The 70,755-nt window shown below is 41.3% G+C and overlaps 3 protein-coding genes across 3 annotated transcripts; 2 read left to right on the top strand and 1 right to left on the bottom strand.

The window, feature by feature from the left end:
- Positions 1-6,381: 6,381 nt before the first annotated feature.
- Positions 6,382-8,255, top strand: C1QTNF2 (C1q and TNF related 2; the record flags this gene model as incomplete). Its single annotated transcript, XM_079542413.1, has 2 exons — positions 6,382-6,622; positions 7,642-8,255. The coding sequence occupies 2 exons, from the start codon at positions 6,382-6,384 to the stop codon at positions 8,253-8,255; spliced, it is 855 nt and encodes a 284-aa protein (XP_079398539.1).
- Positions 8,256-14,842: 6,587 nt separating this feature from the next.
- Positions 14,843-33,608, top strand: CCNJL (cyclin J like; the record flags this gene model as incomplete). The annotated part of the gene is given in 7 exon segments (XM_079542496.1): positions 14,843-14,897; positions 14,900-14,920; positions 14,923-14,930; positions 22,648-22,858; positions 30,820-31,119; positions 31,962-32,121; positions 33,161-33,608. Coding segments are annotated over 7 exon segments (1,203 nt in total).
- Positions 33,609-38,792: 5,184 nt separating this feature from the next.
- FABP6 (fatty acid binding protein 6) lies at positions 38,793-43,492 on the bottom strand (the record flags this gene model as incomplete). The annotated part of the gene is made up of 4 exons (XM_079542301.1): positions 43,411-43,492; positions 42,383-42,558; positions 39,771-39,860; positions 38,793-38,846 (listed from the first exon to the last, which is right to left on the bottom strand). Exons 1-4 carry the CDS (start codon positions 43,475-43,477, stop codon positions 38,793-38,795), a joined length of 387 nt encoding a protein of 128 aa, XP_079398427.1. The 5' UTR covers positions 43,478-43,492.
- Positions 43,493-70,755: the final 27,263 nt, after the last annotated feature.

Below are 70,755 nucleotides of genomic sequence, written 5' to 3' on the forward strand. Positions count from 1 at the left end.
CCCACCTCAGAGGTTTTGCTAACTCCAGGTCTGGCTCCCCTGGGTCTTCAGAATGTACACTCAGAGTTTGCAAGGTTTCTGGATCAACTCTTGTTTTTCTACTTTGTTTCTTGTCTATATCTGTATCTGGCCTTCAGTTTGAGGAGATCATTTTGCATTTTTTCCCCACTCTCTACTAAATAACCAATCTGCTCTCCCTCTTCTCTGCTGCTTTCAGATGCTCACTCAGCTCTGTATAACCTGCTTATGCACAGATCAGTGCCATTGCATTTCCATCGCTCAGTGCTCTGACTACAGGCTTGGGCTCCTATAGAACTCCATACTAATTTCCCATTCCCTTTTTTAAGCTTTCCTGAGAAATGCAAGGCATTTTCAGAAGAGTTCTTGTCTAAATGTGTTACTGGATAAATCAGCAGAAACCAGATGTGGCAAGTCAAAGAGACTGCTGGTTTTGAGCTAGAAGGCGCATAAGACAAAAGAAAGTACAAAAAAAAGAAGCCAAATAAACAAAACCACAGCACCACTTGTCTTCTGCACACATTGGCTGTGTCTCACTGATGTTTGGGCTGGTTCCCACTTTCCTCCTCCCAAAATAGACCTATTTATTTTTATCTTAATGGGTTAGGACAGCAGCTTCTAAGCAGAGCTGATGGTCTCGAGCGTATCCTTAAAGTTTAAAGAGCGATTTGTCTCATTTTATGGGGGCTTTTGGAGAGGGACAATCACTCTCTGAAGAGTGCTCAGAGGCTTCCAAGCTCCTTTCAGGCAGGGCAATAAAAGTGACTCAAATCACCACTCCACGCTAAGCCAGCAGACCTGCTGCAGAGAAAATGCTTTTTTCCTCCCATTAGTATCTTCCAAACATAAAAATGAAAAAAAAAAAATCAAAGGCCCTGCATTCATCTTTGAAGAGAGACAAACCTGCTCAGCCATCACCCCGCTTCGCCCTGAGGCCACCTGTCAGCCACCTCCAGCTGCAGCTGCTTCTGTCCTGTCTGACTCCTTGTGTCTGGTTATGAAGGCACTGCCATGAGGTCAGTGTCTGTAACAGCGCAGTTTCCAAGAACCAGCAAGGGAAAACCCTCTGTTGCTGAGATACACCTCTTGTAACAGTCTCCTGCAGTGCATTAAAAGAAAAAGAATGGAGAGCTGCACGCCAGAGCTGCTCTGCTTCACTGCAGAGGGATGGCTCATTGGTTTACAGCACATGCTGTCAGCATGCTCTCCAGCTCTGCTGTCTGAGGGCCACGACTTGCTCACACTTAGGTGGGAAAAGCCAACACAGGGCACAGGGAAGAGGAGCCTGTGGATAGCAAAATACATGCAGTATTTGAATGCTGTTACAGCTCTGCTGTATTGATTGGTGCCCTGGCAGCAGCGAGACATCCCCACCCCTCCAGGAGCAGCCTCACCAACTGCAGGTCACAAAACCAATAGCAGATGCACTCAGTTTATAGGTTGTCTCTCTAATGCAAATAAATGCAGCTGAATCTGCTCTCACCGTGTTCTGATAGCAGATGCTGCAGAAAACTCAAACAGACAAACAAACAAACAAACAAAAACTCTGAAAACAAAAACCAACCACGTCAGATCTCTGATGCAGACAAATTCTGGCATGAAGAGGAATGGCACCTGCGGAGCACTGCTGCTCTGCTGGCCCTCGGCACTGAACAGCACACCAGGCGCCGACTGGCTGGCAGCAGCTGTGTTGGCCTCAGGGCTGGCTGCCAGCACATGTGCTGAGCAAGGCAGGGCCCTGTGCCTATGGCCAGCAGCACCAGGGCACAGAGCAGCCCCAGGGCCAGCACTGCCATCCCACAACAGCTGACTGCATCCCACAGCAGCCAGCTTTCACTGCAGCACCACCTCCAGCACTGCTGCCTCATCACCAACCATTGCTGGGGCATTGCAATTACTTTGAAAGCTTAAAGCAAAACCTCAGCCTTTCCAAAGACAGAAACTTTCCCACTCCATCATCTCAGTGTCAGTCTCCACGCCTTATTTCACACGCCCTCCTGCAGCACCTCTGTGCAGTACCTGCTGTCTCCTTTGAACATACATTTTTGCAAAGCTGCTGCTTCACAGAGATGTCATTCACTCCAAGTTCTGAATGATCTATCCTTACCGCTTCGTCTAAATTATTCCATACACAAGAAGCTTGTTTCCACCCTCAGCATGAGATTTGCTTCCCTTGCTAGTGCTCTAAGATTGAGCATCAATCCCTGTTGCCCACGGCCCTACAAACCCTGCCCATAGAGGCAGTGGCTATGGCAGAGCAGAACCCACCCAGGCCCAGCTCCGCAGCAGCCTGCAGAGGAGAGGAAGGGGAAAGGCTCCTCAGGCACCGAGAGCTCTCCAGCCATGTGTGTGCAAAACTTCTGCCCACGCCACGTGACAGAGGAAGAAGCTCGGATCCATTACACAATAATAAAAATATGCCTTTGGCAAAGCTGAGCCAAAACGTAGAGCTGCAGCGGGAAGCCAGCAATACATGCAAAACAGGGAAAAACATTAATAGAAAAGAAAGACCCACCAAGTCAGAACCACAGAGCACACTTGGAAGGACGCAGTGGCAGGAGGACGGGGTTAGTGCTCCATGATGTGACAGCAATCTGCAGCAAAACATCTGCTGCAAGCTGAGTGGAATCCCAGCGCCTGTCAAGACCTCCCTGAGAAGATTAAGCCTGGGTGAGTACATTCCTTTTCCCTGTTTTTTTTTTGTTTTATTTTGTTTTGTTTTGTTTTTTTGTCCCCCTCTTTCTCTTGACTTAGCAAATGTGAGCTAAATTATCACGCACTCAGATTTCCAACACCTGCACAGGAAACATAAAGACAACAGCCCAGGTTGGAAGAAATAGTTGGGGAAGGACAGCAGAAGAGGTGGTGTGGTTTTGGGTGCAGGAAATCCATCGTTCTCCCTCAACTCCTTTAGCACTACTTTGTGCAGCAGAGCATATCAGTTATAGCAACTTCACTGGCTTAATCGGAAGTTAAATGCATGCTTTTCAGCTTTCCCTCTTCATGCAGAGGCTCTCACTGTCACCGCATTGCATGAGGCCACTTCCCTGCCAAAAATCTACATTTGTCCACTATGCCTGGTGCCAAACCATCACCACAACCAGCAAGCCCAGGAGAATTTCCCCTCCACTGTGGTCTCGGCCCAGCTGCCTCACAAGCACCAGGAGGTTCAAGCGCTCCTTTGCTCCTGGTGCTCACTCTCATAGGCAAAAGATTTTCTTGCAGATGCTCCTTTTTAATGCTTATTCGTATACAGAACTAGAACCCATGGGGATCTGCAGCACCATTTTAACACTACACCAATCCCAAGGGATGCCCTGGACCCCACAGCAGCAGTTCTAATGGATTCAGCTGAAGAATGAAGGGCACACCATCCCTAAATCCCAGCTGATGGTACCTGTCACCACCTGCCCGTGGCTCATCCTGCCGCCTCAGGACCCAGGCATTCTCCACACGTTTTGGAGCCTCTCTCAGAGATCAGAGGCTGCCAATAGATGGCCCAGCAGTGATGAACCTGCCAGCATCCAACGCTGACCTCAGAGCAGCTCAGCATTGCCTGCATCTGCAATCGTCCCATCTCCCCCCACAGGCTGTGCTCAGCCATCAGCCCTCACAGTGCTGGGCACAGGGTGCAGTCCCACACAGCAGGGATTTGTCAGGGCCGAAAGCCTCCAGAACCCTATTACAAAAAGCATTAATTAAAACGTTTCTATAAAAGTGAGACCTCAGCTGAAAATGTGCTGCATGGCCTTTGGTGCCAGGTCTGCTGCTTGTACCGAGGAGAGGAAAGATGCTGGTCTGTTTCCAATTTGCTTTTTGGAACTCATTGTATGTTCTTCACTGAGATGCAATTTTCCTTTTAAGGTGGAACAGAAGGAGATTTTTTTTTCTTTCAAAGGGATTCCTTTAAAAGCTTATTTATAGATCCTCCTGTGAATGTGCCACTGCTGTGATGTGGGATGCAGTGCTCTTGTGGAGCCCCAAACTAGCCATGCAGAACACCCAGGTGGCCAAATGTTCCGCATGTGTGCATGTGTCAGTACCTGAACCTCCCAGCCTCAGGGTGCTGTGTGTGTTACCCCCCTGGGTTAACTAGGGGCACTGCTTGGAGGTAAATAGAAAGTTCCAGAGAACTTGCTGCCCTCTGCCCCATGCTTTACTCCTGCTCATTCCTTCTCCACACAAAGCATTCCCATCTATGTTTTTCCCCAGGTTATGTTCCACAACGGAATGCCTCCTTGCCACAACCGCTCAGAGTCAGCCATCTCCAAACACTTCTCCCTTCTCTTCTGCCCCATCTGAGGTGGTTGCTGGGAAGAGAGGATGGAGCTTTCCTTAGCATCTCCCCATTCCAAAGGCATTTTAGCACTTTTTTCCATTTCTGTAAAGTGAGAAGACTTTTTCAACTGTCCACATCAATACTGGTTGGTGGTTTCAGTTTCACAAGGCCATCAAACCAACACTTTTCACCAGCAAATAAATTTGGGTGTAAGGAAAGCAAAAGATCCCAGACGAAGGAAATGGCTTAGCAGGCACAACCAGCTCAGAAATCTGTTCTGCATTTCCTACTCCTCTGCATGTTTTTAATTATACATCTCTCAGAACCAGGGGGCTCCCACTCAGCATTTATATATGGCATATTGCTGGCCGGATCTGGAGCATGTAATGTGCATTCCCACCCCCTTCAGGAGCTGATAGCAGGGCAGGAGCACTAAGGCAACATTAAATGTATGCAATCCTTCAAACATCTCATTTCCAGTGCAGGAATTGAACATAATGCTGCCAGAGAGATGCTAAAGATTCCCAGTACTTGGCTTCATGCGACACAGGATCCTGCCTGACCAGAAGGCCAATGAAAGACGGGGGATAATGCAGCTCATCTGTCTATTGCAAATTTGCCTCAGCACCAAAGCATGAAGAAATATCTGAAGTGCAGTTTTCTCGCTTCATAATCCCCGCTTCTGTATTTAGCTAACAGGACTGGAGATGTGATAAGAAAGCCCACGCAAGTGGGTGAGCCTTTCAAAATATTTAACCTCCTCCAGTGCAGGGTAGCTGTAGTGAAGGTAAAGACTGCATTTCATAGAGACTTTGCCACCAAATAAAAGTGTGCACCTCAGCCTGGAGCTCAGGAATTGTATCAAAGTGATACATGCCTACTCCTTTGGCTTGATCTCTCTTGATCATGGAGCTATTGAGAAAACAGTGAACCAGACAGAGATGTTTTAGGTTTTGTCTCATTTCTCCAAGAGCTACTCCAACTACAGAAGGTCAAAGAAAGAAACTGAGGCAGGGAATGCCTTCCATCCCCCACCAGCTTGTTTCCACACTGAGACCACTGGGAAAAAACCCAACACCAAAAGCATTTCCCTCAGTACATGGTCAGTGCCCGCAGCTCATGGCTGTGATCTCCCTCACTGGCAGGAGAAGGAGAAAATCTTCAACCTGGACACCACCAAATGCATAGCATCCTCCAGAGCTGGGAGGGGATGGCAAGAGGATCTTCGTTCATCTGCCAGAAACTGATACCTAGGAGAAATCCTCCTTTTAAGTATATCTGTAATGAGATGCAGAACCAATGCAAAGTCTACTTTACTCTCTTCTGACATTCAGAGTCTCAGGCAGGTTGTGCATGAAGATGAGCTCCTGTCAGTCAGATAGATTTTGAGCACCTTCCCTAAGCTGCCACCCCAAGCACCATTTTAAGATGCAGTGGGGTTACTCTGTGCAGCTCTTAGCAAACAGCTCACGTGCAGACATCCAGAGGGAGGTGTTACTGCATGATAACTGCTCTGCATCGCTAACAGTTCCACAGGAATAGTTTTATTCTAGAAATGATTTCCTATCAGAAATCTGTCCAGGAGGGGAGTCAGACAAGCCCAGGATGATCAGCCTCCTCTGTCAATGAAGGCAGAGGCAAGGCTGCTCCAAAAACAAGTATTGCCATATTCTAGACCTAAAGCAGTGGCTTATGGTCGAGCCAGGAGAAAAGCAGCAAACAGTGCTGTTAATGGCCATCCATCTACAAGGTGAGCGAGAGCCACAAGCCCCTGCAGCAATGCAGGTCACAGCAGTGGTGGCTGCAGCAGGGCTGATCCTGGCTGCAGGCAGTGCAGCTGAGCATGATGAAGAAGAGGAACCCCAAGCAGGTGTCCTCAGCTAGCAGAGGCTTAATGCATACTGTCAGGCAAACCACATTAAGAATTTCCTTGACTGACTTGTCCCCAGGCTTCCACAACTCAGCTCAGCCCCACATCACCCTAGAATTTGTGCTTGGACCCTGTAATAGACTCAGCAATGCAACAGCAGTGCATATCTCAGAGCTTTGGTGTGAGCCCCCATCTCTTTTCTCCAGGCTGTGCCATGATTTCTGCCGTCCTCCTCCTCTGGACTGTGCCCTGCGTGGCCAACCACATCCTCGGGGGCTTTGCCAAGGCAGCGCTGCAGGAGGGCCCCCAGCTGACGTGCAGCCTGCCGGGTCCCCCCGGGCCTCCCGGCCCTCCTGGTGCACCTGGGACTCCGGGGACAGTTGGCAGGATGGGCTTCCCAGGGAAAGATGGCAAGGACGGCAAGGATGGGGACAAAGGCGATCACGGTGATGAAGGTAAGAGGGAAGAGCTCCTTTGCAAAGCAAGGGTAAAATGTAAAAGCATGAGTGCAACAGCCCAGTTAACATCAACTTGTCATCCCACATCCAAGCCTCAGAGCAGGCTGCATCTCATGAGACACTTCCAGGAATTCAGCCTCCTCCTCTTAACATTCTCCTCAGATCTTGCCAGTGAGTTTTGGATTCTCACACTGTGTCCAGGCGCTCCCACGTAGCACTGCCACAGCAACAGGTGGATACTTTTATTTTCACAATAGCAAATCCTTGAAAGTCTAATCAGCCTAAGCAGCAATAGAAAGTATTTCAAACATCACCCCCAAACCCGTGCCAAAACCTCCCAAAACATATTGTTTGCTGATAGATTTGTAATGCTGCATGTAATTATTTTCTTCTTCTCTTTGTTGATGCATATTTCATGTGGAGAGAGATCTTCCGTTTTGACACACACACGTTATGTGAGAGACAAAACATTGATCTCTGATTCCTGCTTTTAAGGGAAACAGAATCAAATGAAAAATTAAGCACTGATTCCCTGGAGCACTCTCACTGAGGGTCAGGCACTGCTCTGACCGTGCTCCATTAAAATCAAAGCACACATCCACCCTCCTCTGGTCCTGCAAAGGGGCTCTTTTTTCCATCAGTCCCCACTGTGAGCATCAGGGCCAGCTGGAGGCAGAAGGCAGTGATTTCCCATCACCACACTAGAGTGCACTCCTGGTTCAGCATAATGCCAGTGTGCCAGTGCTGCATCTTCTCTCACAGTCAGAACAGGGAATCTAGAGAACATTTCCTCTCACAGCCATCTACCCTTGCTATGGCGGATAATAAGACACAGCGTAAATCCCAGTATTTACATGATTTATGACCTGACGTGTGTCCAGCCCCAGGTGGTACTTCATTGGTTTCTTACCACTACAATTTTCCTCCCAAATGAAAACATACTGCTGCAATGATAACAACCCCTTTCCACTTATTAAACCTTCACTAAAGAGTTTACAAGGTTATTTGTCTTTCAGGTCCACAGGGCAGAACAGGAAACCCAGGCAAGCCGGGACCAAAGGGGAAAGCAGGAGCCATTGGCAAGGCAGGCCCACGAGGACCAAAGGGTTTAAAGGGTAATCCTGGAAAAAACGGAGCACCAGGAAAGAAAGGACCCAAAGGGAACAAAGGTGAGACTGGGATGCCAGGACCCTGCACCTGCAATGCCAACAAAGCCAAATCTGCCTTCTCTGTAGCGGTCTCTAAGAGCTACCCAAGAGAAAGGCTCCCCATCAAATTTGACAGGATCCTGATGAATGAGGGAGGACATTACAATGCTTCCAGTGGGAAATTCATATGCAGCATCCCAGGTATTTACTACTTCACTTATGATATCACTTTGGCCAACAAACATTTGGCCATCGGCTTGGTCCACAACGGGCAGTACCGGATCAAGACTTTTGACGCCAACACTGGGAACCACGACGTTGCCTCTGGATCAACCATCCTCTCTCTGAAGCAAGAGGACGAGGTGTGGCTGCAGATCTTTTACTCTGAACAAAATGGGCTCTTTTATGATCCCTACTGGACAGACAGCTTATTTACTGGCTTCCTGATCTACCCTGACCAAGATTATCTCAATGAAATATAGAGTGAGAAACAAATAAGAAACGGATGCAACTTCAGTCTAGCAAAATGTAGCCTGCACATGGACATGTGTGATATTATTTCACTTTTTTGGCACTAACAGCCCATATTGGCAATACAGATACTTACTTGATGTCTCCAACTAGTCCATGAAGTATATCACGATCTTTAGGACCTACCTTTAAGTGACCTCATGACTGTGTAATCCTGGAAGCCAGCCGCTATGTTTTCCTACTGTTCAAACATACCACAGACACGTAACTCAAAATACTGATGCAGAATGTTTTGATTTTATATTATTGTAATGCATAGAGACCAAAAACCATTTCCAGAAAACTGAGCTTATCAGTGCCATTGATGTTGGAGATTATATCAGTGCCCCTCCTTCTGCCGCCCTCAATAATAATAATAATAAAACTTACTACACTTTACCAGCTACTTACAAGTCAGGAAATTATCAGCTGCCGTTACAAAAGTACCAGCAACCTTCAGCCTCATCAAAGCAGTACTAATAAGCAACGGCATCCGGTTTAAATAGGACACAAAGAAAAGAGCTCATTTAAGGCTAAAGGTAAAACTTCTGCTAAGACACACGCTGTCGAATCGAGCTCTGCTGGTATTGCTCAGAGTTCAGCCACAACAAAGCAGTGCTGAGTATTGCATCTGCTTTCAGATGAGTATCAAAAAGCTGTGACCAGAGCCTGACATTGGCTGTGCAAGGCCAGTACCTGCCAGCCTCTGGTCCATGGTGGAGAGCAACACTGCAGATAAGACTCAATTTTTAGAGAGAAAGCGTGAACCTTCACTCCAGAAACAGGTGCATCAAATCCCACTCCTCCATCCCTGCCAGCTTTTGCTGAAAGGAAATACTCATGGTGCTGCTGAGGTGCTCCTCACAGGCTTAATGCTGCAGATAGACTCTGTTTTAATGACGTGCTTTGCTTTTTTGGTTGTGTATGTCAAATGTTACAGATGATCCAATCTTAACATAGTGGTTCTAAACTGTATAAAAAAGAAAAACAAGGCAGAAAAGGCCAGAGGTGAGCTTTTTGGTCTCGCTATGATGAGCTTTGCATTTTTTCCCATTTCAACCAACAGCCGTACAGGGATATGCTCCCAGATGGAGCATTATTATCACAGCAAAGAGCTCTCCAGCTGTATGGCTGCTCAGCCAGTTGCCTTGCCCCAGTGTGCGCAGCTGCTCACTACCAGAAGTCAGTCTGCGGTCAGAGGGAAGGAGTTTTCCTCAATATCTGACACATCTTCTTGGTTCCCACAGTCATATTTCTTGTATTCTCTACTGCAACACAAGAACTTGTATCAATTTCCAGTTCTACTCATTTGCACATTTAGACATTGAGCCCAGATGAACAAATTAAGAAAGAACAAATTAAGATATATATATATTAACCTTACTTCTACAAGTCATTGTATTTGCATGATTTTGTGAACAACTTTAAACGTGTTATATTTTATGAAAACCTTTTCAAATACTTTTTTTTTTTTTTTAAATAAAGCTGAACAAAACTACCACTGCAACATCCTTGATGCTTATTAAGCAGTTTTCCTGAAATTATTTCAAAACTGTTACAGATTCCACAGACGCTGCCAGTTTCAGTGACGGATTTTGTAGGGCCAGATGCCACCAGTGTATTTCCTCCCTCCCAACCCTACAAGCCAGGGAGCACACACTTTTTTACTCTCTGTGCAAGGCCTTCTACAAGGTGGAACAGGGTCTATACATTCCCGAGTAGCTGCTCAGCCTGCTGGCAGAGGTCCTTTCCCAGCAGTTGCTGTGCAAATAATGTACTTTCCTTTGCAATGCCCTCATTTAGTATGTCCTGGCCTGCATTTTGCAGGCAGCAACAGTTCAAGCATTGCCTTTCTCTCTCAGTGCCCAGCCCTGCATTTCCACCAACAGCCCCAGGGGGTGGCGGGACTGCTGCCAAAAGGGAGAGATCTTGTTGCCCTCAATTTCTCCAATCAACCATCCCCAGCATGACTTTCATTTTGGTTTTCCAATGGGTTACTGCTGAACCCAGTTGGTACAAGGCAGGTGCCAGAGCTGGGAGGGAATGGCAGAGCACCACAGGGAATAAGACTGAGGTGGGGAAGCAGCAGTCAGCAATTAGCACAGCTGCACTGCTAACCAGCATCTAGGGCTGGACTCCTTGTTGTCCCGTTATCTCAGCAGCCCCAGCAGGGAGCATTTCCCCACCGTCAGTCCTCTCAGGGGCCCGCTAGCTGGTTTCCCCAGATGTGAAGCCATGGGAGTTATTAACTCTCTGGCAAAGCATCGTTTTTGATCTAGTGAAAAGGAAAACATGCAAATGCATTCAAGTTCCGAAGATCAAAACGCAAGTTATAAAGAAACCCCCTGCTAAGCACTCACTAGCACAGAGCTTGCTTTCTGTCCGGGGCTATGAGGCCCTCCCTGCTGACCTGGAGCTCTGGCTCCAACACACCCACATCCACCCCTGGGAGCTGCCCCAATCACAGTGCTGCTTCTGTGGGCACAGCTCAGCCCCAGCTCTGTGGATCTGCTGCCATCAAGGACTCAGAAGAGAAAGCTCAAGCCAGTAAGATACAGCAGGCAGAAGGGAGAGGATTGTTTTCTTCCAATAGTTTAACCTCCGATTGCGCTGCCGTCATTCAAAAGATATCATACATCAATTATGTCTGCGAAAGAGGCACAGTTGTTTGAAGTACACAGATTGCTCTGAAAAAGATTTATCTCCTCCTAGCATGTTTTAAGATTAAGCAAGGCAGCCTGCATGCTGACCAAGATGGCTTCTGCTCAGCACAAACCTGCACAAGCATCTCCTCCAGCAGCTGTGGGCTGCCCTCCTTCTGCCTCCCCCAGGAGAGGAGGAAGGGAACAGCAGCAGCTCCGGGGTTATCTCAGGGCTGACCATGGGAACATTGAGTTTGGGGTGTTTTTTCCTCTCTTCAAGAAATTGGCTCAGGCTTCAGAGCATTTCAGAAATGATACATTCTGGCTTGCTCTCGCATCTTCAGGCTGCAGTTCAGTTTGCAGTTCCATTTTTCTCCAGCCAAACAGCTATTCATTCGGTTTTTAGGTGTACTTATTTTTGTTGTTGTTGATTGTTTTTTTGTTGTTGTTGTAGTATTTGTTTTTAATGAAAAATGAGATTTGCATAAGATTTTTTTCCAGGAATATGGAGTTTCTGGAATAACACCAAGTAAAGAACTCTGGCTTTCACAGCCAAGCTGTCACAAGAGAGAACTGCTCCCACGCAGGCTGCTCGCCCCAGCCCAGGCAGCTCCCGGCACCTCCATTACTGTGGGAGCAGAGCTGGGAATGTCTTGGCTAGGCAAACGTGTGGGCAGATGCTACCAGGAAGGAGGGAGGAATGTCCTGGCTGAGGCAGGATGCTGTGTGAGGGCAGTGGATGCAAACAACTCCTGTTACACTGCAGCAACCTTCTCCACTGTGAACACCACAGCTGCCCTAGGCTGCTTTGTGCACCAAGTTTTGTCACAAGCAGGTCCCTCTAGGAACTCAGCATGCCAGGTGAAAACAGGGAGTGCAACACCTGCCCTCAGTGATCAGTTAGCAATGACAGCTCAGCTGTTTCATCTCGTGGTTCATTAGAAGCCAGCACAGAAGCAGCTGTGAAAACACAGACACAGGTCCTCTCCATGGGGTCAAAGGGTTTCATTACCACGTGAACTCCTCTCCACCACCACAGAGCTTTCTCCCTCCCACCTTCATCACCAAACCGTGCAGCTCACTCCAGCTGAGCAGAGCCTTCCAGTCTCCATCACATCTTCCCTTAGGGAGGCCAAGGAAGGCCCAGGAGAACCTGCCTCAAGGAGCTGTGTACCAATTACCTGGCTGTGCACTGCTGCGTTGCCAGGGAGTATTTCTGCCCTTGAAGCAACCCAGCCTAGCAGCAGAAGCTGCAGCATGCCCTCTGGATGACACAGACCTGTGACTGCAGCTGCACAAATCCCCGGCCCCTCACCCCCCAGCTCCTGGTGCAGCACCCCTGCCCAGCACAGGGACACAGAGGCTGGCCTTGCCCTCACATGTAGCACCAGGGATTTTACTGCAGGGAAAATAATAGCAGGGCTGTCACCCAAGAGCTGCTCTAGTACTGCTACAACCCCATAATTACTTCAGCTTGAGGCATTTTCAGTGAGCATGTGCTGGAGAGACCACGTCCCCAGGTGCTTGACAGGCAGGTCAGGAAGGAGAAGACTCCTACAAGGGAGGACACTTTCACAGGGTTTCCAATTTCCCCACGAGCTGGTGGCTAGAAGGAGGAACAAGGAAGTTCCTATGTTTCAGCTATAGCATGTTCAAAGGGATATCCTGGGGGCCTGGCTGGGCATTAGTTCTTGGGCACAGAACTGAGGTACACCAGGCTGCTGGGAAGCAGAGAGCCCACAGACCTCCCCAGCATTTACCACAGCCAGCGCTGTATCCCCAGAGTCACAAATCTCTTTTTTTGAGTGTTTAAATGTGAGGGAACAGGACAGCCTCTCTACAAGTCCCACCACAGCAGTGAACACTGCTGAAGGAAGAAATCCTGCTTACATCTTGCTGCTCTTCTTGTTTGCTTTGTGCTTGCTTCAGATCCCTGTGAGCCTACGGAATGCTACAACTTACAGAAAGTTAGCTTGACAGAAAGACTAGGTTTAACGAGATGGGTCACGTAGTGAAAAATGCATGCTGAGTGACAGAGCTACAAAGGAGCAGAGTGAAGAAGAAAGATAGGAAAACACAGATAGATACAGAGAACCAGCAAGAAGGAAAATCAGTTCTTCTTTCAGTAGAAGAAAACCACCACATTAATTTGAGTGAAAGCACTCAAACTGGCTGAAATTGTTGCTCAAACTGCTGCTGATACAATCTGGCTTTGGGATTTTGGTGAAATGTGGAGCACCTGAGTGGCATCAATCTGGGCTGCCCACCTGTGGATGGAGGAGCCCTGTAGGGCTATCTGGGCAGGCACCAGTACTCTCTTCTTGTACTCACCCCTTGCTGAGCACCAGAGCAGCTATCTGTCTCTGGTAGCAGGTGGGGGTGAGCAGCTGGAGCTGCAAAGCACAGCCATGGGTTCTGTGTTGTGCATGGGACTTCAGAAGCCCGTTCTTTTCCACCAAGAGCGCTCCAGCTCCTTGCTGACTGATGCAGGTGCAGCCTCTGCAATGCAGCATTTCCACTGTGTTCTTTCCCAGCTGTGCCAGCAGGTGAAATACAGGTTGCCTGAGCCCTGTCTGTTAGACTGAAGGCTTGTACCTTAGCTATTGTCGGGTAACTTTATTCATCCTGAATGCATTTTATTGCTATAACATCCAGAATGGTGGGGTAGTAGGAAAGCTGCTGATTTGCTCAATTTAAACTGATTCTTAAAGAAAACCTCCATAATGCTGATGACATCAGTGACTTGAAACTAGGTTTGCATCACTTAAGTCTCAGTGGCTGTACCTGTGCTTTACCCAGCCGTGCCTTATTCATAGACAGATTCTCATGAAGTTTCTCTAAAAGCATGTAAACTCTCAGTAAGTCTATTTACTTTGGGAATTCTCCTGTGATTTGTTGTTGTTGTTGTTATTATTGTTGTTCTTTTTCAGACTATTTGATAAACTGCTTGCAAGTTTAATACACACAGTTCTGATGTGGCTGAAGCCTGTGCTTTAACCATGGCTGCACCCATTGTATCAGAACGTGTGCTTGTCCTGAAAGGTCCCATGGTTCAGATGGAAAAATTACACTGTAACTGGGCTCAATTTTTAGAACAATATTATTCAACAGTATTAAAGTTGATAATAGTGTTGAGATAACCTAGAGGTTAAAAAAAAAAAAACAAAAAACCAAAACCTAATAGCAAATGAATACAGTGCTGTATGAATCACATGAGTTATTTGTAAGGAAACTCTCAGACTGCTGTTCAACATGTTTTTAAGTATGTATTCAGTTTTACATGAAAAGAGGGGAAAAAAAAGTGGTTTTGTTGCTTAAATTAGGGCACTCAAGTACTTTGTTTAAGGGACAGTGGCGTAATTAGATGTACTTGAAAGAAAATAGGGGAAAATTGTTTCTGACGGACACTTGGTGGCAGCTTTTATCTGCGGGTTTAATGGGCGCTGCTACTTAACTTCATTGCTTGGCTTTTACAGCAGGGCCAAGGCAGAACGCTGATCATAAACAAGTGGGGATGTTTTCACCGGTAACCGCTCAGCAGCTTTTCTTTGCTGATCATGAAAGCATTTTCCCAGGAACGGTAAAATCAACCAAGATAGTAACTTTGATGGAAGCAAAGCATGCAGGTTTTCTGTGTTGTGTTTGTTTGTTTGTTTGTTTGGAAACCAAAGAAGAAAACATCTCATGAGGGTTTCTTTTGTTTGTTTTGCAAAGTCCTGTGCAGGACGACTGACAGACAAAGCCCCCAAAAATGAATGCTGAAACTGGGGTCTAATTCCCAAGAAGGGAAAGCTGCTGCTAGGCCGGGGGAACTCGCTGTGGCAATTTCATCCTGAACAGATCAGCGGTGAGGTTTTGGTATAGAACAGGCTGTATGGTGATCTTCTTTTCCTGGGCTCTTCGAGCGTCAAGCTGGGATGTGGAAATGGGCCCCGCGGCAAAGCGGTGACATCTGGGCTGAAACTGTAGCCAGGTCACGCCGCCTGCACGTCCCCGTAACTGAAGGTGAGGAAGCACAGAACGAGGACAAAGCCCGCGCCTCCCGTCCACACTTGCGGACTCTCGCTGAGCGCCGCTCGCCGCCGCCAGCACGAGGAGCGGCTCTGCCCGCACGGAGCCGGGCAGCCACGTGCCGTCGGTGCCGCGCCCGCAGGGCGGGGGATCCGCTCCCCCCGCGGGGCCCCAGGAGCGCGCAGGTGCCGCTGCCGGCGGCGCGGAGGGGTCGGCGGCGTCCCGCCGGGGCGGGCAGCTGTTAATTACAGCCCATTAACCCCAGAGCCGCGTCGGCGGACGGGCGGCGGTCCTCCCGCTGTCTTCTTTTCCCTCCTCTCCCATCTCGGCCGCGGGGCTTCCGCCGGCCCGAACGCCGGCTGCGGAGGGGGGCGGCCGCAGCGGTCAGCGCGGGGGGGGGGGCTCGGTGCCAGCGGGAGGTGCGGGGGCCGGCGAAAACGGCTCTTCCGCTCTGTTCTCCGTCCCGGTGGTGCCCCGTCCGCCTCCCAGAGCTTTGTCTGGATGGGAAGAAAAAGGATGGAGGAGCAGTGGTGGAAAGGGGAGCTGGCGGCAGACATCCATCAGACCCTGAGGACGAAGGTTTGCTCCCGCTTTGTTCCTTTCCCTCAGCTTTGCTCTCCGTTGTGCCCTCCCCAGGAGAAGGGCTGTGCTGCGGTGACCGCGCTGTGCCTTCAGCGGGGCTGCCGGGCGCTGCTCCGATCGAAACTTGTTCAAAGTGAGCCCTGAACGAACGGCAGCCTGGAGAACCTGCGGCTCTTCGGTAGCTGTGACTCTGTAACTTAGCCGGGGTGGGGACTTGTTCTATTAGACGCTGGGAGGATGCGGGTGTTGTCCTGTGAAAGAAAAGTCAGCGTGTTGCAGGATCTGGAGAAACGGCTTTGCTTCTCTGCGCACAGATAAGCGCTAAGATTTGGGACGTCGTGCCCAGGAGGGCTGTACGGGAGCGGGCATGTGCACAAATGGGCATGAGGTGCTATTTCTAGAAGTTCAGTGTCGTTTACACGTTGATTGGAAAGCCAACTGTACGTCTTGCAGTAAGCAAAACAGTCAGGCACTGCTTTTAAGACTTAGCGTACTTTTACTGAAGGCAGGTAAAATTAAAGCTGCTGTTTCTTTAGGTAGATTTCCAAAGTAGTAAGTAGAAGTAAACCCTAAACGCAGGTGGTTGGGCACGAGAGCTAGTCTAGAGCACATAGTGACTGCCTGTATGTAACACAGCTTGATGTTAGCAAAACTATGGGTAATGAAGTTACCTTTGGATGTTCCTTACCGCCATTGAGCAATAAATGGTGTTAGGTGATGCAGTGTTCCCAGGTCCAGGTTCTGAGGGGGCCAGGTCCCTTCTATGGGGTGGGAGGAATGGTGGGCATCCAGTGCTGGGGTGTGAAGGGGCCGGGGATAACTTTCTGGTGTGTTTGTTAATTCAGTGTATCTGCTGCCTTTTAAACAACCATTTCATTCTTCAGACTTCCTTCCAGATGCATCTTGCCTCTCTAGGTTCCTAAAACCTCTCCTTTGTTTATGGATGTAGGCTGGCTGAGATGATGTAAAGAACCCTCAAAGAGGGAGAAGGGTCTTTGGGCTGCACTTCCTCAGCTCTGAGGAAAGTTTAGGGCACTTTGTGTACTAATTCTGCCCACCTTACAAGGATGACTTCTTTTCTTCTCAAAGTACTAAAGGAGAATCCAGGGTGCCACTGTAGAGGGAAAAAATAATTGCAGGTGGTAAGACTAACATTTGGTTCACTCTTTGTTTCCTTCTTCAAGTAATATCCTGCAAAAACTACTCTGAAGTGTATTGCTGAGGTTTTTTTTTTTTTGTTTGTTTGTTTTAGGTTTTTTTTTTTTTTTTTTTTTTCCAATGTCAGAAGCACCAGGACTTTAAAAAGAATGTCACAAATCTCCTCAAAAGGACCAGACAACAAAGTTTGGGAAGATGAGCATTGACAGCTTTGTGAGCATGGGCTGAGGATGCCTGTGGCAAACGTGTAGAGAAAATAAGCTTCAGTAGCTGCATCTCCACTTGATCTGTCATGTGTCAGTGCATTGTTAGTGCATTGCCTTATTGATGATGGGATGTGAAGAATTAATGCAGTGGTACCTTCAGCCTGAGTGACCTCCCTGCTTTAAGGTGCCTTCTGAAGAGTCTTAGTGTGGGCCGGTCCGTGTCTTGGGTCAGAAGAAACAGGTCTTAGTTGGAGCATGTGAGTATGAGAGGAAAGTTATTTAGTAATTGTCAAGGATGTTGAAATGTAGGCTGCAGGCTGTCCTGCTTCTTTTAAGTACATATTTAGGTCTGTTTAAGGTGAGGAATGAAAGGTGATGCAGCTCTTCCTAGAACACTAGAAGCGATTGAGATGCAAATGGAAACAACCAAGTTTTTATGTTAACTGCAAGAAGTGTAATTCCCACCCCCTTGGATGGAAGTTGTTGTTAATCTCTTTAGAAGTTGGCTGCTTAGTGACAGATGTTGTGCACTGTTCTGATGGATGCGTTCTGCATGAGAGCAGATGCTGAATGTGTGGGCTATACCTGGCTTCTCATTCTGACAGCTGAAAAATGCTGCTCCCCGAAGGCTCCGTCTCAACGTGGAGGAAATCAATAGCCCCTGAATTGTCCAACTATGAAATATCAGTGCTGTAATAATGTAGGGCCATTGCAGAAATAGGTGATAATAGAAAGGTACTGATTGGTCCAGGCTGCTGCCCCATGCTGAAAGTCTGAGCTTTCTGAATGGAAATGGAACTCCTGCAGCACCTTTACAAAGCTCTTTTCTTTAGTAGCTCGAAATACTCAGTAAGTGTGAAAAGCAGAGTAACAAGTCAGTGTGTGGTGGTTTGTTTTTGGTGTTTGAGAAAATCCTGTACTTCAGAAGGCAGTGTGAATGTCCCAGAAAATGGAGGAATGTCTGGTTGCTGTTCCTCTCCTGTTGCTGCACTGCGTTGGGCTGTTTCCTCTCAGGATATGTTCATTTCTTGCAATTAATGAGAATAACTGGATCTGTCTGCATTTCCTTTTTATTCATCTCTTGCACGGCTTCTCAGAGCAGGGCCGAACTTTTCAGGACCTTTTTTTATGTATTTAAAAAGTTAATATTGTAATGTGATCTCTTTAAAGGCGGTCCAAATGTCTGTAAGTAACTCCCTGTGAGGAGCGCTGATCTTCTTCCTGCTGAAAGCAAACAGTCCTTTAAGTGGTAAATATGTCTGGGTGAGTTCCTCTAGGTGCATCACATCAGTTCATGATGTAACAGGCACTGTTTTGTCTTCCAGCCAATGAATCCACTCGTCCTTGTTATTTTAAAAACTTGTGATCCCTTCAACGCTAAGCGAGTACTGATGGAAGTGCAATGTGCTCAGATCTGCCTGGCACTGCCTGAAGGTGGGATTGGTGCGGGCCTCATGGGCTGTGCTGCAGAAGAGGGAAGGCAATGGGGCACTGTGCAGGTGGTGCTTCTGGTGTGGGGTTTGTTTTCTTTTTTTAAAGAACTCTAGATGAGAACTTCAGGGGAACCGGATACCTGGGGCATTCAAAAGGGTTTGGACTCTCACTTCAATTAATCAAGAGGATAAAGCACTCACCTTTCATTCTGATGAGCTTTTCCACTTTGAATCAGATGTAAGAAAAGAAGGTGTTAGAAGGCATTGAGGCTTACTAATATCAGGCTTTTCCCAAAACTGGAAGTCCAGCAACAAAGCATAATCTGTTCACTTCAAAAGCTAGATTATTTTTTTTAAACCAGTGACAATAGCATTACTGGCCTCTAGCTGTAGCTTGCTTATGTTGTAGATGGCAGCATATGCATGGAGCTGAAAGGAACAGGTGTTCTGGTAAAGTACATGGTTATTCATGACTTTTTTCTTTCTTTCCTTCCTTCCTTCAAGTTGGAATTTTGATTTTCACACTTCTTTCTCTGATCCTTCACAGATCAGTTGCTGAATTCTGAATGCTTTGAATTGTGTAAAAAGGTCTTAATGAAATGTTTGATAATACACCACAGTGAAACACAGGAAGTGATGCATTTTTCAAGCACAACAGCAGTCTGGTTTTCCCTCAAATTTCAAATATTTCAGACTGCTGTATGGATGCTGAAGGGCTGAATAAGATCAAAATGATTTTAAGCACAGTTGAAATATGGTTCTGCTCTGATGCTTTTTTTTTTTTTTAAATGGCATCTTAATAGTGTGACTGAATCTTAATTTAACTGTCTACATACCACAGATCACATTGAATCCTCTATTGACCTTAATCACTGTAAATTTGAACAGGTATAAAGGTTAGCCTGTATTACAAGACAGCACGGCTCGTGCTTGCCCAGACAAAGCAAGTTTGGCTGTTTTGGAGGCATTTACGATGCATTTTTGCTGTGAGAGGAAATGCATCCTGCTGGCTATACCTGAAGAACACTGCACTGTCACTTATCTTTGCCTTTCTCTGAGCCTGCATGGCCACAGGGAGTCAGGGGATGCTGCATGATTCATCTATGAGAAAACAGAGCCAGGCTGAAGTTGTGGTAGAAAAGCAGATTCAGTTAACATCTTTATGAATGTCAGAACCTGAGGAATGTTTGTCATAGAGGCTCACTTTTCCTTTGTCGAGGAGCCTGCGAGTTGATGAATTTCACTTTTGTTCTGAGAACTGATCATTCTTAGTAGGAGTTATTACTGTAATGTCACATCACTTGCTAACTTGTAAGTTTTCTGCTGTTTGTCAGTTTATTACTGGCTTTAAATCTGGGGAGGAGGAGTTGTGTTGAAAGGAAATGGGATGCAACTTCTTGCTGTATTGAACACCCAAGCACTATGGTGTAGTGCTCTGACCACACAGAGTGGGGCATGGAGCAACTGCTGTAGGAGAGCTGGAGGATATCATCGTGCTCAATTTCCTTCCTCTCCTCTTCAGTTGTGGTTGGCTAGTCCAGCTCAAGGAGCCTAAACTTCATGAGGTTCACTTACTCTGCTTGTTGCTCAGCATCTCCTCTGGGGTGGCTCAGAAGGGTTTGCTCAGCCCTACTGTGAAGCCAGCTGACCATAGGTGAAGTCTGGTTCTTTGGGTCAATGAGCAGTGCGGGAATCAGTCAGGTTACCTCCTGGGAACTCCCTGAGCCTGGCTACACTTCAGCTCTGACTGCTGAAGATTTGTCATCTTTAGCACCACTTAAACATGTTTACACCGATTCCCTTCTTTTACAAGGTCAGGCCTTGAAGCTGATAGGAGCCAGCTTATAATTGACTTTGCCTTTAAAGCTGCTTCTCTTTCAGCCCATGCACAACCTCACTCTTGCAAGCCTTACTTATCTCAAAACTGATAAGTGGCAATCATCCCAAATGCTGTGTTCTGCCTGCCTGGAGGCTTTTAGCTGAGACACTGACCAATAACTGTTGAAGGAGCTCAGTCGGTCAGCCCTGAGCTGCATGAGAGCCCATGCTGCCATGTTCAGTGTTTAGTGCATTGGCTGCCAGCAGCCACAGCCAGGTGGTGGAGGGAGATAGGAGCGAGCAGCGGGAGGTAAGCAGCAGCAGCATCTGAAAGGACCAGCAGAAAGCAGAGCTCCTAGCTTCTTCTCTATTGCTTTACTGGAGATAGAGGAAAATTCTAAGCATGGGAAATTATTCTATTCTTGCTTCCTGAAAGACTTTTTTTTTCTTCTAAGACTTTTAGCTGCTGATTGTGCACCAGTATCCCTAAAGTAACAAAGGTTTGTTACAAACACTTTTAGTGTTCAAAGAAGTAATTTTTTTCTTGGAGAACTGGTGCTAAATAACCCTGTGAGGGGAGGTTGGGGAGGAAAGGAATGCATATCAATAGCTGTGTTTATAGAGCTTCTCACTTTGTGTAGGAACTATATACTTGCCAACCATAACTCTGGTCCATGCAGGAAGTTTCATATTAAATACATATGCTGAGATCTGATATATCTAGAGAGCATAATTTTGCTGGGAGGTCTAACTGTTTCTAAGCCAGAAACATTTCAAAAAGTAAAACTTGACGTTCCTATTAGTTATCAGGAAGAAAAAATGTTTTAGAGATTGAATTTCCACCTGATCTTATCATAGCTTGGACTTTGTACAGACATTTAACACAAATGCAGTTCTTTTTACTGTGAAATAATTTCTTCCAGAATGCTTAGGTTGTGAGTATACTATGAACTCTTGCTCTCAACCTGTGTCCTATTGATGGGTTGATATCCTGGTATGTAAGGTGGTTGTGGTGGTGGGCCTTATGGTGTGTTTTTGGGCATAAAACAATGTGGGGGTCGTGTTCCATTGCCTCCCTTCTTTATAAGAAGGGGTATTTCTTATAATCCCCCAGTGAAGGTTGCCCCAGGTTTCAAAGGGCTTCTTGCTTGTCTGCAGCATGTGTCTGTTCAGCTCAGAGGAAAAAAAAAAAAAAAAGGGCTGGTAAGCAATCATCTGTAACAGTGCCCAGCTTGCTGTCTTTGTGAGCTGCTTCTTGGTAACAAGCCTCTCTGGTTTCCAGTCATGTGCACCCCTCTGAGCCTAACTGTGCAGCTATTTTCTCCTGACAAGTTGAACCTCCTCACAGAATGCTTCCTCCAGGGAGATGGGAGAGTGTGGGCAGGCACTGCTCCAGCTGTGCAGGGAGGTGCCCTTCTGCAAGCAGCACACCAGCGTGGATGCTTCCTCTGATCTCATCTGTTCAACTCTGTGTTTGTTTTGTAGAATTACTGCTCTGTGCACTACTTTGTGTTCTGCTATAAGACACGTTTATCTCACAGTGCTGTGCAGATTCTAGTTCCTTTTCAAATGCATGCAATACAAAAATGATGTAAAAGTGGAATCTGAATTACTGATGTGCACCATGTTGATATATATATATATATATATATATATATATATATATATATATATATATAGTTTGCTTGCTTTTATCTATGTTTACCCACATGCATTCAGTCCATTTCAATTTAAGTCTGGCTGCTTAACACTAAAGTGGCATTTGCTTGTGGGTGCTCCCCAGGATCTTCACTCCCTCCCTCACAATGTGGCTACAAATCTGTATGAAACGCTTTCAGTTGAAGGGATAGCATAGGTAGACCAAAAAACTTCAATAATTCTGCCTTTAAAACTAAAATTTCTATATTGCATATGAAACATTTTGCAAGTTCAGAGGTTAGTTTTTATATTGCTGAAGCACATCAGCATGAAAAATGCTTAAATTGGCCGTAATTGCAAGTCTCTCATTATTTTTCTTGTTAATGTCTACTTATTGCAGCTGTGCACAATGGCTTTTTTTTAATATTAGAAATTCTTCATGCTACAGACCTGTGGGGTGCTTGTTGGTTGGATGGTTCTTGGTATAGAATGTAGTAAGTTGGAAGAGGCACTATCAGAGAAATTTATCTTGCTGTTCTAGCTTATGAAAAAGTACTTAATAACCCAATTTTAGGTGAAGAAAATAAAGTCCTTAAGGGACAGCTCTCATGGCCAAGAAGTTCGGTGTTCTGTAGGAAGTGATAACAAGCTGTTCCTGGGTGAAACCATGTTTAACGCTTGTAGGGAAAGTGCAGTATGACCGAAGTACTAGAAGTTGATTGGCTGTTACACATGCTGTAATTCAGCCCTGATTTCCATCACAGTGCTGTTTTTGCTACGTTTTCCATAGCAGGTGGAGAGCATTAAGGATTCCTGATGGTTCAATGGGATGTTTCAGTACTTTCCTCCTTACCCCCCTCTCTCCCCTCCCTATAGGAACGTAACCTGCCTCTGTACAAGGCCCATTCACCACAGATTGGGATGCGCCGTTACTTCATTGATCTCTTGACCGTCCTCAGCAACCGTTGCAGTCTCTGCCCTACAGCTCGGCATCTCGCTATCTACTTACTGGACCTCTTCATGGATCGCTATGATATCAGTGTCAAGCAACTGTATGTCACTTCATTTGCCTGTCTTCTCCTAGCAAGTAAGTTGGCTCTTATTTACTGTGGCTTTTCTTCCCTTCTCTAGCAGATGGTTGTTCTCTTTGCATGTCTTAACACAGAAAACTGCACAGGATAACCACTCCCAATTGCTTTCTTTAAATGTTTAGAAGTAGTTTTGAGGGATGTGGTTTAGTTGGAAATACTGGTGGTGGGTGGATAGTTAGCCTGGACGACCTTAGAGGTCTTTTCCAACTTCAGTTATTCTATGATGTACTTAAGGTAAAGCCCAATGAAGTCCACAGAAGGAACTAAAGTAATCTTAAATTCTTCTTGACTGCACAGCTTGTTCTGCACATTCATATGATGGTGTTAGCGTGTGGAGGAAGTTTAGGTACCTGAAGTTGGATTGGTGAAAAGGGGCAATGAAGATAAGGGAGTAATGGAAAGGAGATGGCAAGACTGGGGGAGTTTAGTTCTAAAGAAGAATTAGCAGTAGAGAGTAATACAGCTTCTCCTGGAGAGCTGTCCTTGGATCTGTGCCTCTGTTATGATCACTGGGCATAATCAATTCCTCGCAAATCAGAGTTCTCTTGTACAAGGGCCAAAGGAAAATTGCATCCGAAGGCACTTAGTAGGTATGTTGATGGTACTGGAATGCATATTGCTTGTTCTGGGCTCCTACTCGTTACTATGAAACGGAAGTTTTGGTGTTGGCATCCATTTGGCAGATGATCTTGAATGACTGTGGTTAGTACTTTCTTGAAATCTCTGCAGGCAGTGATGTGCAAGTGGAAGAAAGTGAGGCTGGTGCCTCAAGGAATTACAGACTTGCAAACTCTGTTTCTGGGTTACTAGGAAATTATCCTGCCATATGGGAGCCAGGCAGAGCAGTGTGCTATTGTTGTAGGCAACAAAAGTTATGCAAACTGCAGCATCAGTGGCTGGAAACTTCTAGGCAGTCATACTGGTTAAGGTTTAAAAAAAAGAAAAGAAAAAAAGGAAGGAAAAAAGAGAGAAGAGAGAGAGAGCCAGAAGGGATCTGCTGAGGAAAGAATGTGATATTATGTGTTTATTGATCAAGGTACAAGTTTGCTAACACTTTTCTTTATGGGGAATGCCCTGAAGAGCTTGATCTGCAGAGATAACAGTAACAACGAACTGTACTTTACCATAATATGCACATAGTGTATTTAAGCATTGGCAGTGTTGACTCTAGAAAAAGATGATGAGTTATATGGATAGGTGCTTGCTTGTGTTGCAGAAAAGCCAGAGTTAAAATCAGAGGAAAGAAGAATTGAAATAGTTTCCGTAGGTGCGGTTTTACTGTCGACTAAGTGGTACTTAGTCTGGAAGAGCTGTTGAAGTTCTGCTTACCTGAACCTTTGATGAGCTCCTTCAGACTAGAAGATTGGCAGAAAACAATCCCAGCTGAGGTGTTTTCTTTCTGTTTCCTATACTTTTTTTTTTTTGAACACTCCATTTTTGTATGTGTAACCTTGTAACTGCAAGATGCCTCACAGCAATGCTGATTCATTTTCCAGGTACATGGTTGAAAGTATCCATAAAGAATATAGAACAGGATTTTCTTTAAACCTGATATTTTTGAGCATTCTCCTCTCCCACTAATCCCTGCCATAAAATTGGTGCTTCAGCAGTTCTTTTTAGTGATTTTTTTTGAATTTACAGGAAAGATTTATAGATATAACTTACATGTGCAGGTAGGATGGCATTGGTGCCCTCGAACTTCTTACGAGTTGTCAGATTTGGTATAATGGTAAGATCTTGAGTAGAGCCTTCCTGTATGAGACTGGGAGGGCTGCACAACTGGTTCATGTAGCGTCTAGGATTTAAAATGAAATAAAGTTTAAGGCTGTCCTTAAGTAAGGGGCCAAAGTCAAATGCAGCTTTAGATCATCTCAGAAACCGCGAAGGAAAAGGAAGTTGACAAACCACCTCATGATGATATTGGAGGGAAAGAGGAAAATGTTTCTTAACTTTTTCTTTTTTTTAAAGGCAGTTTGATTCAGGGATCAAGTCCAAGCCTAGTGAGCTAATGAGTATGAGAATCTTTCTAAACCTGACACTAGCTCAGTGCAGCGTTCATATATCCTGCTATGGAACCATCCTTTATAAGAAAGGGGAAAAGTCTATAATTGTAAAGCTAGCTTTCCTACCAACGTGTAGAAACAAAATGCTAAAAATTGAAGCAAAGCAGCTTTGCACAAAATTTTAATACCTAAACACTTTGTGTAGACAAGGTTTTAAATCTGGAGAGTCTCTAGATGTAGTAAGCTCTGTTGTTCATTGTTTGAGCCATACTAATGTTCAGTAAGGACCTTCTGCTTTGGTACACGTAGCTTGAATGGTGAAAGTCAAGCTGGGGAAAGCCATTTTATGCCAAATGGGAATTTCTGGGTTTAGTTTATTTTCAAAATGATAAGAAGTAGAATAAATGGTATACTAGAGTCACCTGATATTTCTCATTATAGCAACACATATAACTGGTTTTTTTTGTTTGTTTGTTTGTTTGTTTTCCTTTCACTGCAAATGCAATAATTAGGACTTCCTGCAAATAGTTAGGAAGTTGCCTACTTGTTCAGCAAAGGATTGCAGCAGAAATACTCTTCAGTCTGTAGCAAGACACTTGTACTTATTAAAATATATATTAATAACTTTTGAGAGCAAACAGTCATCTTCATAAAAGTAAGGTTCAGTTCTTTGAAATATGGTGTTTACCTCGCTCAAGATGATTATTGAATGTTTATCAGAAGATAATTCTGCACGATAAACACCGTTTGAGAAATTCTGCTTTTTCTTTCTGATTGTTTCCTTAGAGAAAGGCAGGAGGTTAATGGCAGTGTGCAGACCACAAACAAGATGAGGTGTAGTGAGAGGTGACGTTTCCGATGTAAGTGTGGGGGATGTTCTTTCTTTTGTTGGGGGACACTGAGGACAGTTGTGTAAGTTCAGAGAAATTGTTGTCAACTTTTATTTAGCTTTCAGGTTTGCTTCTCTGATCTGAAGAATCTCAAACTTTTTTTTTTTTCCCTTACCAACTTTGTCATCCATCTTTGAGCATACAACAGCAGTGTTCTCATGTCACAGATCACAGCTGTCTTTTAGTTAGCTGGAGCTGATTTCTCTTGCTGTGTTCTAGAAAAGCATTTTAACTGGCTCATCAGTTTCCCCATCTAGGAAACTGGATGGTGACAGTGCCTCCTACTATGGAAATAATTGCAAAAAGAGATGAGAGAGTGGGAAGATGATGCTCTTCCAAACAGATTGTGTTGGCAGCCAAATCATGTTCAGCCCGGACTTGCTGCAGCTGAGAGGAACGTGGGTGGGTGTCCCTGGAATCATCTAAGTGTTCTCTAGTTGGAATATGTATGTTTCTTCTGCAGGGTATGCACAGTGTGATAACTGCAGATGATCTCTGGAAATTCCTGCCGGGTACATCAGCCCCCCCAGAACAGCAATGAAATCTTTGAACTTTACTGTCATCAACAGTTATTTCCTCTGTATCAATTCTGAAAATGAATGGTAATTGTTCACGGTAATCTAAAGGTGAATGGAAACCCATCTGGGAGGAAAGGAAATGTTACTGGAAAAACTGATGTCACATTTTAATAAAAACACAAAAAATAAGTTCTGTTACTTGTATGCAGTAACTATATTGTGTATTTCATATGTGGCTCAGGTAAGCCCAAAGGTTGAGCACTTGTGATCTAATGAGCAGGAGCAAAGTAGATGAAGCCAGGCAGTTCTTGGTGGTGCCCAACAACAGAACAAGGGGCACTGGGCAGAAACTGAAACATGGGAAGTTCCATATGAACGTGAGGAAAAACGTCTTTACTTTGAGGGTGACAGCAGTGGAACATGCTGCCCAAAGAGGGTTGTGGAGTCTTCTCTGGAGGTATTCAAAACCCAGCTGGACACTTCCCTGTGTAACCACTGTAGGGAGCCTGCTTTAGCAGGCTTTGGACTAGATGATCTCCAGAAGTCCCTCTGTGATTCTGCGAAATCAAAAAAAACTTTGCCCTTTTTTTGACACAGTACCTTTCTAACACTCCCATGCTGATAATCTTCTCCCCAAACTATGGTCTGACTGTTTGAAATTTCCAAGGTTGAGTGAGAAAGATGGAAGGAACTGCAACTTACAGAAGTCATAATGACAGCTTCTTAGTTTCTTAGCTGTGCAGTGGTTTTTCTCCTTCTGCTGGTATATTCCTTAAGCTTCTGTATCAGACTGACGTCACCTTTTGGGGTGGAAATAAAAAGGAGGGGGTTATCTTCTCTCTTCTCAACTTTTTTCTTTTTAAACAGTTCTAAATTCAAGTTTACTGAGGAGATTTATGAATGTGTGTACACAGACTCCTGAATTTTTAGGTCTTTTTCACTGGTAGAACAGGAAATGAATGTCTACTTCTTATGGTAGATGTATTTTGTTTTTGACTTCTATTGTGCTCTTTTATGGTGGAGTGGCTGCTCTATAATGCTTTTAGTACATTTCATATCCATGATATCTGAACTGGTTCGAAGATAACAAATCAAGATGGAAACATTTTGCTGAATAGAATTGCTATCCTAAATGGATAGCAAGATCTTTTAATGTAATTTGCTGGCACAGTACTGTTTTTAATTATTTTTAGATTGACAAGAATGTTCTGAATATTATGGTAACATCTCCCCAGTTCATCTCTTTCTCAAAAAAAGAGGCAATGGGAGAGGCAAAAAAAAAAAAAGAGGCTCCCTTGGAGGCAATGGGAGAATCACTGAAGCAAGAGTCTCTTGTGGGTGATGGGCATTCAAGAAGAAAAGGAATAATAACTACAGTATACTTTAAAATAGCTGTACAGCTAACCAAATGAGTTTGAATTTTTCAGCAAGGGTGTTATTTAAGCAGCATTGGAAAAAGTTGTTATTACTGGTGATTGATTCTTGCTAGTTTTTGAGCAAGGCATGTTAGGTAGCTATGTCATTTTGGTTTGGTAACTGCAAATTTAAAAAGGTCTCCTTACATTTGCTGCAAAGGAACACTTTGTTACTAATAGGCAAAATCCTGGCGGTATCAAATCTGCCATTTCAGTATTTTTTTGGTCTCTTTTGAGAACAATAAAAATTGAGATCACATTTTACTGTACAAAATGACAGTACTTTCTAGCTACTTATGGAAAAACTGACTGCTTCTAGACACTGCTGCTGTTTCAATAGCCTAGTGAATGCAAATTAGAAAAAGGTGTGGCTTTGCTCAGCTATTTGGACTCTAAAAATGCATGCTCTCGGCTAATCCTATGGGAATTATTTATGTTAATCACTTGGCTACAATGTACAACTACTAGCTTTTCAGTGACCCTGGATAATGAGGCCTTCCAAGACAGGATGGAACAAAGAGAAATTATGAAACAGCAAGGGCAAAGGTGGCGGTGCCTGAGGGTTTTTACCTCTTCTTTTTTGTAGCATATGCATTTAGCTTCCGTACCCAAAGGACAGTATTGATACCCAAAGGAGATTTTTTCCCTCAGTATTAGATCTTTGCTTTTTTTTTTTTTTTTTTTTTTTCCCTGTACTGCCTTTTTTCTTCATGCTTTACTGAATGCCTTTCATCAGTCTGCTTCCAGTTAGGAAAAACTGGTCTCTAAAATGACTACAAGAGAGATGACATGACTGAATAGTGGTGTGTTGTTTTGTTTTTTTTTAACTTTCTTTCAACTTCACTCAATGTGTAGCTTGAGAAGAAGAGTCAATTTTCTGTCCTCTGTTCTGCTAGTAACATGGATGTAGGAACACATAATAGGAATGAGGAACCCAAATTACCTTGTTATGAAGGCCTCTTGAAATCTGTTGTGAAACACAAAAGTATAAACTAACATATTTCTGTAATCCAATAATAAAACCTAAAGTATGCAATGAGTGGATTTCACTCATTTCTTGTAGCATTGCAGAGTCCGGATCCTACCTCCAGTTCTATAGCAATCTATTAAATTGTTCATTAGTGTACTTATGAAAAGACAGAAATGGCTTCTCCTGCTGTGGATCAAGATTTATACGGAGGTTGAGAGAAGATGAACTAATCCCATTAGCAGAAAAATGTTTGTGATGCTCTTGTTTAACTCGCTGAGAATAAACAGGAAAAGAGAGATAAGCCACCACTTCGTGTATTTTCAAATACTATTAGTCCTGGCTTATTGTGAATTCTTAACTCCTTATCTCTGGCTAGCAAAGTAGTGAGGTCCTTGAGATTTTGTGAGAGAATGGTGAGAAATGTGTGTCCAGGTAGATGTTGGCCCTTGTGAAGGGCATGGGTTTCATCCCTGGGTGAAGCCATAGCAGACAGGATAGCTGCTCAGGCTGAAATGATAGTATCTCTGCTTTGCTGGGAATGGCTGTGCTTGTTGGCACATAAAATTGCTGATTCTGCAGAATTTTGTAGTTTTGTGCCACTTTAGTAAGCTGAAGTGGCATTTAGCAGGAGGGTGTCAATTGTGTCATCGAGATAATGTAAAGGAAAGGCAGGGTCAATCTAGTGTCTTGCTTCTGGTCATCTCAGGATAAACCTGATACTTTGAGCTTTGATTGTCTAAAGTATGCCAAGCATCCAGTTTGCAATTGGTAAACCAGTACCAGCAGTCTCCCTCACTGCTTTACTTGCAGCACCTGAAAGTCAACTGTGGTTAGGATGCCTGGTGATCAAGAATGATGGTGGGAAGCATTCAGGAGCATCAATCAAGATTAGACCATGACTTAACCTCTAGCAATTGAAACATGCTGACTTCTGTCCTGGTATCCCAGTCATGTTCGTTAGTTTGTTTTAGTATGTTTGTTTTGTATTTAAATTTATATTAACTTTTTTATTTCTTTAAAGGTATTTCTTCATCGTCAGAAACTGTTGGTTTTTTTTTCTAGTGGAAAAACATTTAAGCAAAGATCTGTATCATATTTAGTCTTGTTGACTCTTCAAGGGTATAATATACTCCAAAAAGCTTGTGGTGGGATGCACAGTTCATGTCATAACTTGGGAACTTCTATACATGACCTGTCTATGATTGCAAGTCATATATATAAATCAGTAGTGGTCAACTTCAGCTATGATTACAGTATTTTTTCAGATCTCTACGGCTGGTATTTTTATCATCTGCATTTAAAATTGAGGATTGTTCAATTATTTAAACTCAACTTTAATGAAAAGGCTTAACAGAGTATATTGTGATTAATGCTCATTCAAAAACTTAAATGCAAGAAGGCTTGTAACCTACTAGACAACTTCCTCTTTAAATACAGACTTGTTAGTTTTTATTATTTTACTTCTGAAACCTTATGTATAAACCCTACATTCAGTACAAAACTGTCTTGAAAAGACATCAGTTTCTCCCTGTTCTGCTTCCTTTATAGAAATGCATAGTCCTCCTTGACTGCAATGCCAGGCATTCTGCCATGAATAAAAATGCTAATGAATTGTAGCATCTGCTTCTGTTAAATTCTTAGCAAACATTCAGTGACAATGTTAATGTTAAATGGATACAACAGACCTAATTTAAGATGAATGCGAAGAAGAGGTACCTCTTTCTGGAGAACAAAAAAAAATGCTTAACGAGCAAAATACAGATGAACATCTAAACTTGCAGTAAATGATTTGGCTTTCCCAGTTTCAAAAATATACTTTTTTCTGTGAACAAGTGTTCTTAAAACCAGAAGCATCACAAATATTAAACTTCTGTTTGTTGTACTCGTCCACCTCTTCTAAGGATTTAATCTTTATTTTGGTTTTGGCATCAAAACTACATTAGATATAATAATGATATATGATATGGGAACATGTTGACCAGTCTTTTTCCCTTTTTTTTTTTTTTTTTTTTTTCCCCCCTCACTTGTGTCCCTGCACTCTCTTATCTCTCTTTCATCCATTGTAGAAAGTGCCTTTCACTGTTAGACTTTCTGGCTCTTTGGCTTTTTGACACTCCATCGTTATGATGTACCTTAGCTGAAAACCATCTTTTTTTGGCAGGTAAATTTGAAGAAAAAGAAGATAAAGTTCCAAAGTTGGAGCACTTAAATAACCTGGCATACATGTGCAATGTGAATGTGGTACTGAGCAAGAAAGACTTGCTTCAAATGGAAATGCTGCTTCTGGAAAACTTCAACTGGAACCTGTGTATACCAACAGCAGCGCACTACATTGACTACTACCTCTATGCATCTCTTGGTGAGAATGACCTTCACAACGGCTGGCCAATCACTTCACTAACCAAAGTCAAAGCTTTTATGGAAAAATATGCATATTATTTCCTTGATTTTTCAGTGCAAGGTAAGAGACTTAGTTTATGTTAGAATGATCTTCCATTTGCCAAAGGGCAAAAATCTGGAAGAGAGAAGGGTTTTAAAAGTTGTCATTATAAAATCTGGAAGAGAGAAGGGTTTTAAAAGTTGTCATTATATGGATATATATATATCCATATATATGATCTATGTAGACCAGTGTGCCACTTGGCAGTTATTTCAGATGGCAATTGGTTGTCCTTTCCTTGCAGATTAGTCTCGCCTCTTCTCAGAAATGAGAGATCCATTTTTTTCACCTTAGAACTCTGAATTGGCAAGACCACTGGAAATGGTTATCTGACACAGTATGAACTGCTGTCAGTTGTAGACATGACTGAATGCAGTTTAACGTATGACTTTTTTCAGTTATGTTTTTGAGGATTCTGTGCTGACGTGATGATATGATACGACGCACTCAGACTGAGCTTATAGTGATTTGGTTTGCAGCACCAGTTCCAATATCTGCCTGTGAGAGAGGCAATAATCTGCAGTATTCTTAAAATTCCAGCACTGATGTGAATGTATGTGACTGTCAGTAGTGGACATCAGTTCACTTGAGACAAGTCTAAAAACTTTGGCATAGTTAGTCCATTTCATATATTTCATAGTTTGTTGTTGTTGTTTTTAATCAAAACCCTCCAGTCACCAGTAGCACACAGCTTTTCAGTAAAGCTTCATCCAGTTTTGACAGAATTCTCATTGGCGTGAGTTGCTACTTTGAGATGTGTGGAATAAAGTTGAGGATTTAACTTTGTCCTGTGTTGCCGTGTACTACTTACTAGGCTCACTGCAGTGATCAGTATAACCCACGCTATTTTTATTCCTTCATAGATCACAGTTTCCTTCATTTTCGTCCATCTCTGATTGCTGCGGCTTCTGTGTGTGCCTCACGCATCTGTATGCAGATTTCTCCTGCCTGGACAACACAGCTTGAATTGCTCACATGTTACTCCTGGGAGCACCTTGCCCAGTGCATTGAAATGATGCTCATGTAAGATCAAAATGCAAGTAACCTCTTGGCATTCTTAGCAAGTTGTTGATGCTTGCTTAGAACAAAACAAAAAATACGCAGGAAAAATGACCTGTTATAGCTTAATGATAGCTATTGCTTTTAGCTATTACACTGGTAACCTCTAGCTTTAGTATGGGGAGAGGAATAAAATGGAAAAATTGGATCATTTCACTAAATACTGTTTTTTAACAGTACGTGCATTGTAGAATGGCACACAATTTATTGTTCTTTTCATCTTGTACTGGTTGTCCATGCCATTGGATGGAAGCTTTTACGGATGGTTGCTGAAAGTTTTTTTCCTTTCTTTTCTCCCTGTACCCATAAAGATCTTGCTACAGAGGGGCACCAGTGTGTCTCCAACTCTGGGAATACAGTAGGGAGATGTTTTTCAGGACTATTCTTTGCTGCTTCTGCAGTAAAGGACATGACTGCAGTGTGTCAGTACTGGTTGATTCATGTGAGCACATACAAGTCTCAACAGAAAACGCGAAAGATCCATAGAATGATGGTGGACTTCAGAATTTTTCCTTAAAGTGGGGCCAATTGAACTTGAATCCAGACTGCTTGGAGCACTGTCTAGTCAGCTGTTGCTATCTAAGGACAGAGATTTTTCCAGTTTCACTGAGCAACTTGTTTTACTAATTGATGACCCTAATGATCATCAAATGTGTGAACGTGTTTCTTCCTGGTATCTTACAGGATTTTTCCTGTGCTTCTCTTAGCTGTGCACTTAAATACTTTGCAAGTACCCACGCAGACTATTTTAAGAAAATCATGCTGTGGACTTTAAGGTCTCATAACTTTCCATAGCAAGTCCAATTGTAAATGTACTTGGGATGCAAAAATTATTCATAAGCCTTCTTAGGATATGAAGATCTCACCAGAGTAATTAGAGATGAACTGTGAACGTGTGAACTATCATATATACCTACGGGTAAAAAGCCTAATGGGTGGAAATTTTGGTATATGCAAATTCTGTGAATTTTCCCTGTTGATGAATCTAACTTATTTGTTTCAGATATTATGAGAATGACATCAAAGAAGCCAGTAATATAAAAAAGGAAGTAACAATCCAACATCAGCAGCAGGAAGTAATGGAAAACCTGAGACATGAAGCCACTACTCAAGTTCTATTTCAGCAATCCAGTTATCATCCTTTAGTCCAGCATTCAGCTAGTCTTTCCCACTTCCAGTCACCAGTACAGGATTTGTGCTCTGCTTATCGTGACTCCTTACAGCCACACAGACCCAGCACTGTGATTGCTGGGAGTGCTGACAGCTCAATGCATCCCTATGCTGCTCTTCAGACCAACCTGCAGCCATCTGCCCAGACTCTGCATGTCCAAATGCCTATTGCTGTGCAGGTGGCCTTAGGAACAGAGCCCAGTCACTGCATTTCCATGGCTTGTGGTAGTAGTTATTTCAGCGGTTGCCATTCGTATCCAGCTGGGTGTTTTGATGGATAAATATCGGCACGAGAATAAGGTGACATGAGTGAAATCTAAAGAAAAGACCCTGTGAGTGATACGGAATGTGTATCTGAATGAGAACCATGAAGGAACAGAATCCGTACATCTTACTCATCCACAGGACGTGGATCTGGATCCACTGATCACTGGAAGCTGGGTGCCTTTGCCAAGGATTGTACCTTTCTCTCTTAATAAGAGAAACAGAAATGCAGTAACATACCTCATGTGAAGTAACTTTGAACGACGTGCATAGCAACCCTGTGGAGATTACTGCTTTCTAGTTCTCAGTCAGTGACTCACTGATCTGAGTTGGCTGAAAGCTTGTATGTTATTTCAGGCTAGAGTGTTCCTCGAATTTTTGGTTTAGTAGCAATGTTCTTAGAGGATGTTATTGAAAACAGAGTGCTCTCTCTCTCCCAGGGATGTGTCTTTTCAACAGTGGTGGCTTATACTACTGGAAGCTTCTACAAAAAGTGCCCTGAAATGGTGTTCACTTAAATGCGGGTGCTCTTTGTTTCTGCAGAAATAGATGCATAGAACACTTCAATTTTCTTTGACCTGGAGTGACAATGCAGGAGTAAGACTGCATAACAAAAGGAACAAAGGCTGGAAGACTATCAAATAATCTTTGACTTAAAATTATCTTGGAAACAAGATGTGATGCTACTGAACTGAACACAGAACACCGCTCTGCCTTTGCTTATTTGAAAAAAAAATAAGCAACAGAAACATTAAAAAGCATAAATGATCTTAGAACTTAAACATGCTGCTGCTTTTTGAGACTGGAGATTACAGTTAGTAAAACTGTTTACAAGCTTTATCAGGGATTTAATGTTACTTGAAGAAATTTTCTTTGAAAAACTCTCAAAAACTTCAGTCCCTTCAGTTATTTCATAGATTGGGCTCAAACGGTTTGTGGCAGTAGTTCAATTTTAGGACAGAGGAACTGCTGGTAATGTGGGCAGAGATGGGGAACTGGTTAACTTTATTGGGAAATTGGTTTAGTTGCAGCACTAGGCAATCCTGACTTAGTTTTCTTGAATATCACCTTGATTCTATTGGAAAATATAGCTGGTGAATTGCAGATCATGTTACTTTATAATGAGATGCACCTACTGCCAGATACCCAAATGTTCCCTTTTCGATTGAGATCAGAGAAGATTGTAGAGGTTTTTATTTGCTTAACTGCAATGTAGATATTTACAAGAAACAGACTTCTGAAATGTGAAACTTCTAGTTTTGATACACAACCACAATTGTGTGTTTGTTTGAAGACAATACTGTTGGAGTGTCCTTTTTCCCTAAGGATCTCAGGACTGCAGTACAGGTAATGTGCAATATGCTTTTTCTGACTTGGGGCAGCTTTTCCAAGTCACGTGTCAATGTTGTTTTAAATTATATTTTCAGAGAATTGTTTTTAAGGGTGTTTAAAGGTGGAGGGGGAAAATTACCCTGCATGCTGATGTGTGCTTGTGTAACCATCTTCTGAGAATGCAATGTTTGATGTTAAGCTAATGATTTCCTGCATTCAGCAGGCTAGGGGCATTTTTTTTTCATTTAAAAAAGGCAAACTGTAAATGAAGAGGCCGTACTTTTCAGAAATTGATCTAGAAATGTAGAGAACTTAGTCTTTAATCTAATCTTTAATTCTGTTGGTTTTGTATTTATATTAAACTTTATTTTTAGAAGACTTTAGTGTATTTTATAATTAGTCATTTGTCAGAACTGCTGAACAAAACAATAGTGGCAGTATGTTGTATGGTTTTTCTTTGTTTTTATCACCTTTTTGTTCAGGTCACACACACTGTTACACTTTGGGTTGCCATTCTGCTTAATGTGAAAATACTTGCAACGTTTCCAGTGAAAGCTTCCAATAAATAAGTGTACAGATGAAGTACTCTGTTAATTTTTCTACTGTTTTCTCCCAAGCTTTCAGGAGCTAACAAGGAATACATCTGTACCTTAAAAAACACCTGATCTGAGTACTCATAACATCTTACAGAACAGCGGTAGGACAAATGTGATGGAATGGCCTTGTCGAATAATAAGTTGTGAAGGGTTAGGCAGGCAGATGAGGAAGTTGGTCTCTGTGCAGAAAGTGAGGTTTCACTCCAAGTTTCAAGTGTTGGTGTGTATAAGGAAACACAAAGCAGGCTATGGGGATTGCTGAAGAAACAGGCAAAAAATGTGCAGACATGAAGCAGGACGTAAGAACTGATTATTCCAGCTCATATGGCCCAGTGCCATGAAATACTGAATCAGAGAACACAGTTGTACATTATCTTCTGGTAACTGCATTTTAAACAAGAATTGTCCATTGGCTTCTCTAGCATTGTGCCTTTGTAGCATTGGTGAAGTTGGGGCAGATTTTGTTCAACAGCAGTCTCAGAAAAATACAGAAAAGATTTCTGAGAACTTAGAGTTGGCCTGATAGTGTTTTGACTGACTGTTCTCTGCAGACTGCTTTACATGTAGGTGAGATTTCCTAACAGATTTTTAAGTGGATCTTTTCCCTCTTGTGAAAACTTGGGAAGAGAGAACATAGAAGAGTTCAGACAATCAAAAAGATGCTTCTCTATTGACTTTCTTGCCACAATTACTTTTGAAGTGAGCTGTAGAGATGCATACGGAGTTTCTTTTGAAATGATGTAAAACTTCTCACCCTGTGTCTGTGTTGGTTGATGCTGTCATTTCTTGCATAAACAGATCAGAATTTTTGCAGTCTGATCAACATGCAATTCCCTGGAAAGCTTTGTGAACAAACATCACTGCAAAAGCACATACAGAACAATGTGGCTACGAATAGAAAGCACTGTGCTGCAATTGCCAAAATGAACACTAGCAGCCTGTGTCTGGCTCTATGGTTCTATGTAGTAGGTATCATGGGCACATTTTTTAAGATCTGTAAGATGTCCCGTTGTTATTTGAAGAGAAATGACGAGTGAGCCTTAAGAAATATCTATCACTTCCTGAGATGGTGTTCTGCAACTGGGTCTGAATTATGCTTCAGCTTCCTCATGCAAGATAATGACATTGTTACTGTCCTAAAGGAACAGGTAGTCCGTGTGTTCTTGAAGTTTTGCAAATGCTTGTGGCTTGCTCTCCTGATTGCTGCATGTGCCTGATTTCCTTGAGCACAGACATCCAGTTAACCAGAAAAAACAAAACAAAACAAAAAAAGAACAACCCTTCTCATAGTCAGAGAAAAATAGCACTGTGCCTCTTGTACTTAGTTTCTTAGTAATAGTCTTCATATACTGCATATACCTGGAACCATTAACTGCAGAAATATTTCTGATCTATGGTTTTCATTATATTGTTCAAAATTTTTAATGACTGCCAATTCATTATTACTTATCAGTTAAAATGTGATGTTAATTTGGTATACAGATGACATTTCACTTTTTTTTTCCTTACGAATCCAAGGACTTTCAATCATTAAGTTATCAAAATAACTGTTTTACCTCCTCCATCCTAACCCACTCCGACCTTCACAGGAACCCAATTACTCTGATAAAAATGATACTGATTTACTGGTGAATATAAGAATCTTAATGAGCTTTCCATTATCTCTGTTGCAGGCAGTTCTGCTTAACAAAACTGTTTGTCTGCTTGATCAATCTGAAGTATTGCAATTTTAATGTTCATATTTCAGTGGAAGTTTCTAATAATGATATTTCCAGTCATTCTGTATGACTGTGAGAGGGGTTGCTTGCATTTCCTGCACAAATGTTATGAAGTTCAAAATAAGAGCTTTACTGTCCAATTCTGATGGCTCTATTATTTCCTTTTAAAAGCAAAATTAACATCAATGGATGATAAGAATTGAAATCACTTATTCACTGTCTATCAAAGGACCATCCAGCAGGGTCGACAGCACAAGGCTTTTGGGCAGCTATCTATGCAAGTGGCAAAATGCCTGTGTGCTTCAGAGGACCTGCTTTTATGGGTCAACTTTGCAGCTCTCTGTTTTTTGCTTTTATTTGTTTGATTTATGCATAGTATTGCTTTCTACCCCACCTATATTGCAGCGAGGTAGCAAGGGTGTGAAATCTAAATGGAGTGTTCTTGTTGAGGGAAGAAGAAATGAGTGATACCTCTTCCATACGACTGAAGAGGCTGAATGGGAAAGAAATGATTTGTTAATGCAGTAGATTTGTTTGCTGCATGTACCAAAAGACTCCTTTAAGATTGAGAGGTTTTGGAGTTGACAGATGTTTTTCTAATTAGGGGTTCAGCATTATGAGTTGCCTTCAATGCAAAACAAGTAATTAACTGAGCAACACCTGGTCATAAGCTGTGTGTAGCCTATTTTGAGTAAACTAATGCAGATAGGAAACATTAGTAGTCTCAATTAAGGTGAAAAATATAAAAGCAATTAAGAACATTTTTTGACTGCAAGATACCTGAAATGATTAGGATTGTCAGTCATGAACAAGAGAGAAATTAGAAAATGAACTTTTGTGAACAGAAGCCCTGTCTTGTTATTAATTAACAAAGGGTGAGAGCAAGCAGCTAGATGGATCCAGAAGAAATGACAGCTGGAAAAAATGACTTTAGAGTGGAAGTCTGAAAAGAGAAATCTTTGTGGACCAGATGTTGGCCAGAAATTACTTGGAACAGCGCATTCGAAAACTGTTTTATCAAATTCCTTCTGTGTTTAAGAGAACAGATTTTCATGTGTTCTTTGTAAACTGGATTGTGATGAAGAAGTAAGATTCCAAATTTTCCTGCAACTATCCCTGAAGAATTTGGATCAACAAGAGATGTTGATGTGAACAAAGTAACCATGAGAGCAGTGTGAAAGTGGGTCTAATTTTTAAAGCTTCTCAATTTCTGCCTTCTAATCAGTGAAAAAGCAACAGATGTTCCTCAGGTCTTACGCTTTGATGTCTAGACAGAAGCTGGATGGAGCTTCCATTAAGTGTGTGGTGAACAACATTTGAATATGCCAAGTATTTATTATTATATCCTGAAATAGTGGTGTTGCTTCAGTATAAATAAATGCCAGTTTGTGTTTCTTTAGGAAGTTAATAAGCATCAGTGGTATAACACTCATATTCATTTGTGAAGCAAAGAGAAAGGAAGAGCAAACTAGATCAGAATAGATCAGAATTATTTTTATTTGTATTGCTGCTTATTTTTGAGTGTACCAGAAGACTGACTTTTTTTTTTTTTTTTTCAAGCAATCTTTTTGCTGGTTCTCTTGTAGACTACTCCAGCACAAGTGGAGATCTGGAATAAAGAACACACCAAAACTTGGTTGAACATGGTTCTTAAAGCTTCAGTGTCACAAACAGAAAGACCTATTAGCTTACACATGGAACCTGCCACTTACTGAAGCAGATTTACCCTTTAGTAGAACATACATAAACAATAAGCTAAATAGTTTAGACTGCTCTGAGTTATTGCAGTTATAGACTTGGCTATCACCAACACCAAGTTGGTATCAGGATTTTAGACAGTTGTTCTCCAAAAGCAATAACTGAGTAACAACATCACTTTGTTTTTTATTGTAAGTTACTATTACTCAAAGTTAAGATATGCAGACATATGTAGCTGACACAGAGAGAAGCCACAAATCAAGAAGCCTTTTGAGAGTCAAATCAAGATCTACCACTGCCATGTGACTTCAATGATAAAATAGGACACTATTCGTAATATAAGCTCTTCCAACATTTTCGTTCTAGGAGTAAGACTGAAAAATAGACTAGGGTCCAACAGAAATGCTGTGAGGAGTTATAACATATTGACATTTTAAAAAATAAAGTTAATGACACTTTGTACAAACAAACATAGTTCAAGTAGCAGGTGAAAAACTTCACATATTATTTTCTATTCTTTAAGCATATGCTTATTGACTGTGAATATAGTCAATAAAAAACAGCAACTCAGGAATACCCCAAGCTGAACACTCCAGTCTATTACAGTTATGAAACTGTGTGTCTGTGTATATGATACAAGACACAAAATATATAACTAAAAGTTTATTCCATGAATTTTGGATTAGAATTTTAAGAGATTATCTAGAAAGGAGAAAGTTAATAAACAGTTTTGCATTGCTTATTTGGATGTATTTTTCTGAACTCAAAACTTTAATAATAATAATAATAAGACTTGCCGTCCTAAACAAAATAGTCTGGACACTTGAGAACTCACCTCTACAAGCTTTCCTCCAGAAATCTCTACAGTATGACGATAGTTGGGAAATTCAGCTACTATTTTTCCACCTTCCATTTTAACAGTTGCCTGTAACAGACAGAGGTTTAATGGTCCCTGAGCTTACTGGCATTTCTATTATCAGTTATGCTACATACATCATGTTTGAAGTTTTTCCTTTAAAAGAAGAAAAATTCGTCTATTACATTCACAGATTCTTCAATAAGACTAAAATCTTTGTGCTTTAGTTCCTAAATGTAAATATTCACAATTTAAATAGAAAAATGTTCAACTAACAATACCTCTAAGTTTCATACTTACAAATAAGGCATGGACATTATTCATCCATAGCTCTAAAAATGGTCTTACTACAGACTATATTCTCAGTCATCAACTCTCTGTGTGGTTCTTTTGTTTCGACAGTTGTATGGTAACTGTTGAGTCACAGGCTGAACCACTGATTGAGCACCCAGGGAAAGAACCAGGTCAGCCCTGGGAGCACAGGTGAAGGCAATTCAGCTATGTGACTGGAAGGGCTGCAGCCTGGCTGCATCTCTCTTAGACCTCTTTTTAAAAGAGGGCTGACTGCTGCTGGGGAAGGATATCTGATTGGAGATCCCTCCCTTGTGGAGTCTTTCCTGCAAGCCAAGATCTTCAGAGACAGGTGAGCACTTTTTCTTTGTAAAACCATTCCATTTTCTCTAGTCCCTTTGCTTCTGGACTCCTGTATCATCCTTCCACCGTGTTGACCTTTCTGACTGTAACAACAGTGAACTAAAAAGTGTAATTGTAGGAGTTACTTTTAAAGTACTGTTCTCAGATAGTAAACAGCTGGCTGCAAATAGCAGAAAAGTGACTGTGAGCTAGTGATATCAATTCTTCACTCTAGATCCTAAGTTTCATAACTTCAACTGTGCTAGAGTTCACCGAGATCAAGTATGAATGAACTGACTGTACAGTTTGCAGTCACACCTTTATACTATGATCTGTGCCAGCTGCTTTGTGTTCTATAAATTCCTGAGAAGAGGAAATGGAGAGAGGTTCCAGTCTCTTCCCTCTGGTAACCAACTATAGAAAACAGGAAACAGCACATGGCTGCATCAGCCAGAGGTTCAGACAGAACGTCAGGAAAAATTTCTGTAGTGTGAGCAGTCAAACATTGACACAGGTTTCCCAGAGAGGTGGTTGATGTCCCATGGCTCTCTATTCGAGAGGCATTTGGACAGTGCCCTCAACAACATGCGTTAACTTTTGGTTAGCCCTGGTCAGGCCATTGGAGTAGATGATCTTTGAAAGTCTCTTCCAAGTGGACTATCATTCTCACAGCTATTTCTGCATGGAAGAATTATGTAGGACACTAATCTAAGATCACAAGTTCCGCAGCAGTTCAGCTGACTGCCAAAACCAGCTCTGTAGAACTAGCTACACAACTGGATGACAAAATGAGTCTTGTTTACATAGGAAGTCAACCTACTACGCAGTAGTAATAGACGGATTAGTTAATCATACCTAGAAGGGAAGAAATGAAAAATGGGCTGTTTTTGTTTTTTTTTAACTAGACACAAGGAAACAGTCTTACTAATTTAGGTATTGTTTAGTGACTGCTAAAAGGCAGGGGTTTCACTGCTGAGAGTCGTTTATACTGCCTCTGGCTTTAGATACTCAGCAGGATTTGGACTGCTGAAGATCCTAAGGCCAAAAGAAAGGCAGTATTTGTAATACTTCAAAACTGTAAAGTAGACTAAGTAGAACTACATTTTGTTCCATATGTTAGGCTTCAAAAAGGTTTCTCACAACCAAAGACAAATGTTCTTTTTCTCCCCCGTATAATTAGAATGGTATGACTGAAAAAGCGTTCCAGAAATCATGCAATGTTATTGCTGTTATTTTGTCAGAGCTGCCCAATGCAATTGATCATTTTCCTGTCTCTTCAATATAAAGCATTTATCTATTAATCTGTTGTAGGGTTAATGCTGAATTTAGTCATCTGAAACTATCCGTTAAAATAGGTGAGAAATGAATAAGGTAATAAAGCAACCATTTTATGTAGATATCACAATTTTGTCCAGGTCAGGTGCAGATCAGGTTGTACAACCTTATCTCTAGAGACTGCTCCAGTTGCAAGTGGATCTGTACTTCCAATATCAAGGATGGTACACAGAGATTTATTTACATTCACTTTACATAGTCCTTGCATAGTTTAAGGCAGCTTCAAAGACTGAACACTACAGTCAGGCTAAGGACCACAGCACTGCTGTCAGGGTGTGCTTCCTTTGTATGGTGCTGGACAACAAGGACATCTGGGAGCCAGCTCATTACAGTTTTAATGGGCACTAAGATTGCTTGAGCCACGACAAGAGTAGATGCTCTTCACTTTTTCATCATTCTTTACTAGTTAATAGTTTTGAAGCTCTAGCCCTCATCAAAATGCAGTTCTAGATTTAGATATTTTGCTAGGACAACAAGAAACGGGAAAAATACCTATGATGTCCAGGCTATGATAGATGAATTAACAGGTTAAGGGAGAGGTACCCGAGACATATTTGATTTTCACTCTATATTGAAAAACAACAACCGAGACTGCACAGAACTCAAGGGCTAAGTTAATATACCTTGAACTTTCTACCACCCATTGTCTCCATGTCTGCTTCCTTGTCTATAGTGAATGAATTAGTTGTGGTGTGTCCTCCTGGGAAATGCTGAGACCAGGTGAAATCATTTCCATTCTGCACCACCTCAGTGACTATTTTGCAATTCCTTCCCAGTTCGATCTTGTCAGCAGGGAGACCTTAATAAATAGAAAAATACAGTTTATCAAATCAAATGTCTTATCAGCTGCGTTTGAAGTAAAGCATGCTACTGGGATGTTTGTTCTCAGACATTGATGTCTGAGTATCTGATTTGTGTTTTTGTTTCTTTATTTAAATTAGTGATACAAAGAAAAATACAAGGCAATCAATGCATTTGCTAAAATGATAGGTTTTGGTCTTGATTTCTTTTCCCTTAGGAATGATATATAATAAAGGTGCAGGTAGAAGGAATATATAAATGTCTGCATCTCTCTACTTAGGCTACACATGCAGATACATGGAATTTCATGTAAATGAATTTCTGCCTCTGCCATACAGCTGTGCATACCTACTTACTATTTGCATTTGCTTTTTAAACAAAGGAATACAAGAAATGAATTTATGCACACAGATCATAGTGTTCCTAAGGGATTTCCCAGGAGTGATCTCGGACACAGGCTTACACAGTTTTTCTGAAATGCTTCAAAGAAACCTGGTCCAGTATAAGACTGACAAGTATTTTTCATACTTAAAATTTACACTTTCACTAATGAATACCCAGGACAGAAAAAAATTGTTCTAATTGTCATTATACTGCAAATATCTTTGCCCTTCATTCTGCTGCCACTGAAAAGGAATAACAACTTCTGTACAACAGGACTATTTCCTGCAGATAACAGTGCTTCTTGTTCTTAATAAGAATGAGAACTGATTCTCCTTGCTGAAGTGTGGAGCACTCCAACCAGTTCTATCTCCTGTTGATCTCAACACATTTTCAATAAATTGCTTTATTTAAACAAGTATTTCTAGCTAATTTAAAACCTTTAAGGCTCACCCCAAGACATACTTACCAATCTTCTTCACAAAGTCATCATAGTTCTCATCACTTTCGAATTCGTATTTGCCTGTGAATGCCATGTTGCCCTGCAGATGTGGCTGCTAGAGCAGAATAGCTGCTGGAACAAAGAAGAATGGGTAAGTGCAGCTGGCCTGAGGACCTGTTTTTATAAGCCAGACAAGCTGTTCAGCCCACCTGTAGTCACACCCCTTGGAAATGTACTTTTATGATCTAAGTGAGTCATTAACACGGATGCTATTGACCTATATGAAAATGAAGATCATAATTCAATAAAAGATCCTGAATTGATCTGGAGATCAGCAGAAATCAAGGGCAAAAGATGGATTTCAGGTTTTGTGCATATTTAAAGAAAGTGATGCATATTTACTTTAAATATCCGATTGATTTTGCAGGGACAGTGAAATAATGGTAAAATAAGTTATGATAAACAGAGAGAAAATACCTTCAAAGCAGTGTCCTTAGATCACAACCCTGCTGTATTTGGAAGCATATCTTGTATTAGTTAACACATGAATGTAGGAAACAAGCTGCACAGATTCCTAAGTAATTCTGCTCAGACACAATTCTGTGTAAATTACTCCAGTTCCACATCCTTCCTTATCCCCTCATGGAAAAAAAGAATTGTGAAATATATTACATTACTTGGATATAAAGTACATTGGATGTGTTGATAGATGGCACCATGTTCCTGTATCTTTTTTAACATCAGAAAACAAATAGTGCTTGATATTGCTTAGAGAATGTTTGCACAAAGCACAAATGTTTTAGAAACATATACTTACTTGGGAAATGCAGAATTAGAGTTCTGATTTGTGTAAGATGCTCAAAGTCAGAGTTTATTGGGTAATTTAGAATGCATACAGGAGCAGGGTAGGAAATCCCAGCTGCTGTGCATTGGCATTGCTCCACAGGCCAATGACACAGACCAACAATCTGAACAAAAACCTTCCAAGGATTTATGTGCTAACAGTGTGATAGCATTGGAAGACGCAAGGTACCTGAGGTTTGAATAGAAAAACATCTCCTGTCTTAGGAAAATCTGTGCAGTTCTGAAACTTTTCCTTACAGAGGCAAAGTGAGAGGATACCAGAACAATACATTGGCCAGTGGGTTAAAAGGCTGAATCAGGTGCAAAGGGCAATTCTAATTGAAAAGAATCTTATGACTGTGGACTAGAAGAGATCTTGCCTTGTGTTTATTGCTTGGAAACTTATATTTCTGTTTTTCTCCCCCACCTACTTCCTCTTCTGAGGTCTGAGAGAGTAACATAAACTTTAGTACAGAGGTGTGTTTTTTGAAGTTGACAATAATCCTTTCAAAACTATTTGTTTTGGCATGTGCTCTTCGTGGGAAATCAGTTTTCTAGAACAGATGCAGAAAGTGAACAAAAGGGAAACATAAAAAAATCATGGTCAATTTGTAAAATAAAAACGGAACAAATGTCCTCAGAATTATTGCCTTCCCACCCCTAACCCGTCACTCCCCCCACGTTCACTCAGCTTTAAATCGTACCACGCTGTGCAGCGGCTGACTGTATTGTGCTGGAGTTCGTGACACCACAAAAGCCATACCATCTGCTGTCTGCTTGCAATTAAAAGGATGTCTCCCCACTTGAAATAGAAGGGAACCATATACCTTTCCTCAGTGAATGTTCTCCCTGTTCTGCGATCTGAATTCAAAACACAGGGGTGTGGGAGGAAAGAACTTCACCGTTTTCTTGTTTATATGTGTGTGTGTGTGTGTGTGTATCAGTTACAAATTCAAAAGGTTCAGGAAAGAAGCAGAAACTTGCTTTGCAATGAGTGTTACTTTCGTGCTGATTTTCAAGTGTCTGCCAAAGGATTCTGTCTGTTCCGAAACTACATTTGACACATTTTCTTTTAATTACAACTCCTTCACCTCAATCTCAGGCTTGTTCAGGAGCAGATAACTGAGAAAGAAATTTCCTTTAACAACTAGGTCCAGATTCCCAGGCCTTCAGTAGATGAAGTAGCATGGCATCAGCACAGAAAACAATGAAGTGGTTGCACACAAAATCCTCTGTTCTTATTGCCATGGTAAAGCTTAGTAGGCACTGGTTAAGCACAACAGTGTGAACTCTGTGCCATTAATAGAGGCAAAACAAAGGAAAAAATAAAACAAAAAAACAAACAAAAAAAAACAAGTGAAATTACTATTCACTCCATCACAGATTCCAAATTATCATTTATGGGAAGGTATCATCAACTCTACTACATACTTGAGCAAGCTGAAACACAAAGAAAAAAGAAGTGACCTGTCAGAGCATATAACGTATGCAATGGCTGACACAGCAAGAAATTCTAAGTCCGTGAATAAACCCCATGTCCAAGAAATGGCACTTAAATTTAAACATTCTTATAATAAACAAGTCACTAGAAGCAGACAAGGAGAGCTCTGGACAACCAATTACTTTCACACAGTCACCCAGGAAGTTCTACAGTTGTTCCACTGACGGGCTGTGAACAAGCGTTTCTTGCTGCCTTGCATGGCTGGCTGTGTAAGCGTCTGGTTCATGACACACTCTCCTCATGGCTCTACATGCTCTGTATACTAAAAGGTGACCAATGTCCAGCACCAACTGTGCTTTCTGGGACTGGGAACCACTGATAGACACTGCCCTCAGGTTAGCTCAGAAATGAAGGCCTCCGTCTTGTACCAGGCTCTCAATGTTTTGGAGAGACGTACGTAACTGTGAAAAAGGTAAATGAACCCAAGCCATAAACCCGCCTGTTTACACTCAACTTATTATGGGCCAATACCATTGGTGCTGTAATGCCACATGGACCTTGAAGGATAGATCAAACTGGATAAAGAAAATGGTACAACTCTGTCAAACAGGAAAAAGATAACTAGATTATAGGAACAGTACTTGAGCTTTTACATTCTCCCTCTTTATAAAGATTAAATTACACTGATGACTATCTTGTGATGTGATATAAAAATGCTGACAGCTACACAACTCTGAAACAGAGCTTGCCTGCATTGGGAATGGGGGAGGAATAGAGCCAGCATGTAGTACAGTGAATTACAGGTGAGCAGCTACTTGACTGGGTGAGTCACTCTAAGTTTATTCAGTTTATTCACCTCCAAAGAGTTGTACACTACACCACACCTGCAAGCTGCAGCATATGTTACAAATCTCCACATCTAAATAAAAATAAAAGTACGTGGTGTTAGTAGCTGTGCTTACTCTGCCCGGGTGTTTGGAGTCAGAACAGTTTAGAACAAGTTTTGAGCAAATTTCTGTACCTGTCTCTGCAGATGAACTTTTAATGTGCATAGTGAATTTTCATCCATTTTCTGTTCACTTATTCTGAAATAAACTCTCCCTTTAATTGATGTCTTTTTGTTGTAAAAACTAACAAAACTCAGGAGAGTACTGTAAAATTCAGAATATCATTACATAGACTTTCAGACAGTGAATCTGGATAATGTTTATTCCAAGAATAAAGAGATGGAGACCCTCTGACTTTAATTGGTTATGGTCACTTTCACAACTGCTAAGGTTAGTTAATCAAGTTCCTCTCTCTTCGGTGTCAGTTAAAAACTGTATTCATTTAATGACCTTACAGTATATTTACAATATTCATGGTTTTCTTGCCTCTTCAGAGCTGAGCTTTCAGTGTTACTTCTGCATACCTCTACAGCAGTGCTTCATCTTTGGTGGGCTGGGCACTGAGCAAAATGGTGCAGAATGACCCAGTTAAAAAAAAAAAATAAATGAAAAGAAAATCATCTACGTCTTTTTCATAGTACATGAACACTTCATTATGTACTTAGTCCATTCCATCTACTACTGATGCAAACATCCTTGTGTATGCTATGCTTCTACTTAACAAAATTGATTTGAAATGCAACTGAATTAACAACAATACCTGAGATCAATGGAAAAAGAAAGGGTGTTTTCCTGTTCACATTCAAAGGTGAAAAGGGAAGGCACGATACAGGAGTTATAATGGCGAAAAACAAAACAATAAAAAGCTTCAGGTGTAAAAGCTGAAAACAACTCTTAAAACTTTATGAACTTCATTGTACCTGGCACTACCATTTTCAATGGAGGGATAAACAGCTGTTCTTTATGGAGGTCACAAAATTATTCTATAGAAGATCGTGCCACCTGGTGGCCAGCTCCCAAGGCCTGTCTGCCAAGGGAGGAGCCCTGCCTCATCCATGTAGGGCCCTGTCTTCGGTTACAACACACCAGGGTTTGTAACCAGCCTGGTGCCACAGCTGACCCCAGTCTCCTCATTCTCTGACTGCTTAAAACAAACAGAAAAAAATTCTGCCTGAACCAGAAAAGGGTCAGAGAATAAATGCTGGCTCCCCTAAATTCAGTCAGAATTGTCTAAAGTGAAGCTGTAACTTCAGAACAATCTAATGAATCTAACTTTATGTGCAAATGTTATTTGTGACAGATTGGCATCTATGAAATCTGAGTAGATACAACTGTCACAGAAACATAAACAAGGGTGTGTGTGCTTAAACAGAGCAGACAGAAGGCAAGGAAGTGGTATACGCAGGCTTTTTACATTGAATTTGTCTGACAAAGTAGAAAACCAAAACAAAACAAAAAACCACAAGACTTGCATTCACAATCAAGCTCATCTATCTTAGAAACTTTTCTGAATCACTGATCTAACATCAGCACACAGCAAACCTCAGATTTGAACGGCCAGGGCTTTGGGAAAGAATCAAACTATTAATTACAATGAGAAGTTACACAGAAAGGCTGCACGTTAGTTTATTAGGATGTTAGTTTATTAGGATCACACGAGTTGAAAATGTGGCTGCTGTAGATGTTTAGCATGAGTAAGTTTTCAAGAGAAGTAAAACTCTCATGAAAGCCGATACCCAAAGGAAAAGTTCATCTAAAGCAAGCAGTTCATTCCCTCTGTGTCTCAAGTCAGTTACCTCTGATATGCAAAACAGCTGAGTTTTCAAATGCTAGGGGGAACAGGAGGGACAACTCAGGAACAAAATCAAAGGCCAAGGATATCTTTACTTTCAGAATTTACTTGCCACACAGTCATAAATATAACGCCTTTACATTCTTTTTGTCATGTTGGAGTTACTCTGCCCTTGAATGTCTCCCAACATGCTTTAAAGTTTATTAACCTTTCAGAAGTGTTGTATAAAGCCAACTGATGTACGCTCAAAGACAAAACGGAGATAAGGAAAGTAATTCCATTAGTGAATGAACAAGGTTGAGTGACTGCCTTTGAAGTGCTTTTAAAACTGGAATGCAGTTGAACAAGGAGTACAGACTCAGAATAAAAGCAGGAGCTCTCCAATGAAAAGAAACTTACCCTTAATGATTCTTTCAGAATGAAACTTGATCAGGAAAACCTGTAAATTCTTAATACAGCTGTATTCAACAGCAATTCAACAGCCCTCCACTGCAAATGGCTAATGATTATTATTAATTCCTTTGGTATTCAGAGTAATCATTCATAATGAACTCAGAATGAACACATTTGGTGTTAATGTAATGTGTAATTCCATGAGAGCTGTATTATAATTTTGTCTTATTAAGTATCCATTTAGCACGGTACTCGGTGTAGAAAAGTAATTACCAACAAGATGTGGTTGAAGTATTGAAGAGCTTGTACAAAGTCCAACCATTTAACAGCAATCCCCTGGCCAGCTCTACAAGACAGCTACAGGTGACTTAGTGGAGATTCTGCCCTTGCTCTAGATGTGAGATTCTGAAGGTCTGAATCTGCCTAAAGAAAACAATAAAAGATCCTACCAGAAGCTGAGAGATGGGAATATTTGCAGGGGATGAAGGCTCAGACCCTTCAGAAATCAACTATTTTGGGGAGTCCCTGAAAGGAAGCCTGCATTTTTTTTTTTCTTTTTTTTTTCAGTCAAAGCATTATATCAGGAAGACCTTTAGTCTGCTTTGATTTCCAGAAATGTACCTTCCAGAGAGAAAATGATGGATTAACTGGCTCAAGCTGGCAGAACTTCCGTAAAAAGTGATTGGTTCTGCTGATCCTGGCTGGCTGAGCTTCTTAACAGGACTGAGGTCTGGTTTGGGCAACTAGAAAGACAGGAAACTAAACCTATGGGGGGGGGGTGGAGAGAATAGTTTTCAGGTGGTTTCACTAGTTTTCAGCTGATTTCATTCTCTGAACTGTCCCAGCGTATGGTCATACTCTGCCAGTACAACAGGATGTACACGAGAGGAGAGAAAGACTAATGGCACTGTTATCACCAACATTTGGCCCTTTTGGTGGTCCAGAGGTGACTGCAAACCACACAGTGACTGAGAGCATCCTGAGGACATGACAGCAGTGCTTAAATCAGGGCTGTTCTTGAGCTACCTCTTGCTTCGTGCTGACACAACAGTTTATGCAGTAACATAGCAACCAGAGGAAGGGCTTAGTTTGAATTAAAAATACAAAGATAAATACGAAGGTTCTTTAGAGATGGATCAGTGCTCTGATGGCCACATAGATAGCTGTATTGGCATAGTGGAAGTTCTGGCATGGAGGAGGGCACATGCAGCTAAGGGAATATCTGCACAAGGTGATTTTGCCCCTGAGAAATGCTCACTGCAATCATGATCTGAGTTATGCTTTATCATCCATATTAAAAGAAAAAAGAAGTCAAAACTGATGATTATAAGCAAGGCTTTACAGGACAAAATCCGAATTGTGTTCATGCTATTTGAGCAATTGATATGTGCCCAGTTCAGCTCAATTGAACAATTTTTTTTCTGTGAGCTTAAGGCCCAGATTCTCTGCAATTAGTATTTCACATTGGCTGTTCAGAATCCAGCACATAGGTAAATTAAATCAGAAGCATCTGAACAAAGAACTGGGAGGGATACCTGTAATTATGTCAGCCTCTAAGAATTTACAGCATTCTAAGAAGTGTTTGTCTTTGCTATTTAAGCGGGCAGTTTACTGTCTGGTATGTAACATTTTTCTTTTAATTTCTAGTTTAAATCAATTCATATTTGTTCTAAACATGTTTATATTTGTGCCAGCATTACCCTTTCTCTTAAGTACCACTTCCTTTTCTAAGTTTACCTCCAAAGTGCTTTAGAGAGCACTTTTTCTGTTAAACTATAGCAATCAGGTTGAGCCACACCAAACTGTTTGACACTTCTGAAGTCTTCTTACTCTTATCATCTCAGTATTCCCCTCCACTTCCCCTGATTTCAGATAACCTTTTGGGAACAGAGGTGATTAGGATCCAGAACATTTTCCAGCCCAACAAGTTTCACTGGTACACTACCCACCTTATAAAAGGTCTTTATGGTACCTACTAAAATATTTTAGCTTATAGAGTATGACTGATACTGGCAACACCTTCTGAATTTAATTGTTCCTTCCTCTCTTCAGGACTCTTCCCTTTAATTAGTTCTCCTAGGCTGATTTTATCAATCGTCCCCAAAACAATGGGTAATGGGAGCTGAGAGCAGAACTAGGAAACTATCTTGGACCACCATGGAAGACTCAGAGGTCTTTGTTATGCCACTTTTGAGACAGGCAATCTGAAAGTGCACAATAAAAAAATAATTTTGGCTATCAGTTTGGCTCACACAGACCTGTTAAGATCCCTCCAAATTACCATCTTTGGACTAAAAGTCACTATGAAACATTTTGAACCCCAGAGTTTTAGCCCAATGAAAAGAATTTTTAATAAGTTGGTAAACAGAAGATGAAAATTGAGGTCAGGCTGGGAGGGTCTCTGAGCTACCTGATTGAGCTGTATGTGTCACTGCAGGAGAGATGACCCTTAAGGGTCCCTTCCAACTCAAAGGATTCTACAATTCTATGAATTCAGCCTTATCTACAGTCTTCTGGTGAAAGCCAACTGACTTAAAGATGCTACCTCTATATATTTGTTCCACATATATATACAAACCAGAAGTCCCTAACAGAATGCAGCTATGGTTTAAAAAATTCCTGTCTGACCTCTCTAAAGACATGAATCACTGCAATTATCCCTTCTGATTTTTTTGACCAAAAAATAATAGCCACGTCCCCTTTATCTACAGATGCGTTATAAAGATTTTATTACTTGATAGTATCTATGTGATATTACTCAGTGACTCATCAGGACAATATAGCTTCAAGTGGGAGCTTATTTTCAAGGTAACAGTCTCATTTGGAGACCTGTCGCATGACTGAGGCCTTCTAAGCAATCCTCATTCACCACCTGAAGGGGAAAAAGGGCTCAAACTCAATATGAAATGAATGTGCCCTGAGCTTGCAGTTAACATTAGCAGTACCTGCTGGCAGGGAGGACCACTGAATGCATGTTTCTGCAATAGGCTGTCACTGACACATAGCACCACCACTACCACATTTAAATTCTCCCTTAGCCACAATGTGTTTTGAAGGCAGCAATCGCATCCTAGAATTCTTCTGTTTTCATTCTTATCATTTACCTACAGAACTCATGCAATCACATCAGAAATTTATACAAATGAGCCTTAGAAGGCAATGGGATAAACGTGGGATGAAACCAGGACTTGGATGTTTCACAGACACTCCCTGCTTCTGCAGTACAGACAAGTTCAGCAGAGACTGCTGGCAGCACACCTCTTATGAGAGCTGGGCAAATTTCTGATATTGGTCTTAGACCTCCTGCATTTTCATATGCACTGAACAGATTTGCTTCTTTTCCTTCTGCCCTGTAGTTTCCTACAGCTGCACACCAGCAAGCAGCATGTGCCACCTCGGAGATACAGCAGCTGATGACTTTTTCCATGTAACGCTGGTTTGGGTTTTCATGGAGAAATGCAGCTCAGAGCTTGGCTTCAGGTTTACTGAAGTCAATAATAACCGATATGTAAGACCATGATTTAACTTGTTATTTCTGTAGGAATTCTGCTAAAAGCTTCTCTGTTTCTTCACAAATGTTATAATAAATCAGTTTAAGTGCTACCTGCTGTACAGAGGATGGATTTTTTAAGCCTATAAATTAGTAAAATGAGCATAGAGAGCTCAGAGTTCTTAAAAAGTGAAAATTACAATAAATTATTTGGCCTTTTTCAATTTCACTCACATTATTGGCTTATTAACCATAGGCTACTACTATGCAACCTATGGTTAGTAAGAAAGGAAATATTGCTTATTGTTAGAAGACCATCATCTGATTAATACAAGAATACTACCAGTCAGTCTTGCAATATGAAGTATTTCCTTGTGTTAATTAAGGATCTAACAGGGACTGGAGATACATTCAGCATTTCACAGAACTCCATCTCCATTAGCTCCACTTCATGTCACATTTACTTAATACAGAAGATAAATTCGCCTCAGTAAGGCAATGTTTTAAAAGAGACCACACTTTAAAGCGCAAGCACATCTGACTTTTATGTATGTATCTGTTTCAGATTTCTACTGTTTAGAGAAAGAGTTATTAATTTTAAGTGGTGTTTCAAGGAAGAACAAAGACATTAGGAGCTTCTGTCTTTTCCTTCTCTTTCTCCTATAGTAAAGGATCACTACATTGAAAGAGGGACAGCAATCCAGAGAGACATGACAGAGTCTGACATAACACGGAGCAGCCTAAATTGCTCCCACACCCACGACCAATGTAGTGTTACAGAGCACTTAGCTAAAGCTGCACCCTTAGAAAATCCTTGTCACAAAGCGGAGATGCTCAGTTACATTACATGCAAGCTTATACAAATCATACATAGGAAAACCTACATAAAACTGGACTTTTTTTTTATTATTCCAAACAGCATTTATTTTGCTTCGCTTTAAAACAAAAGCATTTTTAAAATGGGTGAAATGTTTGATTTCAAATCCACCAGTGATTTATATACAAGTGCCATTTTAATAATTGTACAGTAATAACAGTCCTACTGTTTTCCCTTCATCTTTTCCTCCTAGCTTGGGACACCCAGAGCTTTTTCTTTTATACACTGCAGAGTTTATTCCATGATATCTGTCATGGAAAACGCAGGCTACCAATGGGGTGCTGAGCAAGAGGCTAAATTGAAGCTCCAGTGAGACAATGCCACATTTAAAAATATGCATTCATTTCATAGGTCTCAAATGGAAACATTCTGGATATTCCAATAAAATGTAAAGAAGTATCCTTCTACTTTGTATGCACTGTTTCTTTGGAACATATCAACACATTTTCATATTTCTGCCATGGAAAATACGCAAAAACAACAGCAACAAAAAAACCGAACTCCTTTTCCCCCCCTTCCCCCTCCATGTCCTTATGATACTTAGTTTCACATCTTCCTTATTTTCATATGTCTTTACTTCTGTAACTTCAACATCTCTGTATCTGGACCATCAATAGTTACTGAAGCAAACACAAAGCAGCTGAGCTAAAGAAAGGCCAAATTCCCCAATCGGCCTGTCAGGGGAACTTCCATGCTGCAAGGGTTACCCAGAGTTCAGCATGCATGGAATAAACACAGCATACTTTATTATGCATCCTGCTTTCCAGACTGCTGATCCCCAGCCCTTCATTTTTAAAGCAATAGTGTTGCATTTTAAACACAGATTATGTTGTTTGCCCCAGGTCATAAGAGATGGGATTGATAGGCAGAAATTCTGATCCTCTGCTGTCTGTCACAAGACTAGACATCCCTCCACCTTTTGGGTATAACCATTTCTCCAGCACATTGCCCTTTATCTCCACTGATTTTTCTGGAATGTATTAACCTCCACCTATTGCACTTGCACAGCCTGCTGCTTTCACTGTGCACACAAGCCCAGAAGCAGCTCCATTCTGCTGCTCCAAATGATTCCTTCAGCTGAAGCTTCTGAATCTCTGTTAAAGTCAACATTAAAGTTAGATATAAAGGCAGATCAGTTTTGCAGTTGATATTCCTTGTATTTTTAAAATCATGTTTACTTCATCCCTCCCATTTCCTTCACTTCTCAAGCTTCTCCTCAGTTCCCAGCTCCTGCAGCTCACCTTAAGAGTTAGATGGAGCAGACAGCTACCTGGTGATGGCAATAAGTTATTTGCTGCCCCTAAAGACCTGGCAAAAAAAGGGATTTTGGCTTAAAATAAAGAATCTCAAAGACAAGGAAAACCAATATTCAAGTGTATTTTTCTTACACTAGCACAGCATTTATGATGTGCTGCACTAAAAGTGCTTATGCAGGTTAATGGTGCAAGAACAGTTCAGAGAAGGACACGTTTCTCTTCTGGAAGTACAACAAAAGCCATATATAAGTACTATAAGTACTTTTTTGGGCTTTGGCTTTGCTTTGATCTGTCTGAAACACTGTAATATCTTGCTGAGAATTTTACCAGAAGTTTGAAATTATTTATATTTGTTTAGATACACATTTAGCACAAGAAAAATGTGCTTTCACAGCAGGGAAAACACATACATGGCATGCCATTACCTCACCTTCTCCAAAAAATGCCATTCTTTGCATCTGCTTTTTCTATTAGCTGCTTATGTTAGATCTAGACTGCAGTGTTCCTCTTCCAGTGGGTTTATCTTGGATCTATTTTCTATGAAATTGGGCAACAATAGAATGCTGGTATTAGTTAAACAATGCTGATATAAAGCTAGGAAAATGAGACCACGTTTTTAACAACTGTGATTTTTATCTTAAATCCTGGAGTAAGTACTATTTTTCTACTATTTCCTTTGGGGATCAAGAGGAAAATCTGGAATATACTTGAAAATCCAAACTTCATCTCATAATGCCATACAACAGTTTATATCCATTTTCTTCCTACACCATGAGAGATCAGTGGGGAATAAAAAAAAAAAATTGCTTATTTTTTAAACTTCATTTTTAACCTAAATTTGCATTTGTGAATGGCACAGCTTGGTACCACATACAGATCAGTTACTGTCCTTAGGGTGCTTAAAAATCTAGACACAGTGATTGGAGAAAGTCATGTCTGCAAACACCTTGGTTCCTCAGACAGAAACCGCACTGACAACATTTGCATTAAGCTTACAAAGCAGTTGGATCCCCCAGGAATGCACAATTCTGGCACCCAAGGTAATGCCTGGGACTCCTCAGTGAGCATGCTGAAGTGGCTCTAAAATTCTCATTGCTGAACCTTTCCTCCACAGAAGGCAAGGCCCCTCAGAGCAGCCTCCAGCAATCAGATAAGTCTGAATCACACTGCCATCTAGTGAGAAGCCTTAATTCTGCTCCTTAGCTGAATAAACATTCTGATAGGCTTCAGGTGGAATTCTGTGCAAAAATAAATCTGTGGCTTACAAGGTTAGTTACAACTTGTGTCAGGCCACAGCACAGAAATCTTTGTTGACTCGCTAATGCTGAGTGTTAAAGACATTCTGATACTGATTTGAGTTGCAAGGTCTGTCCTTGAGGAATTAAATACAAATCTCAAGCCTTTAAACATGAATTTAAATCCATTTGTGATTATTAATGACTAATTCTTTACAGTTTTAATACACTTTTTCTTCAAGCTGTCAGTTACCTCACAAATAATCCTCAAGGTCATACAGGAGGGCATGTGGATTCACTATTACTTAGCACACCTGAAAATCAGCTCTCACTATCTCCCACAATAGTTGAGTCTATCTTGTAAGCTGCTGTGACTAAGGGACAGTTTCCAAGGGTATGCTAGATGTAAGCCACTATCCTGTTGTATTCTGGAGCCGGTAAAACAGGCAGGCTGAAACAACTGCTTGAAGAGAGAATATAATTCATCCTGCTCTATTAATCTCCCTGGAGTTTACTGCGATGTTTTTACATACCAGCATGAAATATTTCATGACTTTCATTTTGGCAGGTGGGTTAGAGGAAAAAAATGAATTCCATAATAGAGAATTAGAGTTGCTCCAAGCAGAAGTGCAATAGGAACGGGGGAAAGAAGATGGCGAAAGAAGTCTACCCCATGGTAAATGTCAGAGCTAATCCAAAATGGGAGTCTGTCTCCCTCTGAACAATACTGGAATCAGCAATGAAACACTTGTAAGTATAGCTTTAGCTCCTGTTATGCTGCAACAGCAAAGAGAAAAATTAAACTTTACTAATCAAACACAAATGGACTATGATACAGAATCTAAGCACCTAAATAGATTTTAAAGCCAAGGGGAAATGATTGATTTCCACTGTTGATTTCAAAAACAAAAATCTATCTGTCTAATACAGCTTTTCTACAAGCAATCTGTACTCTCAGGCCCAGCTCATACCTTTGTGTACTCTTCCCTCCCACACTGTGTTACTGTTTGTAACCCAAGTGTCAATAAGAGCTCTTTGGCCAAATGCATTTACCCCTTCTGCACCCTAACTCTTCACAGCTGCATCACTGCCTCCAGTTTCTCCTCTTAAAAGAAATGCTTATTTCATTATTGTTACATGCTGGTATTCTGTTGCTTGCATAGATGGCCGCAGGGCTAGATGGCAGATCTGTTTTCCTTTCCCTCTTCAGGCTTCTCTGAGCTGAAAAGTAGATTGTTAGAGAAAAGACATTGACTATGTAGATCCCTGCATAAAGGAGTAATTCTTGCATAGAAGCACAGAATCACCAGAGCGGGCTGTTGGTCACTGAGTGATGTTCACAAACCAGGGAGCAGCAGGAGAGGTTTTTGTTCAGATCCTGTAATTAGGGACTGAGGAAAACCAGAAATGTAAGGCTGTCACGAGGAGCTGCCGTGCAAAGTAGGAGAAGCTGACTTGTATCTACCTCTTTATTCCTCAGGAAGGATGATCAAGCTAGATTTGATTTACATGGGGTCAACAAAGCACAGCAATTCAGGAAGAGAAATGGCTTGAATCAGCTTCCCAGTGTCTTGCTGCAGTGAACTGGAAAAGCTCACAAGCAGGAGACAGGCTGAGAACACAACCAGTGCAGGTGGTCCTCTACTCAGCCTCTGGTGAGTGGAAACATGACTAACTGATAAAGGCATTGATTACAGAAATTCTTTCCGTACTAATTTTCAGTCATCTGTTTGAGAAAGAGCCCTTCTCCTACAGTAATGGGGTTTTATTTTTTTTTGAAAGCTTTTTGCCTGCTCAGTGCTTTCTCTTAAGTTATTGTGACCTACATACAGACATGATCCAAATAAAGCCCTCTTTCTTTAATTTTTTATGTGACATTGCTTGGCTGAGCCAGCTCTGGAGTTGCTGTGGCCTCTGTTTTATTTTCCTCACACCAAGTCAGACATGTTTCTATACATGTATATTTGTTTTCTCCACTATAAAATGAATGTTCAAATATCTCTCAAAAAAACCTGGAGAATTTACACGCAGGATGTGGCACTGACAGACACATCCTTGCTGTATTGCTATCCTCAAGCATTAAAAGAGAAAGCCCAGAGTTACACATCTGCCTGCAAGAACTGATGCACACAAGGAAGTTCCTGGTACGTAATGCGCTATGAGTGAGCAACAGTAATTGATCCACCATTCCCTTAGCTGCCTGCCAACATGCAGAACAGCGTGCTAGCTTAAATCATTTCCACCAAGATAGTTTGATGAGGTTTGAATGGCACAAAAAATTACTCTAGGGATAAGGAATTCAACCTTTGCTATTTAAATCAAGATTGGTAGGATCATTACTACCTGACGACTGTTCATTAAGCCTGGATGAGATAAATTTCATAGTCAGTTCAATTCCCAGTGGCTGGAGACTCACTGAAAGCCCATTTCATGGCACAAAGGTCTATTCCATCTGGAATAACTCAGGCTACGAACCGGTCTCTGGCTGGAAGTACAGACATGCTGCTTTTCCAGAACACGCAATTCACTCCACAGCTGGCATTCTGACAAACAAAATTCACCAAGAACTGAACTGTCCAGTAGGATCCCCTGTCTTGTGATTTGTCCTTGTAGGTCAGGGCTGAACCTCCCCCCTGCAGTAAGGGGCTCTGTCAGGGCTCAGGCTGTAGCTGCTGTCTGAATATGAAGCAGAGCAGATCGCACTGCTGTCGGTCTGGCACCTTTCACTAGCCCTACATTACTCAGCAGTTAGAGAGAAACAACAGGCATTTCAGCATAGTAAGGGAGCAGCAGCTGGCTAAAGGATGAAGGAATAGAAAGAAGCAATTATACCATTATGACTATCAAACAAGCCCACATCACTCTTACTTGTGCTTGGGGGTGCAACACCAGCTCATATCCACCTTTGCTGCTGACTGTTTTTTTGACACAAATTGCTCCCTAAACAGTCATATTCAGTGATTATTTGTCTCCTTCCTTCTTCCTCTGATTACAGCCAGACTGGGATATCCCTGATCCGCATAGAAATGAATATTTTAAAAGTCAGTGCTGCCCTCAAAGGGGCTTGTGCACCATTAGGTCTCCAGATTTACTGCATTAGCAAAGAACACTGCAGCAATGAAGCAGAAGCGATAAGCTACAATGAGGAGAAAAGAACTAGCAGAAAAGAATTTTGTCTTCACATGGACCTAACTGAAAATTAAAACGATCACCGAGGCCCTGTTTTTATATAAGGAATTTTCATTGAATTTTGTAACCATGCTTACAGAGCCAACTCTAGTGTAGCAACACTTCTTGACTCAGCACTTGCACTGTATTTTGCCTGTGATCATGAACGGCAGCGAATTACTACTGTCAAAAAACAAAGCAAATTTAAAAAAAATAACATTTGATGGGTTGCTATATAATATTAAGTCTCACGTTCGAAGTCTCTGCAAAAGTTGCTTTCCCACAGCCAACTGCAGCTTGTACAAAATAGAAACTATTCTCTGTGGTACATGACAGTAGCACAGATTTTCCCAGAACTATTGAGAAAGCACAGTTATTAATTGCAATATGTGCACCCAGGCTGATATAGTTGGCAACAGTGTTAACGAACGCGCCACGTGGATTGCCACTATAAGATGTGCCAGGACATCATCATCTGACTTCAGAGTGTGGAGTCCTCTGCCTAGTTCCACGGTGTTATTTACTTCTCCTATTCCCTCCCTAAAAGAGAGTGTCCAAGTCACAGGCCAAACCTATTCCTTTCTAGGTGTTTTGCTTTATGTTAACCCAAAAGCAATCACACAACATAAATATCTGTCAATTTCTCCTCCCCTTTCATGGCTCTCGTACCTCTCTTGTGGATATTCCCCAGCTCTACTGATGGAAAAGATCTGAAATTCAGCTTCAGTTTTGATTCACTGCGTGGACCTTCTCTCCCATTGAATCACAGACATTTCGATAGCTGTTTCATGCTTATGACTGGCTTTACTTGCTTAACTCTCTGAATTGACTCATATTTTCCATCAATTGAGATCAGTTTGAGAGCTTATTCTGGCTTGACCAGATGTGACTCACTTTGAGTGACTTCAAAAGTTAGAATCAAAGAAAGATTAATGTAGAAAAACCATAGTCAAATAGTAACTATGATCTTCCTACTGAAATGACAAGGAATTCCTGGTTTCCAACACAAACAGAAGGCAGTATTTATGTGGTCTATCACTGGTCTAAGCCTGCATCAATCAGCCAGTTTGGTTTTATTCTGAGGGAAAAACATAAAGGCTATCATGATCGTCTTTCGTACTCAACTTGCCATGGAGAAAAAAAACACCTTAAAAAATTGAAGAAAAAAAAATTCACTTGTACCACAGAGATAAAAATTTTAGAAATTCATACATATTTACTTTCAGGTTTTAATCCATGATAGAAAGAAATAGTGAGAGAGCAGCAAATTTCCTTAATTACATGATATTAAGACAGCAATCACCATTCCGAATTATAAAATAGAATCACAGAATGGTGTGGGTTGGAAGGGACCCTAAAGACCACCTAGTTCCAACCCTTCCTCCTGCCATGGGCTGGTTGCCACTCACCAGATGAGGTTATTCATAGCCCCATGCAACCTGGCCTTGGGTATCTCCAAGGATGGGGCATCCACAGCTTCTCTGGGCATTCCGCCCTCGTCCTATCACTATGTCCTGTCACTCGTGATAACCAAACCACAGCACAGTATCAGACTGTGTAAAAAAGTCAGTCCCCCTCCTGTTCATAAGCTCCTTTTAAGGAGTTTTGTAGAAGGCCCGATGAGGTCTCCCTGACTCTCTAAGCTAAACAAGCCCAGGTCCCTCAAACTTTCTCCACAGAAGAGGTGCTCCAGCCCTTCAAGCATTTCTGTGGCCCTCCTCTGGATCCACTCCAACAGCTCCACATCTTTCTTGCTCTGGGGCCCCAAGGCCTGGATGCAGCACCACAGATGCAGCACAGCGAGGTTAGAGCAGAAGGGGACAATCCCTTCCCTCACCTTGCTGCCACCCCTCTGTTGATGCAGCCCAAGATACTGTTGCGAGTGCACACTGCTGGTTCATGTCAAGCTTTTAGTCCACCAGGACCCCCACGTCCTTCTCCACAGGGCTATTCTCAATGAATTCTTCTCTCAATCTGTGTGCATTTGTGGCTGCCCTGACTCTAAAGTAACACCTTACACTTGATCTTGTTGAACCGCATTAGGTTCTTGTGGGCTCACTTCTCAAGCTTGTTCAGGTCCTTCTGGATGGCATCCCTTCCTTTCCTCATATCAGCTGCACAACTCAGCTTGGTGTCATCAGCTGAGACTCCACTCTGTCACTAATATTCATCACTTATTTTAACAGAGGGGTCTACACAAGAACTTAAAACACTCATATACAATAGTTGCAAAGTCTATTTTACACTTGTGAGTACTCTGTAGAGCAAGTGAAAAACACAGGGCAAAATTCCGAGGGCTTCACTGGCTGCTTGTTCAGTTCTTTGCCTGTCAAACTCCTCTTGAAATTACCACACATTTTACCTGAACAGAGATATCAAAGATACTCAAAAACAGCCAAGCTGACAAATACTTGTTACCACAAATCTTCTTAGAAGTACAAAAACACTACATTAAAATGTATTGTAGTTTCACAGTTTCTAGGCGAAGAGAGTGAAAATAAGTCCTTTTTTCCCTCTGATTAGTCCCGTTGTGTCTGACATTTTGTTCATTGTTCTAGGACACAGACTTGTACCTGTATTGTGTTGTATGATTCACCACACTCTTTTTGCTACAGAAATGTATCACTTGATGATAGTACACATCATGAAATCTAAGTTGCATTTCATAACATTTTTGTCATTCAGATGGATGCCGAAGTAGAACAAACAGCAGACACATGCCAGACTGAACAAGGACAGTGATAGAACACTCAGTAAACATAACATCTAACTGACACAATGTTCAATTGGGGGGGATGGGAGAGAAGCAATACCAAAATTGCAGTGGTGCTCCAAGCATTAATTATCTAAGGCGTAGACCTCAAAAACACAAAGAATGAACCTTGTATGAGATGCAGATTGCTTCAGTTCTCTGTCTTTTCCCTATAATTAATAGAATGTGTCAGTAGCATTTATTTGTTAACAGTTTTTCTCTCTTCTTATTCTATTAATTTGACTGAATGTAAATAGAGAAATCCTATAATCTGGTAAGATTTACAAACAAACAAGAGCAACAACAATAACAAAAAAAACCCATCAACAGTAATTATATGCTCTTCATTTTCAGAAGGAAGCATCTTTCCTGCTATTTAATGTATACATCTTTCAAATTAGTATAAACCAACCTGGGGAAAAGGTATTTTTAAAGCTTTTCCATTTCTGCATCCTTCTACCTATTAGAAACAGGAAAGAAAAACAAGTACACTTGTAACCAACCATCCCAGTGGAAAGAAAGATGTTTAGGGTGGCAAAGGCATCTTTTCCTTGTAGGCTATGTGTTATTGAGCATGGTGGTTTCAATTATAATAGGAAGGAACTGCATCTGTAGAAATAAACTGTGCTACACAGCTACATCAGCATATCCTAGGTACAGCAGGCTTGGCTCCATTTTGTGATAAGCTGCCACATGGGGAATTAGATTAGTGTAACTTGAGAGAAATGCAGCATAGTTACAGCAATACACTTCCTCATAAGGCTGGTGAAACAATTGCTGAAGGCTTGAATTTTTCTGTATTCTAAGCTGGAAGAATATGAGGGGGGAGTTTCAGTAAGATAACTTTTATAATACAGATTTTCTTGTTTCCAGAGATGCTAATACTGCACAGCTAATTTGAAACCAGCCGATACTGCTACTGCCCCAGTGAAATAAGGTACTGCATTTAAACAGTCTGCACTATTTTCACACATCCTACTACCATTTCAGAGTCTGTAGTACCTAATGAGCACCACCATTCAAGCTTCCTTTCTTAAGGCAGGTATATAACTTCACAACTTGTTTTTCAGTATTTAAATTGGCCAATAAAAGGAAAACGAAGGGGGGAAAAAAAAACACAACAACTGTGGTGAAATTGACCACTTGCCTAGAAAATAATATTACAAGCTTCAATTACAACATTGCAACCCATGGCCTACTGATATTTCGTAGAAAAGTAGAGCAAGGTATTTTGTCAAAAGTGCTGCACATAGACTCAGTAGACTCTATTTTGCTGCTGACCTGTCAGAAAATGACAGGACATTGGTACATGATAAAAACATAGGTGTTCCTGATGCTCTCCACAGTAGAAAAAAATGGGGCTTTAGCAAGAATTGCAGAAATCTGAACCATCTCATGGCAGTTTTTCTGACACATGGCACATTCACACAGTCCTGAAGTCGGCCTGCCAGGCCCACAGCCCACACGCGGCTCTGGAGAACAGCATAGCAGGATCACAGGGTAACAGCGTTCTGTGGGGTAACAGCCTGCCCACTTCAGTCCTTGAAATGACCGCTTCCATAAAGAAACACTTTACACTTCACTGAAATGCTCTGAAACCCTGCTCGATGTCCCTGAACATCTGCCAAAACTCTTCACAATTCCTGCTGCCAAAACAGCCTTCTCTGAACATCAACAAAAATCCAGTTTTGCTCATTACACTTTGGCAAAAATTCCATTGATATCAATTGTCACACAGAGCACAGACAATAATCATGACAAACTACAATGTAAAATGAAATGTATGACCTAGCCACTCGTACCTTATCAGCTTCAGTTAAAAGGAACAAACAAACAACACATTTTGCAAATGACCAAGATCTGTTCTAGCTATATTATTCATGTGCCTTTGAGGTGCCAATGGACAGAGGTGCAGAAGTCACAGCTGAGCTAGGCTGAATGACACTGTGACAGAGGTGTTGTGATGGAACACCAATAACCAGAAATCATAAAACCGTGACAGCCTTTTTTGTATTTGTGATTTCATAAACCAGCTTGTGACAAGACCAATCAAAAATGGAAATTAATTCTACATTCCCAAAACTTTGGGAAAGGCAACATTCATTATACTGCAGTTTTTTCCCACTGACCACCACACGTCCTTATCAGCAAAAGGATAATTAAGTCTGTTACATTAACAACCCCTGACACAGCTTTGTGGATTGGCTGCCAAGCACTTGTCCCAGCCTCACAAACTGCAGTGGTTTATTGATTACAGCATCACAAGCACAACCTAGTTTATTTTTGGAATGATGGAATATTTTTCCTATAGCTATAAGGCTTCAGCTAAAAGAGTTTCTGAATGAAGACAACACAACTTCCCAACCACTGACAACCAAGCATATCCTTAAGAAAAAACAGAGCAAGCTATTAGCTTGGAAAATCTGCTCTTGATTAACAAACCACTTGCAAACAGCATTTTCTCAGAGTTACATGTTATCATTAGATAATTTGGTAAAGGTAATTAAGGTGACCTGATGTTACCAAAGGATTGCCATTGGCCATGGTGAGAACTGCTGATGAGCTCTGACAAGAAGATAAGCTGAGCCTGAGCTATCCATGAACTGATCCCACCTGGAACTAGATGAGGTATTAGATAAGAACAGAAGCAAATCAGATGTGCAGTACTAGTGGTGGACGTTTCTTTGTTCTTGAAGTACTCTCAGCACAGAAGGTTTTATAACTTAAGATCCACAAATTCATTTGCTGACAAGAATAAAAATATGTAAGAGAATACAATATAATGCACTGAAAAGAACAAAATGGTTTAAGACCTAGAAAGAAATAGCATGTCCAGTAGTACAGATATCTTAGGTCTCAGGTCATAAGTTTCACATTCCCATTTCACTGTGTTAATGACTGAACTCAGCAGATTTGAGTCCAGACTGCATCTTTTTTACATGCTCTTATTTCAGGAGGCACTCAAAGTTACTGCATGCCAAGCATATTTTGCTAATGTAAGGGTAACGTTTGTGACTCAAAAGCAGTACAGCATTTCCCCCCTTACAAACTTAATGTTCACAGAGTTTTAGCAAAGAAAAGTCTCTACAAATTCAGGGAAGGTCCCAAGCCTTGTTATCACAAACAGAAAACTGCTGATGGAAGTAAGGCATCTGACAACATAGCATTTCAGCACAGCTATTTTTTCTTATTAGGGGAAGGAAGGCATTTCCCACCTGAAACTCCATGTACCACACAATTCTTGATTCAGATGAAAAGCTGTTCAGCACATGACAGATTTTCCAGATTCAAGATTTCCAATTCTTCGGGATGAACTTCATAGTTAAAGATGAAGTGGGATGGGAGAACTCAGCTTCAGTGCTAAGCACTACGTGCATCCCCTTAGACAACTAATGAGATGGCATCAATGTCTTCAACTAGCAAACTTTTGGGGGAGGAGATGAGAGGAGGAGAATGAACTCAATTTTAGAAGCTTAACATTTGTGTGATCACTGAAAGGAAGTACATAAGGTCAACAAATTCTCCTCCCTTGCTACAGCCCTACTCACTAAGAAGGCTGACCAGTAGCAATCTCTCTAGATTAGTTCCTCATATACTGCTTCTCAATATCTGGTATTTTAAAATTAATAATAACCTTGACATATCTATTAAACACTAGAAACAATTTAATATTTTTATTTAAAATAGTAGATTGAGATATGCTGTCTGAGGTAGATTTTCAACATCAGAAAAGCAGAAAACATTTGCCTCTGATGGCATTTCTTGGGAAACCACATATGTCAGATGAGGCCTGTGGCAGTACGAGGATGGATAAAAAAGACAAAAACAGACAAAACAAAAATGAAAAATAATCGTGTAGTAAAATGTCACCAAAAATTCTGTGGAAAAAAAGTCTGCCATCCAAAACTGCTCTGATTTTAGTTAAAGGACAGAACATCCGATAGAAGGATGAAATCTGAGCATCAGACACCAGCACACACAAATGGGCCATGACTCCTCTAACTGTTGTCAGCTTGCATGTATGTGCGTGTGTGTGCACCTACAGACACCAGGAGGGACAAATTCATCCCTGATGCAATCAAATTAAGAAGTCAGTGGAATTACATCAAAATGAATATTGCCCTGAATATTGCTGTACTGATGTGATTATATGGTTTGGGAAGATTCCAGCTCAGAGTAGCTTTTTCATCACATGGGAACCACAGACTTCAATATTAGTTGTTTTTTTGTTGTTGTTGTTTTTTTCTCCTTCTTCCAAAAAACAGTATTTAATTGCATGACATTGCTAAGTAATGTTTTACAGCTTTCACTGCTTCTTTGGCCTATTTAGGTGGAGAGGAAAGGCTTGAAAGACTTGGTTACAATGCCCTTTGCTCACATTTATTCTTGCCTTTTAACAACTACAAAATCTCTATCACAAGAGGCAGCAAGAATTAAGGTAGTAGGGAATAATTTGTAATTTATAGATTAACTGGATGCATTTTAAAGACTAATCATCTTGTTACTGTGTCTTCATCAAGGATAATATTACAGCACATTTTATCCTCAAGTTGTTTTTAAATGTCCATTGCAATTAAACCCTCATTACACTCCTATGAATGAAAAGTTATTGTCCATATCTCACAGCCAGCAAAACTGAAGCTATAATGAGTCATAAAAAGGACCATGTCAGGGGTGTGCAGACAACTCGTGTTCGCTTCAGCTAGGGAAGCAGAATGGTTCCAAATGATTACTGATCAATTCTACTTCTGTTACTGTCCTGCCTTCTTAGACTATGCCAGCACAAAATCCTGACTAATAGACAAAGTAGGATTTTACCATTCTTGTTATTCCCATTCAGCAGAAGTTTATCTCCAAGGACTACAGCTAAGGAAAAGCCACACCTCAATAGCAGCAGGTGCTATTGCACGTGGGGTCAGAGCTTGTCTACAGATGTAGGCCACAGCCTCAGAAATGTTACTGCATTTCCACAGCCAAAGAAAAAATAATCATTTTGACATATCGTTATTGAAGCGAAATAGACTTACAGAATTCAGGAAGTTACATAAGAAATCCAAAATGAACTGCCATACTAGCACACCCATACTTCAGTTTAAGCCTCCCCATTTATCACTGGAGCTAGGGTGAAATTTCCAAACAATGGCAAGGAGTGAAGATTGTGCATACCAGTAATGCATTACATGCCTGCATGTCAGCAGCATACATGTTTCGACCCATAAGCTATGTCAAATCGATTAACTCTTGAACAATGTGGGCATTAATGTGAAACAGGTATTTTCACACAGAGTCAGGGATCAGGAGAAGAACATCAAAGGTATAATCTGGGTTTACTACTCAAGGAAGATAAAATGCAATGCTTATACACAATACAAATGCTCTTTCTGCTACTGCAGGAAAAGCTGCAAAATCTGTCAGTTCATGCAGTTATTTGTATTACAGTAGCAGGTAAAAGCTGCAACCAGGGTTTGGTGTCAAAAGTACCTGCACTTAGAGCAGTCTGGTCCATTCCCAACAAAACAACTTCAAAATGGTTATGATTCAAGAGCATCATCTTAACAGAATGCAATCAGTCAGCTGAAACACCCTTTGAGAAACTTGGTCTCAATTCTGTTGTGAAGTGAGTAACACATGATTGGTTTACAGAGAAGCAAAAATCCTCCTTATAAAGACTTGTAGAAGAGTTCTCTCTTATAGGAGAGGCAATATTTTGAAGTACTGAGGTACACAGAGTAGTTGGAGTGGATTTATACCATCTGTTAGAGCAACTTGGGTTACAACACGCTGCATGCCAAACCAGCCCTGCTGAGTTACATGCCTGTATCATTTACGGGCTTGTTTACAAATCCCAGTTGACTTAGGTAGTATATGGGCTTAGTAAAAGAAAGAAATGAACACCAAAATGGGCAAGTAAAACTCTCAATCTACATTTTAAAGGTCTTTAAAGTTGTTTGTTTTTCCCCCCAGTACAGTCAGACAAAAGGAAACTTCAAAACTCACTCTGTTACATTTACTGAACAAAGAAACAGGGACAGGAATATCCTTGAAAACACTTTCTCCCTAGTTCTACCAGTAACCTGCCCCCCAGCAGGTATGCAAATCTAACAGGTTCCCTAGCTTCTCTCCCCATTCCCCCCCAGAAAAAGCCACAACAGAAACAAAATCATAATCCAACTTGTATGTAATAGTTGTGGCTGCCCAACCCAAGTGTAACAGCTTTTGTGTCCATCTTTGTCCCTTTACTATTTCGTTACACACAAATTTGAATATAGAGGTACTCCAAGCCAGATTTCAAAAGAACAGTGAATCTCCTAGATCTCCCCCTGCAGCAGGAATTCTTCAGCAAGAATGAAAATAATTATTTAACATCTAACCCACAGTCTGTAAACAACTAATATTAAACCAAAACACTCAAAGGATCCTAAACAACAGATCTGATGCCAGATATCTTAAAATGAGTAACACAATAAAGTGCAGAATCCTCTCTTGGATAATAAGATTAAGTATTTATAATTGAGAGTGCAATACTTCAACCAAATACAACTGCTATTGGATTATTACTTTTTCAGTTACCCTGACCTCCAATAATTTTTTCTGCCAAAGAGGTGACCAACAGCCAGTAGTAAATACGTTTTTTCCAGAGATGCTGAACAGATGCTTCCAGCTTCCATTTTCTGGTACAAAGAACCAAAATTTGCTGTGCTCATCCCATAAGGAGATGAGGTTGTATGTGATTCCATTGACACAGCAAAGCCTACAAACTACTGATGGGCTGAAAGGAACGTGAAGGATTTGGTCTACTTACAGATTTCCAGGAAATATTTGTACAATATATTTTCTTGCTGCAATCTTCACATAAGACTGAAGATCTTTCTTAGTTGCAACATTCTTTAATTCTTATTAAACATTTTTCAGCCACATATTTAACTAGTCCTTATTGCAGTGCTTATTTGCCACAAACATTCCAAGGGGCTTTCTCAGAAATAGCATTCTTAAATAATTAAAGGAGATTGAGGAAAAATGAAACAAAAATTAATGGAGCAGGACATTTTCATGGAAAAAATAATTGTACTTGTACCTCAACTAGAAAAAGGAAAAAAGTAGGAACAAGTCAAGAAAAACAGAATTTGCATGAGTGAGAACAGAAGAGTCTGGCAATGTCAGATTGAAGATTGCATCTTTAGTCCCTTAATATGCATTTGTTTAGATAGCCTTTAAATAACTAGTTGTATTTTTCTGTACTGTCATTCATTTTTTTGAATTTTTAGCCATACAGACTATCCTGTTTCTGAAGAAATATTCTGAAACTCACTTGCATACATAATATTTACAAGATACACTGCATTACTTGAAGTATAATTTGTGATGTTTTAATCACACTGCAATTATATTTTGCCAGCTGGAGACTTAGAAGATGCAGAGTGCTTGGCTTGTGACAAATTAGCCACATATCTTTTGTTTCTATTTATTCACTTAATGCTTTTCAGACAGAAATCTAGAAACATTCTCTTCCATAAGTGTCCAAAAGAGATGAGACAGAGTGCTAAGCTAGACTTCAGAATGCAGATATTTACACAGCCTTACTTACAGGTAGCCCCTTTCCTAGTAATTTCTAAATGGCCGCGCATAATACACAGAATTGATTAAATTAGGTGTTCTTAACTGGAACTCACAAGCTAAGGAAGAAGGAAACATCATTAATTATTGTGGTATAAATCATTAGCAAATTTGGCAGAACACTGCCATTTACACAAATGAATCTTTAGGTGATTCAGAAGTACCCCAGTGATTCCAAAAACATCACCCGCATGGCTTGATGCAGTACTCATCACGTGATAAAACAGGACACAAAGGCAGGTAGATGAAACCAAAAGGAACCTTCTCAACCTTTCCCTCAGATGCAAAAATGGCTAAGATCCAACCCTGCTGCAGTATGCAATCCAACCACAGCTTTGTACTTAAGGCGACTGCATTCAGTTCAACTGCAGAGAAAAAAATACACAGAAGAAAATACCAAAGTCACCAAGACCAATGTCCTAGGAAAAATACTGGGAGAGCTTGAGTTGCCTCTCAAACACAGTACCTCCAAGGACTGGTTTTGCCATGGAAACCATACAGGGAAAAGAAAAAAAATGCTACTTACTGGTGCTGCAGCAGCTTGAAGAGATTCTGCCACAGCAGCAAGGGTACCTGCAAACACCTGCTACAGTTCTAAACTGCACTATGAGAACTGCAAGTTGCACGACAAGGCCTCGCTTTGGAAAGCCTTATTCCATCAGAATGCAGCATCCATAAAAAGAACCATTCACTAATAGCTTCCATGAGCAAACTCTTGTGCTGCATGAGCCACTGCTCGGGTAGGATGCTGATTTAGCACTGATTCAGGGGAAAAGTGAGTCACTCAGTAAATCATTTGAGTGTTCTCTAGGGACCTCCAACAGAAATTCAGGTAAGGTCCAGACATGCTTACCACATCAGGACCATATTTAAGGGAGTAACTGACACAAACAGTGCTATAAACTTCACTGAAAAAAAAACCAAACAACTATAAAATAAGAAATGATACGTTTTCAAAGTTTTTTCTCCATTTAAAATTGAAGAGGTAAAGATTCAGAGAATGCAGGATAATTACCTGATTCTTGGTAGAAAGGAGCTAAAAATCTAACAACCAGATGGAAGATCCTTAAAGTGATCACAAATCATTCAATAACCACGAGAGCCAAACCTTAACAAGCTTTCTGCTATATTGAGCAATCCTCCAGACATGAAAGCCATGACTGTGTTTAAGAGAAATAAGCCATACCCACAGTTAGAGGACTCTGAAGAGCCACAGGAGAGTTTCACAACTAAATGTTATCACCGTGTTCTTAGCAAGGCACAGTTGCTCTTCCATTCCCAATAAAACTTAGGGAGCTTGACTGGAAATATTTCCGACACATTGAAAACACCTAAGGCTTTCCTATAAATTCATCACCTGGGAACTAAAATCTTAGTTTTCACTTGCAAAAATCCATAAATGTGAACAGACACACCATGATGGTGCAAAAGCAGCAGTTAGACTTGGTAAAAATTAGCATACCCCAGGATTCATAACACTTGTGTGGGGGTTTTTTTTGTTTTGTTTTTGCAACATTACACTTGAGTGAAATTTAGAACAGGATTCTAAATCCAAGACAAAATATACAGTGGTTTACATTCCCACAGGATAGACAGCTTAGACTATTTGAGCAAACATTTTCTT

Source organism: Tetrao urogallus (genome assembly GCF_951394365.1).
Source record: "Tetrao urogallus genome assembly, chromosome: 14".
In the NCBI taxonomy this organism is placed as follows: Eukaryota; Metazoa; Chordata; class Aves; order Galliformes; family Phasianidae; genus Tetrao; species Tetrao urogallus.